Source organism: Cervus canadensis, chromosome 20 (genome assembly GCF_019320065.1).
Source record: "Cervus canadensis isolate Bull #8, Minnesota chromosome 20, ASM1932006v1, whole genome shotgun sequence".
Classification (NCBI taxonomy): Eukaryota; Metazoa; Chordata; class Mammalia; order Artiodactyla; family Cervidae; genus Cervus; species Cervus canadensis.
In genome coordinates, this window is record NC_057405.1 from 2,944,820 (window position 1) to 2,997,883 (window position 53,064).

At 41.7% G+C, this 53,064-nt stretch overlaps 2 protein-coding genes across 5 annotated transcripts; one reads left to right on the forward strand and one right to left on the reverse strand.

Annotated features, from left to right (window-relative positions):
• Window positions 1-19,293: 19,293 nt before the first annotated feature.
• PNRC1 (proline rich nuclear receptor coactivator 1) lies at window positions 19,294-23,407 on the forward strand. Its single transcript, XM_043439343.1, has 2 exons — window positions 19,294-20,066; window positions 22,329-23,407. The coding sequence occupies exons 1-2, from the start codon at window positions 19,515-19,517 to the stop codon at window positions 22,770-22,772; spliced, it is 996 nt and encodes a 331-aa protein (XP_043295278.1). The 5' UTR covers window positions 19,294-19,514; the 3' UTR covers window positions 22,773-23,407.
• An 11,479-nt stretch (window positions 23,408-34,886) lies between these two features.
• On the reverse strand, window positions 34,887-50,075 carry SRSF12 (serine and arginine rich splicing factor 12). Of its 4 annotated transcripts, none has more exons than XM_043438975.1 (5): window positions 49,779-50,075; window positions 43,419-43,523; window positions 42,020-42,123; window positions 41,701-41,842; window positions 34,887-36,916 (listed from the first exon to the last, which is right to left on the reverse strand). In XM_043438975.1, exons 1-5 carry the CDS (start codon window positions 49,841-49,843, stop codon window positions 36,547-36,549), a joined length of 786 nt encoding a protein of 261 aa, XP_043294910.1. In that variant the 5' UTR covers window positions 49,844-50,075; the 3' UTR covers window positions 34,887-36,546. The 4 variants fall into 4 exon arrangements, with proteins under 4 accessions (XP_043294910.1, XP_043294912.1, XP_043294913.1 ...); XM_043438977.1 differs by lacking the exon at window positions 43,419-43,523 and adding an exon at window positions 42,937-43,047 and having other exon boundaries at window positions 42,020-42,143; window positions 49,779-50,057; XM_043438978.1 differs by lacking the exon at window positions 43,419-43,523 and having other exon boundaries at window positions 42,020-42,131; window positions 49,779-50,057.
• Between the last annotated feature and the right edge of the window lie 2,989 nt (window positions 50,076-53,064).

A 53,064-nucleotide genomic window follows, 5' to 3' on the forward strand; every position in this document is an offset into this window, starting at 1 on the left:
ACAGATAAATGTCTGAATCAGCAGAGATTAACCCAGCACTGTAAGGCAACGTGTGCCTGTGTGCGTCAGTCATGTCCGACTCTCTGTGACCCCGTGGACTGTAGCCCACCAGGCTCCTCTGTCCATGGAATTCTCCACGCAAGAATACTGGAGTGGGTTGTCATTTCCTACTCCAGGGGATCTCCCTGACCCAGGGATCTAACCCGCCTCTCTTTTTGTCTCCTGCATTAGCAGGCCAATTCTTTACCACTGAGCCACCTGCCTTAGAGACCTAAGCAAACCCAAATGGGACCTATAAATACCTCAAGGTTAAGAAAGCCAAACCTCAGGACTACCAGTCACAAACAGCCAAGCAAGCTTTCCCATATAAGGCAGGAGTGTAAGCTGTAGCCAATCAAATAATTTCCTTGCTCTGAATCTACCTTTTCTCTGTAAGTCTTTCCCCTAGCTCCTATTGGTGGAAAGCACTACTAAATACTTCTATTTTGGTGCTGTCTGATTCCAATTGATTTCTGCTCCAATAAACTCTTAAAATCTTTAATACGCCCCAGTTTGTCTTTTAACAGCTGATATCTGGATCATTTTGTGTAGGCACCTCAAAGAGATTCAGAAGATGATTCGAATGGTTTGGACGGTTGGGAAGCATTAGGAGCTGCCAATCAGCTTTCAAAAATATGTGTACAGACACTTCCCTAGTGGTCCAGTGGCTAAGACTCCACACTCCCAATGCAAGGGACCCAGGTTCAGTCCCTGGTCAGGGAACTAGACTCCACATGCCACGGCTAAGAGTTCATATGCAGCACCTAAAGATGCCACACAGCGGGTTTCCCTGGAGGCTCAATGGTAAAGAATCTGCCTACCAATGCTGGAGACATGGGTTTGATCCCTGACCTGGGAAGACCCCACATGCCAAGGAGCAACTGACCCTATGTGCCACCATTGTTGAGTCTGTGCTCTAGAACCCAAGAGCTGCAACAAGAGAAACCCCTGCAATGAGAAGCCCACGCGCTGTAACTGCAGAAAAGCCCAAGGAGCAGCAAAGACCCAGCACAGCTGAAAATAAATAAAATTGCATGGAGTTATTTTTTAAAAAAGATCCCACATACCACAACGAATTATTTTATATGTGTGTGTGTGTGTGTGTGTGTGTGTTGGCCCTGCCAGGCAGAGCTTCTCTACCAGTGATTGAACCCAGGCCATAGCAGGGGAAGCCCCAAATCCTAACCACTAGGCCAACAGGGAACTTCCCCCAAATAAAATGTTTTTAAAAGTACAATCTATCCATAAGACAGAGGATGAGATGGTTGGATGGCATCACCGACTCAATGGACACAAGTTTGAGCAAGCTCCAGGAGTTGGTGATGGACAGGGAAGCCTGGTGTGCTGCAGTCCCTGGAGTCACAAGGAGTCAGACACGACTGAGCGGCTAAACTGATCCACAGGACAAGATTCTATCCGCAGAGCTAACGGTCCAGGAGAAACCGCACAGCCAAGGGGGCCTCATCACTGTGATCTCATTTCATGTCAACAGCGTGGTCCCTGTCCCGCTCACAGCCAGGACTGGCGACTCCTGAGAGCTGCTGTCTGTCGGTCTTCTTTCTCCTCATCCTCCACTTCCTGATTTTTCAATCTGCTCTCTTCCATGGCTGGATCCATTCCGCCTTGTGTGTGTGTGTGTGCGTGTGTGCGTGTGCGTGCACGCGTGTGCGTGTGTGTGTGTGCGTGTGTGCGTGTGCGTGCGCGCGCGTGCACGCGCACTCCTGTGAGTGCTCAGTTCTGTGTGACTCTTTGCCTCCCCATGGACTGTGCCCACCAGGCTCCTCTGTCCGTGGAATTTTCCAGACAGTAATGCTGGAGTGGGCACCTATTTCCTACTCCAGGGTATCTACCCAATCCAGGGATTAAACCCGTGTCTCTTGCGTCTCCTGCACTGGCAGGCAGATTCCTTACCACTAATCACCAGGGAAGCTTCACACCACCTTTCAGGACGACGGATGACAGAAGCAATTTCAGGGCTCAGAACTGAAGAAAGGCCTCAGTCTCAGTAAACATTGGCCGGATGAATGAGTAATGACTCTAGGTGTGGTCATTTCACCTAATATCCCAGGGTGGGGAAGGACACAGGACTGCAAGATATAATAAAGACTACCTATGCTAACCAATTAGGTTCTAATTGTGGGGGATGGGGGAGCTTAGACGGGCAGCAGCTTGGTTCACTGGAGCCTGCAAGTCAAGTTCAGACTCTGACTTTGCTCCTTCCTTGTCGTGGAACTTCAGTTTCCTTCCTTGAGCCTCAGTCAATAGGCCTATTTAAAATGCCTAGCTCAGGACCCAGGTGGCGCAGTGGTAAAGAACCCACCTGCCAATTCAGGAGTTGCAGGAGCCGTGGGTTTTATCCCTGGATCAGGAAGATCCCCTAGAGAAGGAAATGGCAACCCACTCCAGTATTCTCGCCTGGGAAATCCCATAGACAAAGGAGCCTATAGTCCAAGGGATCGCAAAAGAGTTGGGCAGGACGGAGCAAACACACACAACTCGGGACTTCCTTGGACGCCCAGTGGTTAAGACTGTGCTCTCAGCGCAGGGAGAACGGGTTTGATCCCTGGTCTGGGAACTAAGATCCCACACGCCACACAGCTCAGCCTTAAAAAAGAAAAATGCCTGACTTTCAGGGATGCTATATTTTGGGCATGAGAAGTGTCTCCTCGGGCTCTTCTCTGGTCCTTGCTTTTATTCCGGCTCCATAAAGGAGACCCCAAGTTGATGGGTTATGAATTGGGCCACAAGTGAATGGGGCTCTCTTTCTTTCTCCTTTATCTTTTCTGAGGGTCAGCATGGAAGGAGACACCCCGCCCGCCTCCTCCACCCCCAACACACACACTCACTGTTTTTCTCTTAACCCTCTCTTCTCTTTCTGGGTGTATGTTTCATAGTAGTAGGAGGTTAGATCGACCTCAGCTCTTTCTTTCCAGGTGGCTGAAGTGGCAGAGAAGACAGGAAGCATTTCCTTCTGAAGAAAAGACCTGTCCTTCCTGTTGTCTTTTCTTCTGGCATCTCTTTGCTTCAACCCCCTGTCTCCCATGTGACCAACTGGTCATAACACTTGGGTTTAGGATTAAAAGAAGGAAGGGTCTGATTGAGTCATTATCACTGGAGTACCCTGCCCCAGGGTTTCACATACAAGCCCAGCAACAATAAATGGTTAATGTATTCAGATTGAAATTTGATGACAGGTCATCTCAGACATGCAAAGAAAATGTTGAAGATGGAGCTTCAAATTGCCGATGAAAGTATCTCAGTTTTCTAATGTGAGACAGTGTTATGCCAAGGTGACAACTCTCTGCCAAAGCTGTTTCTCTCACTTTTTTTCTGTTCCTCCTGGAGACAGTGTCTAGAGGGTGGTGCTTAGGTGACCTCATGGTGACTCTTCTCTGGACTGTCACCAACGTGTGCTGCAAGAATGCTAGTCTGTTCTTGTCCTTGAGCTGTCAATCCTAAAGTCTGCTCTCTGGGCTCTCCTCCTTCCCCCCCATTCCCGTGACTGGCAGGAACTTCTCTTGCATCACATCTGCCTCCTCACCAAGGTGAAATCTGTAAACACCTACTTCCCAGAACTGTAGTAGCAGAATGGCTCCTGGGGAAACATTATTTATGGAATAGAAAAAAACCACACACATAGACCCTCCACACACACACACAGTCTTGGTCACACTGCATTCCTTTATCACTGTCTGTTGTCTGAATATCACCTTTGGAAATCGTATGGGGAAAGAAACCTGGAATTTGGGATTATTCCCCCAAATTCATAAGGTCAGGCTCTTACAAATAATTTCTAGTATCGCTGCTTGTGACTTCATTTCCCATTATACTCTTTTATGTTCTCTCTATAAAAGATTCAGGGATTTTCCATTTTGCTTGCTACTGTAACTGCACATGGCCCAGGAGAGGTGCTCACTAAGTATTTGTTGAATGACTGAGTGGTCAGTCACATCCTCTGTGTTTGGATTTATCCAGTTCCACTCTCGGGGCAGCCCCACTTCCCTTCGCTCCAGGTCCTTGCAGAGTGGTGCACACGAGCTTGCCTGCTGCCGGGAGCCGTCACCAGCTTGGAGGCGGTAGTTGAAGCGGTGGGTCTTAGCGAGGTTCCCAGGGAGAGCAAGAAGGAGCCCGTGTGGGGCAAGAGTGGCCCTAGGGCAGCAGTGCTCAAACTTCTGAATCTCGGAACCTCTTTACACTTCAAAGAATTGCTGAGGACCCCAAGGAACTCTCTTTACATGGGTTATGTCAATATTTCTTCTACTAAAATTAAAACAAAAAATTTAAAATATTTATTAGTTTATTGAAAATGGACAAAAATATTACACGTTAGCATAAATAGTATATTTTAAAAACAATTATATTTTCTTTTTTTAATTGAAGCATAATTGATTTAAATATCATGTTAGTATCAGGTATACGGGACAAGTGATTTATTTATATATTAATATATGTATTCTTTTTCAGATTCTTTTCCCTTATAAATTACTACAAAATATTGACTATGTTTCCTTGTCCTATTCAGTAGGTCCTTGTTGGTTATCTTTTTTGTATATAGTAATGTGTAGAAAGCATAGCTGTATTTTCCAAAACAAAAGTTACCAAGAGGAGTGACATTTACTTCTTTTTCAAGTCTCTTATGTCTGGTTTGATAAAGGCAGCTGAATTTTTATATCTGCTCCTCTGTTCAATCAGTTGTGATATATTTTGGTTGAAATCTGGTCTCACATAGAGATAGAGTTGAAAAGGGGAGGATCCTAGGGACTCCGGTGGTTTCTGACCTCATTCTGAAAACTGCTGTCCTGAAGTGACACTTGCAGGACATTCTTGGTGGTTCAGTGGTTAAGACTCTGAACTTCTGCATGGCGCATGCGTTCAGTCCCAGGACAGAGAACTAAGATCCCTCATGCCTCAGGGCATGGGCAAAATAATAATGATAATGATGGTAAAGTAGCTGTTTAAACTTAACAAATAAACAGACTGTTGCTGCAGCAATAATGACCCTCTCTGTCACAAAGCTCCTCGTTGTCCTTGGGCAGTGGCTAAGTCATGTATGACTCTCTGTGACCCCGTGGACTGTAGCTCGCCAGACAGATCTGTCCATGGGATTCTCCTGGCGAGAATACTGGAGTGGGTTGCCGTTTCCTTCTCCAGGGGATCTTCCCGGACCAGAGATCGAACGTGCATCTCCTGCATGGACAGGCGGATTCTTTACCTGGGAAGCCCCCGAGAGTTCTAACCCTCCAGAAACTCCAGATCCTGCTGGAAGAACAGAACTCCCATTTCTCACCTCCCTTGCCCCCCATTTCTCCACTTACGATTGCCCAGTTCTTCAATCACATGTGACAGCTGGCAGTCTGGAACAGGAAAGATAGATAAAATATAGGTTCCTGAGGGAAGGTGCTGAGGGAAGAGGGGAGTGGACTAGACACCCTAGGAAGGGGGTGAGGGAAAGAAAACACGCTACCCATCTTCAGCGAGATGAGGTTAGGAAGTGTAAGCGTGTTTATGAACAAAGATGACTCAGTGCCTGGGCGGAAAGAGGGAAACAAACAATAAAGCCCAACCTGCTGGGTGTGTGTGGAAAGAACTGGTTCTCAGAGGGGGAGGAGTTGGTGTTATAAATTAACAATAACATGATTACATTTTTACAGCCTGCTTCCTATTTATTGGGGGAACTGATGGAAAGATAGCTGACAACCAAGCTGAGCTCTGAGACTCGTGAATTCTCAGCACGTTGGCGTGGCCTTGCTGCCCCGGGTGGGAAGGCTTCAGGCAACAACAGTTTATAAACCGCTCCCCTCGGGCCAGCATCACCACCTACACTCCACTGTGTATCCTGCTCGTCTGCTTTATGGAGGGAAGGCCCAGGCAGCAGCTGCCAGTGGTCCTAGCCAGGTCCCCGGGACCACCTGTCACACGTGGCCCAGCTCTGCTTGGACGGCTGTCTCCGTCTGTGTGTGCGCCTGTGCACGCACGTGAGTGGTTGTATGCTGATGCAACTAGAGGCAAGAGCCACACCCGCACGGAAAGAGAAGATATTTGTGTCTAAGAACTTCTTAACCTATTAGCTCAGTGAATAAGTAGAAGCAAAGATTGGGTTTTTTATTTTTTAATATAACAACTTTACTGAGATAAATTTGAATGCCATAAAATTTACAGTTTTAAAGTTTACAATTCAATGAATTTTAGAATATTTACAGAATTATGCAACCACCATCAATATCTAATTTTAAAACATTTTTATAAAAATAAAAACTCTGTTTCTTTTCCAAAAAGAAACCCCACTGAACATGTTTTCAAGGTTTATCCATGCTACAGCATGTACCAGTATTTCTTTCCTTTTTGTGGGCAAATAATACTCTATGGTTTGAATATACCACATCTTAGCGATCTGTTTATTAATCTGCAGATACCCATTAGTTGGCAACCATTTGGGTTGTTGTGACTATTATAAATAAGACCACTATGCATATTTATGCCACAGCTACTGAGGCACGAGACACTGGAGTCTGCGCCGCAGTGAAAGATCCCGCTCGAAGCAGTGAAGACCCCAAGTGCTGCAACTTAGACTGGACGCAGCCAAACATAAATATTTTTTTAAAAAGTCAATCTCATCCAAAAATATCCTCATGGAAACATCCAGAACAGTGTTTGACCACATACTGGAGAACTGTGGCCCAGCACGTTAACACATACAATTAATCTTCGCATTTGGAAATTTAAAAATAAAAAAATTCAAAATAAAGTAAAAGTAGTGTTGCAGTGAAACATGAACAGTTTTCTTTTTCTCTTCGTCCTTTGAGCCCTTCTCTGATTTAACTGGTCCCGATCTACACTCTTCATTGATAACTAAATTTCCTTCTTTTCAGAAGACTAACCTGTTAGGTAAACTACATCACAAAACAATTGCCCTCTAGCTCTGCATGAACCACATTATGTATCCATTATCTTTTAATTTTATGCTAGTCACATCCTGATGCTTAACTTTATAGCACTGTCTCTACAAACCACCCCTTATAGTTTGTTTTTCTCTCTTTCTGCAAATTGCAGTGCAGTCCACAAAAAAACAGTGGACCCTGCTCCTGGGACCAACTGTTAGACCCAAATGACCGGCCTACCTGATGCCAGCCTATTGAGTGTTTTGAAACAATGCAAAAAGAAAGAAGAATACGGGATCCTTACATCTTTGCTCTTTATTTCCAGCCCCTGACCACGAGCGAGCCCCAACTATAGGAACACCCTTGATTCCCCATGGAGGGGAGACACAATCCGTGAGTCACGAGCCTGCTTCTCACCTGTGCTGGCTTGAGGATTAAAGTTGTCTTTAGATTTTGTACAAACTCTGTCTCCATATTTTCTTTCTGGTAGGCAGAGGAAGCCAAGATTTTGGCAGCAATGATAGCTTCTAATTAGTCTCCTTGCCTTTCAACTTTGGATGTCTTGGCACTCTCTAACTCTGCCAAAAAACACTCCCCAGCACAAGACATAAATACTTCCCCACCTTCTTGAGGTACTCACAACACCAGAGTTCTCCAGCAGGGCCCTGAGTGCCCCTCTCAGTATGAGCTTCATCGAAATTTCCAGTTTCTCTGGATTATTTTCTTTCCTACCCATGCTTGCCCTGCATACCGTCATCTCTCCGCCTTTGCTTTACGGTTGAAGTCCTGTTCAGTTCAGTTCAGTCCTTCAGTTGTGTCTGATTCTTTGCAACCCCATGGACTGCAGCACACGAGGCTTCCCTGTCCATCAACAAATCCCAGAGCTTGCTCAAACTCATGTCCATCAAGTCGGTGATGCCATCCAACCATCTCACTTGTCATCCCCTTCTACCCCTGCCTTCAATCTTTCCCAGCATCAGGGTCTTTTAAAATGAGTCAGTTCTTAGCATCAGGTGGCCAAAGTATTGGAATTTCAGCTTCAGCATCAGTCCTTCCAATGAACACCCAGGACTGATCTCCTTCAGGATGGACTGGTTGGATCTCCTTACAGTCCATGGGACTCTCAAGACTCTCAAGAGTCTTCTCCAACACCACAACTCAAAAGCATCAATTCTTCAGCGCTCAGCTTTCTTTATAATCCAGCTCTCACATCCATACATAACTACTGGAAAAACCATAGCCTTGACTAGACAGACCTTTGTTGGCAAAGTAATGTCTCTGCTTTTTAATATGCTGTCTAGGTTGGTCATAGCTTTTCTTCCAAGGAGGAAGCATCTTTTAATTTCATGGCTGCAGTCACCATCTGCAGTGATTTTGGAGCCCAAGCAAATAAAGTCTGTCATGGTTTCCATTGTTTCCCCATCTATTTGCCATGAAGTGATGGGACCGGATGCCATGATCTTAGTTTTCTGAATGTTGAGCTTTAAGCCAACTTTTTCACTCTCCTCTTTCACTTTCATCAAGAGGCTCTTTACTTCCTCTTTACTTTCTGCCATAAGGGTGGTGTCATCTGCATATCTGAGGTTATTGATATTTCTCCTGGCAGTCTTCATTCTAGCTTGTGCTTCATCTAGCCTGACATTTCACATGATGTACTCTGCATATAAGTTAAATAAGCAGGGTGACAATCTACAGCCTTGACGTGCTCCTTTCCTAATTTGGAACCAGTCCGTTGTTCCATGTCCGGTTCTAACTGTTGCTTCTTGACCTGCATACAGATTTTCAGGAGGCAGGTCAGGTGGTCTGGTATTCCCATGTCCTTCAGAATTTTTCACAGTTTGTTGTGATCTATACAGTCAAAGGCTTTGGCGTAATCAATAAAGCAAAATAGATGTTTTTCTGGGATTCTGTTGCTTTTTCTATGATCCAACGGATGTTGGCAATTTGATCTCTGGTTCCTCTGCCTTTTCTAAATCCAGCTTGAACATCTGGAACCCCATGAACAGCATGAAAAGGCAAAAAGATATGACACAGAAAGATGAAGTCCTATAGTCTACTTTTAAAAAAATCATGCTATTTCTTTACAAAGAAAAATAAGTGTGGTGTCATAAATCAAACTCCTTCCACCCGCCCTTGCTTCCTGTCCATGCCTTCTCCCTTCCGGCAAACTTCTAATCTTATTACGGTTCTTTTAGTGTCAACCTTCATATTTTAAAGTAAAACCCTAATAATGATATATTTGGGGAGCTTTCCTTGTGGCTCAGTTACAAAAAAATCTGCCTGCCAATGCCAGAGACTTGGGTTTGATCCCTGGGTCAGGGAGACCCCCTGGAGAAGGCAATGGCAACCCTCTCAAGTATTCTTGCCGAGGAAATCAGAGGAGCCTGGCAGGCTACAGTTCATGGGGTCACAAAAGAGTTGGACAGAACTTAGTGACTAAACAACAATAATATATTTATTTTTTGGCTGAATATAAACTAATGACTTTCTACTATGATGAGGTTTTCGCTCTGTTATCACCTAGATCCCATCTATACACATACACTTATGCGTTAAAAAAAGAAAGAAAGAAAGGAAAAAACCCTGAATATTCATTAGAAGGACTGATGCTGAAGCTGAAGCTCCAATACTTTGGCCACCTGATGGAAAGAGTCAACTCATTGGAAAAGATCCAGATGCTGGGAAAAATTGAAGGCAAAAGGAGAAGAGGGTGGCAGAGGATGAGATAGACAGCATCATGGAATCAATGCACATGAATCTGAGCAAACTCTGGGAGATAGTGAAGGACAGCGAAGCCTAGTGTGTGAAGAGTCAGATATGACTTATCGACTGAAAAACAACAAATACATGTGTACATATACTCTCCTTTCCCAGCCTAATATGGTTAAATCTTGTTTGAATTCTATTAATATTAGTCATAAGACAAAAGCAGACTGAGTAAATCTAAAGGTCTAATCGGCTTTATTATTATTTTTTAGAAGATTTTTTGATGGGGATCATTTTTAAAGTCTTGATTGAATTTGTTACAGTGCTGCTTCTGTTTTACGTTTTGGTGTTTTGGCCTCGAGGCGTGTGGAATCTTAGCTCCCCAACCAGGGATGGACTCTGCACCCCCTGCATTGGAAGGGAGAGTTTCAGCTGGACTGCCAGGGAGGTCCCTGACTGGCTTTATTAAAAGACTCCTGAGGTGCTCCAGAGGCGTTTGTCTAAAATGGAGGGTTTCTTTCTATGGCAGAAAGAGGGCGGGACAAGGAAATGACAAGAGTGGATTATTTCAGGAGCATCACCCTCCCCGAGAGGAAGGCGGGGGCCAGGTGTGGGAGGGGAGGGCCTTAGGCAGGTTACCCCACTAGCCCTACCAGGAAATTTCACACTCAGTGGTTTTTAAACCTTCTGGGAGAGGTTAAACCTGCATTAGATTAGGTACTAAGTCTTGGTGCGATTTGCCACAGTGACTTCAGGGCTCGTTGTTTCTCTTTAACAGGTGTTTACATGTAACCAGTTTTACTATGAGCATAGTCTCTTGCTTGGGCTTTTTCTCTTCATCATCGCCTTGCTCCTCCCCTGACTGTACTTTCCTGGTCTCATTTTCCATTTGTTGCTGCTGTTCACGCGCTGAGTCGTGATCCCAACCCGGGGACCGAACCTGAGTCTACTGCACTGGCAGGCGGCTTCTCTACCACTGAATCAGCAGGGAAGCCCACTTACCCAGCATTCATTGGTCCCCAAGCTCTCTGCCAAAGGTACATCTCTTCCCAGTTCCTTCAAACATATTGAGGACTCTATCCATTTCACCTTTTTCTTAGCAATCCTCCGCTCCCCCAAGAGTCACCCACCTTCCTGCCGCAGGCTGAGTGTCTTGCCTTCCAGGCCACAGTACGGCTACTGCCCTGAGCTCACCTCTCACCCTGACCCTGGGAATTCCTTCTACTCCCCTCTGGTGCGGGATCTCATGTTTCCTAGGTTCCATGACTTCCTCTTTGTCGTTTTATTCTCTTCAATGAAGCGCATCTTCTAGTAGCTTCCCGAAGAAAAAGATGCATGGGAGAAATTTCACAAGTTGTTCTGTACTTGAAGATCTTTTATTGCGCCATTATGCTTGAATGATGGTTTGGGAGGTATCTTAGTACGGGCTGCTGTAACAAAGTACCATAGACAAGGACTTCCCTGTAGCTCAGATGGTGAAGAATCTGCCTGCAATGCAGGAGGCCTGGGTTCGATCCCTGGGTCAGGAAGATCCTCTGGAGAAGGGAATGGCAATCTACTCCAGTATTCTTGCCTGGAGAATCCCATGGACAGAGGAGCCTCGTGGGCTACAGTCCATGGGGTCGCAAAAAGTTGGACATGACTGACTGACTAACACACACAGGTGGTTATAAATAACAGAAGTTTCTTTCTAACAGTTCTGCAGGCAGGAAGTCCCAAATCAGGGTGCCAGCCTGGATGGGTTCTAGGGAAAGCCCTCTTCTGAGTTATAGGCTGCAGAATTTTCATTGTATCCTCACCTGGGAGAGAGCACAGACAAGGAATCAAACTCTCGGAACTGTTACAAGGGCACTAAATCCCACTCATGAGAGCTCCAAGTACATGACTGTATCACCCCCACCCCCAAAAGCCCCACCTCTTAATATTATCAGGCAGAGAAAAACAGGTCCCATACAAAGTATCGAGATCAGAATAGTATCTGAAATATCAGCTTGAAGCCAGAAGACAATGGAATGATGACCTCCATCCCTGGTCCTGGCAGATTCCGCATGCCAAGGAGCAGCCACAACTATGGAAGCCCACACTCTAGAACCCATGCTCTGCAACGAGAGACGCCACCGTGATGAGAAGCCTGCACAACACAGCTGAATCTCTCAACTAGAGAAAGCCCATGGGCAATAACAGAGCCAGCACAACCAAAAGTAATTTTTAAAATTTCTCCTACGTTCTCTGTGTCCTGCAAGTCCTGTTATACTTGTTTGTTTCTCGGTGATCCTTGCCTGACTGCTTGCAGGTTAGGGAATGGTAAAAGAAGCCGACGGTAAGCTCAGTGTACATGCGTGAATTACTGGCTAGTGAACGTCTTTATGAGATGATCTGGCTGGGCTGTCTCTTAAAGAATCTTTGCTGTCAGTATTTAAGCTAATCACATATGCACTTGTGTACATGCAGAATAACTGTAATATGCTTAACTTACTAATTTTGCCGAAAGATCACTCTCCTCTCTCCTGAAATTCAAAAGGCTGATGACATCATTTTAGATTACAGCAATGAGTCATACTTGGCTACAAGTCATAATCAATATCTCAGAGAATATTTGGTAAAATATCAATATCACAGCTTCATTCTGAGTTTCCCTGTGCTTTTCTTTGGCTCTGCAATTCAAACATTGTTTTGGTCTCCCTCTCTGTGTTCAGCAATGTAAAAAGAAAAAAAAAGATATAACTCGGGGATGGTCAGTTTCATTTTCTTATAAAATCTTAAATTTCCAAGGATGGAATAAGGACACAGGAAAGATAACCAGGCAATGCTGATTTGGTTGCTTTGGACAAATCTTAAATCTTTCTGGATATGGTAAGGACATGGAAAATCTTCTTTCTTAGGAAAAATTAATAGAAAAATAATTGGCCAAACTTCATTTTTCTTTTTGTGCTCTAGGGTTACAAGCTAAAAAAAAACACCACCAACACTCTACATGATCCAACTTAGACCTGAAATTCAAGAGCATTTCTCTAAAACAAAGATTCATTTTGGAACCTTTTTACCATCACATAGTTGAAAGAGCCCTGAGTCTGAAATTCTACCATATTATCTCACCCTAAGCTGGAATCAAGATTGCTGGGAGAAATATCAATAACCTCAGATATGCAGATGACGCCACCCTTATGGCAGAAAGTGAAGAACTAAAGAGCCTCTCGATGAAAGTGAAAGAGGAGAGTGAAAAAGTTGGCTTAAAGCTCAACATTCAGAAAACTAAGATCATGGCATCCAGTCCCAACACTTCACGGCAAATAGATGGAGAAACAGTGGAAACCATGACAGACTTCTTGGGCTCCAAAATCACTGCAGATGGTGACTGCAGCCATGAAATTAAAAGATGCTTGCTCCTTGAAAGGAAAGTCATGACCAACTTAGACAGCGTATTAAAAGCCAGACATTACTTTGTCCACAAAGGTCCGCCTAGCCAAGGCTATGGTTTTTCCAGTGGTCATGTATGGATGTGAGAGTTGGACTATGAGGAAAGCTGAGCACCGAAGAAGTGATGCTTTTGAACTGTGGTGTTGGAGAAGACTCTTGAGAGTCCCTTGGACTGCAAGGAGATCCAACCAGTCCATCCTAAAGGAAATCAGTCCTGGGTGTTCATTGGAAGGACTGATGCTGAAGCTGAGACTCCAATACTTTGGCCACCTCATGCGAAGAGCTGATTCATTTGAAAAGACTCTGATGCTGAGAAAGATTGAGGGCAGGAGGAGAAGGGGATGACAGAGGATAAGATGGCTGGGTGGCATCATCAACTCGATGGACATGGGTTTGGGTAGACTGCGGGAGTTTGCGATGGACAGGGAGGCCTGGTGTGCTGTGGTTCATGGGGTTGCAAAGAGTCGGACATGACTGAGCGACTGAACTGAACTGATCTCACCCTAAGTTCAAGTACAGTAAAAACTGGGGCATTGCACTATTTCATAGAAACGAGATATGCTATTTTCTTCATGGAATTTTAGCTGACTAGGATAAGATTGAATTGGCTGTTCGGGGACCTGAAAAATAAAGGCGATTTGACAGGGCATATTTCTATTCATTTTCCTTAATTTAAGTTTTCTGGAAGTAGTTTAAGTATTTTCTGGAAATGTCAAATGAAATAAGCAAAGATAAACAGATTGATTAAAAAAGTGGGTTTTCATGTTTTTACTGAACAAAAGTAAGAACACTTTTTCTATAAGGGGTTCATAGGCAAATTAAAAAAAGAAACCAACTTAATTATTTTGGGTTCTTTGTTTATGAGAAACAAAATTTTTAATTCATTTGGCTTTAAAAGGAAGAACATCAAAAATAAAACCTTACTAAACCCCAACGATCATATTTTCTCCCCAAATTGCCCCTCTGGATTTTCACAGTCCTGTCAAGCTACTATTTCTCTCCGAACCAACCAGATTAGAAAGTCAGGAAGAGTCCTGTCCACTCTCCCTTCTCCTTGCCTCCTCTTCCTCATCCTCCCCCCGTGTCTGGTCTCCCATCTCAGTCATCAGGTCTCAGGCTTTTATTTCCAGGTCTACCTTTCCATTTCCTCTGAACTATCTTAGTCCAAGTCCTCAGGTGCCTCCCAGGTAAGTTATTGCAATTTGCCTCACTGCCTGCAATCTGTTTTTAGAGGAACTTCAAGCTTCTTTGCCTAAAGAATCTGGGAAGTAAAGGAGTGAAATGATCTGGATGAGAACAAGCAGACTTTTATTTTTTTAATTGAAGGATAATCACTTTACAGAATTTTGCTGTTTTCTGCCAAACATCAACATGAATCAGCCATAGGAGTACATCTGTCCCCTCCCTCTTGAGCCTTCCTCTCATCTCCCTCCCTAACCCACCCCTCTAGGTTGTTACAGAGCCCCTGTTTTCTTTTTTTTTTCCTCTAAATTGTTTTAATTGGAGGATAATTACTTTACAATATCTTGATGGCTTCTGCCATACATCGACATGAATCAGCCATGCGTGCACATGTGTCCCTCGATCCTGAAGCCCCCTCCAACCTCCCTCCACACCTTATCCCCCAGGCTGTCCCAGAGCATCAGCTTTGAGTGCCCTGCTTCACACATCGAACTTGTACTGGTCATCTGCTTTACATACTTGTTTCAATGCTACTCTCTCAAATCATCCCACCCTCGCCTTCTCCCACATAGTCCAAAAGTCTGTTCTTTACATCTGTGTCTCTTTTGCTGCCTTGCATATAGGGTTGTTGTTAGCGTCTTTCTAAATTCCATATATGTGCATTAACATACTGTAATGGTGTTTCTCTTTCTTACTTACTTCACTCTGTATAATAGGCTCCAGTTTCATCCGCCTCATTAGAACGGAGTCAAACTTATTCCTTTTTTGTAGCTGAGTAACATTTTTTTGTGTATATGTACCACACTTTCTTATCTGCCAATGGACATCTAGGTTGCTTCCATGTCCTGGCTATTATAAATAGTGCTGCGATGAACATTGGGGTGCACGTGTCTCTTTCAGATCTGGTTTCCTGGGTGTGTATGCCCAGCAGTGGGATTGCTGGGTCATATGGCAGTTCTAGTTCCAGTTTTTTAAGGAATCTCCACACTGTTCTCCATAGCGGCTGTACTAGTTCGCATTCCCACCAGCAGTGTAAGAGGGTTCCCTTTTCTCCACACCCTCTCCAGCATTTATTGCTTGTAGACTTTTTAATGGTGGCCATTCTGACCAGCATGAGATGATACCTCATTATGGTTTTGATTTGCATTTCTCTAATAATGAGTGATGTTGAGCATCTTTTCATGTGTTTGTTAGCCATCTGTATGTCTTCTTTGAAGAAATGTCTGTTTAGTTCTTTGGCCCACTTTTTGACTGGGTTGTTCATTTTTCCGATATTGAGCTGCATGAGCTGCTTGTATATTTTGGAGGTTAATTCTTTGTCAGTTGTTTCATTGCTATTATTTTCTCCCATTCTGAAAGTCAGGCAGCCTTTTTAAAGGGCAGCCTCTATTCAGCTCTAGCCAATTGTGGCTTCAGCAAGCATGATGGGACAATGTTTTTAGAAATCCAACTTTCTCAGAAAAATCAGAGATTTCAAGAGTTTCCACAAGTTCTCGCACTTCTGTTGAATTTCTGGGAATTATACATCCAAACAGAGGGATGTGTAGTGCCTGGAAAATAGGTTATGCAATATACTGGGCTGGCCAAGCCTATCAATGATTGTCATGTACATAGTTCCTAAACTGGTCCTAAGTGGTTCCTTAGAAAGTGCCTCGCCATCCTGGCTCATCATTCTCAGCAGGAGCAGCCCAGAGGAGATCTGATCTGGTAAGAAAGTTCTGTTGAATCAGGATGAATGTGATGAATCATCCAATCGTCCAGTTAGAACCAATCCAAACTGGACCAATCAGCTTCCCTCTGGAATTTGAACTCCAGATAAACAGTGTGTTAATTGGCAGTGATAGTAGAGGCAGAAATATACAAAAGCACAGAGTAGTTAAATCATGGAGATGACAGAACATTAGACCAAGCAAATATCTTCTGTTTAGGAGTCACAAAATAAACCTAGTTATCTAGGGTTGCGCTGGATGCTGAAGAAATTTTGAGTTTCTTCATTCCAGATCTTTTAGGCACTGTACAGTAATTCCTATTCTTCCCATGAGTTCTGTGTATAAAGGTTTCCTAGGACCCTATGAGGCCTGACATGTGGTCAATCTTCTCTCTCTTAATACTGTGTCCCTATCATTAAAACAGATACCTTGTTACTTTAGGTAATCTGAGTGAATTCTTGCAATGAAGAAACATAACAATGTATTTATTCAGTGTTCTTTTTTTTTTTAAGAGGTAATTTTCTCAAACCTTGATAAACTGCAAAATGCTTGTCCTAACTGCTTCTTTTCTGTGATCCTCTGCCTTTCTCTTCAAATTGTTTTGATGTTTAAAACTGTTCTGTAATACTTATTAAGAACACTGTTTACCAATGGAAAAATATATCAGTAAGTCTAATTAATGTGCCAGTCTAAAAGTCTAAAAAATGTGCCAGTATTTTAGAGTGCACGGGAAGCCTGGCGTGCTGCAGTCCATGGGGTCGAAAAGAGTCGGACAAGACAGAACAACAATACACCTCAGGGCCGTGTGGCCCTCAGGCAGGTTACTTTATCTTTCAGTTCAGTTGCTCAATCTTGTCCTACTCTTTTCAGCCCCATGAACTGCAGCACGCCAGGCTTCCCTGTTCATCAACAACTCCTGGAGCTTGCTCAAATTCATGTCCATCGAGTCGGTGATGTCCTCCAACTATCTCATCCTCTGTCGTCGTCCCCGTCTCCTTCTGCCCTCAGTCTTTCCCAGCCTCAGGGTCTCTATCAATGAGTCAGCTCTTTGCATCAGGTGGCCAAACTATTGGGGCTTCAGCTTCAGCATCAGTCCTTCCAATGAATATTCAGGACTGATTTCCTTTAGTATTGACTGGTTGGATCTCCTTGCAGTCCAAGGGACTCTCAAGAGTCTTCTCCAACACCAGAGTTCAAAAGCATCAATTCTTCAGCACTCACTTTATCTTTAGAGACTTTATGTATCATTTACATCTACATTACAAGTAGATAGAATATCTTCTTTAAAGGATTGAAGAATTAAGTGATAATAGATGAAAAAGTGCTTTGAAAAAGTAGAAACTCTAACAAAAACAAAAGAACAATTAGCTCATTCCAGAGGTTCCACAATCTTTGCCTGCTCTTTTCCACCAGCTCTTGCTAGGCTATACTTTTTACTTCGATCTTAAACCCAACTTCAGTTTAGAGACCTGAGAACTTCAATTAAAGGTTATCGAAGATCTTTGACAACAAAATCTTTTACAGGGATTCCCAGGTGGCTCAGTGGTAAAGAATCCGCCTGCCAATGCAGGAGACATGGGTTCCATCCGTGGATGGAGAAGATCCCTTGGAGAAGGAAATGGCAATCCACTCCAGTATTATTGCCTAGAAAATCCCATGGACAGAGAAGCCTGGTGGGCTACAGTCCATGAGGTCGCTAAAAGAGTTGGACACAATTTAGTGACTAAACAACAACAAGATCTTTTACAGGACTGGAAGTATATGATTCCCATTCATCCCATGATCATGAACACCTCCTATGTAGTAAGTGTTGGAAACACAAAAATGAGTAAAATCCAGTAAAAAACGTGAAATCCAGCAATGAAAAATGAAATGTAGCATTTGCAAAGTTTATATAAAGTTATTGGGAAGCATCATTCTGGCTATTGCCTCTTTTCGACTCTGCTATCAATCACAAAATACTTCTCAAGCACACAAAGCTGAAGAATACTGATTAAACGGTGGTAAGATACAGAGAAGTTAAAAGATTATTGTGGCATTCTAATAACCTATAATCTAGTGTTGCAAGCAGTACGATGCTGTTAAAATTTTAGCCTTGCCTGACCTGGAGTTCAAATTCTGTTAACTTCCTTATTGTATGACATTTGACAAGTACCTTTTGCCTCTCTAAGCCTGCTCTCAGGATTCCCTGGTGGCTCAGAGGGTAAAGAGTCTGCCTACAATGCAAGAGACCTAACTTCGATCCCTGGGTCGGAAAGATCCCTTGGCGAAGAAATGGGCAAGCCACTCTAGTATTCTTGCCTGGAAAATCCCATGGATGGAGGAGCCTGGTGGGCTACAGTCCATGGGGTCACAAAGAGTCGGACACTGAGCGACTTCACTTTCACTTGCATTGCAAGCCTGTGTTCTCTCCTGCAAACCAGGGATAAAATATCGTCCTTATTCCTGAGAGTTCTTTCGAGGTGTGAACGAGACAATTTACGTAAAAATCAGGTCATGGTACACAAGTGCTAGATAAATAGCCACAATTCTGTGTGTGAGCGCAGTACGGGGAGATGACGAATTTCTATCAACACAGAGCAAGTAAAATGCAGTGTGTTGCAGAACTGTTTCACTTTCTCCCTTTGAGACGCAACCCTCCTCCTTTGCTTCCTTCTCAGTACCAAGCACTGTTTCGCGATCCAAAGTCCCACCGTATGCAGTTAGCATTTCCAATGCGCAGTTACGGATTATGGAGAACTTTTTATATATTAAGAAGTCAGTTTCATCAAGTCACTCTCTTAATTTTTGTCCCGATTACCATGGCTAACGAGCAGCGTTTCTCACCCAGGTTAATGAAAAAAGGTGAGCCACACTTCATCAAATGTCATGTAAATGTGGACTGGTTTTCCGACTGCGAGGAATAAAACTCTTACAACGTACTCTGAAATCTTAAAATTAAAAAAAAAAACCACAATAATAATGCAACTATGTTGGGCTTGAAATAAATACTTCCCCAAGGTCAGTGGCTGGGGAGTAGGCGTCAGTGGTCTTAACGCTTTCAGATTCTTTCTTCCTGGCTCCGGCCCCCAACCCCCAACCCCAACGCCCAAAGCAGCCTAGATCTGGCTGGCTGATCCATGCTTTCAGGGCAAAGTGCAAGGGTAAGTCAGGAGGAGCCAGGATGGGGGGGTGGGGCAGGTGGGGCTGAAACGGAACTTCATTGTTCGCGGGACCGACTCTTCCCGAAAGAGCCCGTTGGCAGCGCCTGCGCAGTGCGCGCTCTTTGTGCCCGGCTGCAGCAGCGGGTTGTTTGTGTGCGTCTCTTCCAGGCGGTGGAGGCGGAGCCTGATGGGCGTGACCTGCTCTGTCGCGTCCTGATTGGGCTTTCTCAGGAAGGTGGGCGGGCGTAGGGCGGGGCTTCAGATAACAACACTCAGAGCGGAGGCTGAGGATATTTGTTGCTGCGCCGCCACCGCCCGAGCCATGGTCCGCGATTCACTCCGGCTCTCTTAGCAGCAGCCGCCGCCACCGCCGCCGCCCTGTGATTTGTGGCCTCACTCGCTCCTTCTACTCCTGCTGAGCCACTTTTCCGCTCAGCGCTATGACCGTCGTTTCTGTCCCACAGCGGGAGCCGCTTGTTCTAGGCGGCCGCCTTTCGTCCATGGGCTTTTCCACCCGCGGTTACTTCGGCGCCCTCCCGATGGTTACCACTGCTCCTCCGCCTTTACCCCGGATCCCGGACCCCCGGGCGCTACCTCCCACCCTCTTCCTCCCTCACTTCTTAGGGGGAGACGGTCCCTGCCTGACCCCCCAGCCTCGCGCCCCGGCACCTCTTCCCAGCTGCAGCCTCGCCGCGGCGGGGGGCACCCCTCGGGCGGCACCAAAGAAGCGACGAAAGAAGAAGGTGCGGACCAGCCCGTCGGGGCAGCTACCCAGCCGCTTCCACCAGTACCAGCAGCACCGGCCGAGCCTGGAGGGCGGGCGGAGTCCCGCGACGGGCCACTGCGGAGCGCAGCAAGTCCCGGACCAGGCCCAGGCCCAGGCCGCCGCCTGGGTCCCAGCTCCTGCGACCGCAACCCGAACTGAGGAAGCGAGCCCTTTACTTGGCCCGCTGCCGCCCGCGGCGCCCGGCCAACCCTCGTTCAGAAGAGAGGTAAGGGCCGCGAGGGGGGCGGAGGGGGAGCCGTTGGCGTTCCGGCCTCGATACGGCCACAGCCGGGCCCCGAGGTCTGGGGCCCTGCGCCGAGGGGTCGGGGAGGGGGGCGGGGGCCGGGGCGAGGGGCGGCTGTTTACTCGGGAGGGAAGTTTCCGTGACGCCGGCTCCCTTCTTGCTGGGGGGAGGGGGGAGGCTTGCGCTGGCACCGCTGATTGGCTCCGGGGAGCCGGCCAATGAGAGGAGCCGCTGCGCCCCAGCAACAGCCCGGATTTAGAAGGCTGGCGGCGTTCCAGGGGGTTTCGGCGTTCCGGGCGCGCGGGGGGCGGGGGAGGGAAGCGGCCCGCGGGAAGCTGACGTCAGCGCGCGCTACGTGCGGAGCGCTCCGGCGCCCATGAAGGAGGCGGGCGGGCGGCGATGGGGGCCCGCGGTGCGGGCCGGCCGGCGGCTTCCCGACCGCCGGTAGCGCCAAAACAGGTCGGGACGCGCGTACGGCCTTTCGCCTCCCCGTGTGGGGTCCGCAGTGGGCCGCCAGCCGCTCGCTTACGTTGCCTTTTTGTTGAGTTGTGCGGTGCCTGGTGTGGGGCGCCGGTCCAACTGGGGCGCAGCTCCTTGCCGGGCCGACCTACTTAGCTGTACTTTTCAACTTTGAAAGTTGGCAGGAGCGACGGTAGAGCTGGGTTGTCTCTGAAGCGATAATTCTCTGTGTTTATCAGGTGAACGGAGTTGACGTTTTAACCATCCCCACTTCCTTAGGGGAAGGTAGTGTTGTGCCCAGACGGATGAAGTTTTAGAAAGAAAAGTTGTCAGTTGAATTGCGTTATGATGCCCAGTTGCTGTTAAAGGACTAAAATAAAACTGATTAAAACTTAGATGGTATTAAGTCGCTAAGGTAACATTTACATCGAAATAAGACATTTTCCCTCTTAATTTCAAAGGTTTTCATAATAAAATAAGTTACTGCCATTTGTTGAAAGAATGTTTGTTTAAGAGATTTGCACCTTATCTAGCTGTGCCCTTGCAAAAATTAAATTTGTCCGCCGTGAGTCCTAAAAATTTTGTATAGGTTCTTTTTTCAATTCCCTGGTGGCTCAGACGGTGAAGAATCCGCCTGCAGTGCGGGAGACCCGGGTTCAGTCCTTGGGTCGGGAAGATCCCCTGGAGAAGGGAATGGCAACCCACTCCAGCATTCTTGCCTGGGAAATCTCATGGACAGAGGAGCCTGTCCGGCTACAGGCCGTGGGGTCACAAAGAGTGGGACACGACTGAGCGTCTTACACTTCCGTGGCTCTTCTGAAGTATTAGTGATATTGTAAAAACGAGCTTTTATACTTGTTTCCTAGTAAGATTACTTTTTCTAGAACTATATTCAAGCCTGGGCGCTCTCTGTTGCAGTTAACCACTTTTGACTTGGTTATGTTACCTTGCGCTCTGGCTTTCTATTTGTGTCCTACTTCCCTAGGGCATTAGAAGTTTTGAAAGGACAGTGATCTAATAGATTATCGTGTCTTCCATCCTCTCATCGCTTCCTATAAGGATCACTTGAGTTAGGAAAGTGATTAGAATTAAGCCAATAAAGTTCTTGAAGCAATTGTTAAAACAGAGAGTAGGGGGCAGGCAGAAATCGCCTTTACCATTACGTATAAAAGTGGAAAGGATGATAGAGTTTTTTTAGTATTTAAGTTTCTGAAATTTTATTTTCAGAAGCTGGGAGATCATTTTTAATGTATATACTTAGTAACCATTGTCAGAACATTTCCTCCCTCCTCCTCACATTTCCTGGCTCCTGCTAATCATATTTTTATTCTGAAATATTTTTTCAAGTACCTGTCTTACAAGGTAGATAGTGTATCTGTTAACATAGTTTTTCTTTCAAATCTGCCAAAGCATTTGAAAATTTCTCTTGGAAAACTCCGACTGTAAAAACACTGATCTTTGTTAGGAAGAGGTTGGCATACTTGTTTGGTAGAGAGCTCATTACTTTCCAGAAAGATGAACTTGGTTACCTTGGGCCTTTTACTGTGTGTTTTAGAATCAGCTCATACAGTGCACTAGTAACAGTGATTTAACTATTTTCAGTGGTAAAATTAGATGTGTGCATATTTGGACATCATTGCTTAAGTGCAGCAAGCACATTTAATCAAGACAGTGAATGAAAGTCCAGGAGAACTTTAAAATAAATATTAGATATATGGTGAGGTTCATGACTGCTTTTTTATCATGAGACTGTATTCACTTTTATTATGTTCCTTGTCTTTGTAGGTTTTAAAATCAAAGATGGGAAAATCGGAGAAAATTGCCATTCCCCACGGCCAGCTTGTTCATGGTATACCCTTGTGTGAACAACCAAAGATAAACAGACAGAAAAACAAATATAACTTACCACTAACCAAGATCACCTCTGCAAAACGAAATGAAAATAACTTTTGGCAGGATTCTGTTTCATCTGATATAATTCAGAAGCAGGAAAAAAAGCCTTTTAAAAATACTGAGAATATTAAAAATAAGCATTTGAAGAAATCATCATTTCTAACTGAAGTGAGCCAAAAGGAGAATTATGCTGGGGCAAAGTTTAGTGATCCACCATCTCCTAGTGTTCTTCCAAAGCCTCCTAGTCACTGGATGGGAACAACCATCGAGAATTCCAACCAAAATAGGGAGTTGATGGCAGTACACTTAAAAACTCTCCTAAAAGTTCAGACTTAGATCTCAGTATGTATGTAAAACATAGTTTTTCCAAAATCCCTGGACTCCTTGAAAAGAAGTGGTACAGAAACGGAAAATTGCCTTGTTGTAACATACAAGGGCAGAAGATGAGTTAAAAAAATTACAAACAGCTTGTATTATATTTTATATTTTGTAAATACTGTATACCATGTATTATGTGTATATTGTTCATACTTGAGAGGTACATTATAGTTTTGTTATGAAAGTATGTATTTTGCCCTGCCCAAATGGTAGGTGTTTTGTATATATACAATGGAGAAATTTTAAGTGTGCTAAGGCACATATAAGACCGATCTATTTGCACAAGGTACTGAGATTTTTTTCAAGAAACAGCTGTTGAATCTCAAGGTGAAGATCTCAATGTGAACAGTTTACTAATGCACTACTGAAGTTAAATCTGTGGCACAATCATTGTAAACATAGGGTTTGTCTATGTTTCTCTAAATTGATTTCTGCCTTCTAATCTGTAATTACTGGAAAACTTCTATTCCCATTTTTACCAAACTTAATTTCTGGTTTTTGGTTTATATCTATTCAGATTTAAAATTTTAATGCCAAGAAAATTGGTTGTAATCAAATTTTAAAACAATAATAATAATTTGGCCCCCCCTTTTAAGTCTTGACTCTTTGTGTGTGATTGTTTTTCATGTTTGAATGTGTAACTAGGAGATGGATTTTAACTTTCCATTTCACTGGCTAAATGTTTATACTAATTGTATGTCCTCTTGAAATTTGGAGAGTCTAATTTAACACTACTACCTCTAAGGGGAGGAATTCCCCATCTTACTAATGGAAATGGTTGTGGGCAAAAAGTATAGCTGATTTAGTTTATAGCTTAGAATATGTTTTTATTTTTGAACTGTTTCGTAAAGTACCACATTTACAATGAAGGAAAATGGCACTTGTTTGGCTTTCAAATTTTGTTTTCAAACTTTCAGTTTACTGGTTTTCAAAATCAGTATATTGATACTGAATGGGATACTTAAAGCAAATATAACATGTTAAAATAATAGATGGAGATTTTGGAATCTGAAGCTTGCTTGAAGTTACTGTAGCATATGTGTTTTTTACTTGAAAATTCAAACTTCTACTCAATAGTGTATAAGGTCTATTCCAATAAGAAATTCTAGAACACAATTTTCCCTTTTCATTATACAAAGCCAAGGTTATCCCAAACAGTACAAAGGAAAAAGTGGTCATGAGTAATTGATCAATATTTAGACATGTGAAAATGTAAAGTTGTTAAAAGGTTATATATGATTTTATAAAACAGTGTAGATGAGAAGGTGCTACCATCCTGAGGGGAAGAAATGAGTCCTAGTCTCAATTTCTTGGACCCTTTGGTTCACACAAGGGAGGGCCCGCCTTTAGAATCCTGCTGCCTTGAGGAGCAGTGCCAGGATGGTGTCATGACTCGTTACTGCCGCCACAGGATCCCAACAGTTCACAACTTGTAAACAACCCGTCCGGCATTTTGCTTTGGCACTGATTGTAACATGCCTTGTTCTTATGAATTTAGAGAAAGTTACACATACAGATCTATATAGCTAGATTTTTTAAAAGCATTTAGAGAAACTAAGATACAGGGGCACTTTCAACCTTGTAAAGACTTTTTTTTTCTTTTAGCCGAGAGGAGTGTTAATACACTGGTAAAGAAGATGGCTAAATTTTTTAAGGGATGATATAAGGAAATTATAAAAAATTTTGCAGTTTGAAAAGTGGTTGAAAGTAGACTACAGATATATTTAGTGAGAAGGTGTTTACAAATTTAAGTTGAATAGGTTTGGTTTTAACAGTAAAACAGTTATTTAGCAGTCTTAGTCTCTTCAGACTACTGTAACAAAATACTAGAGACTGGGTAGCTTGTAAACAAAATTGCTCAGTTCTGTCGGCTGGGAAGTCTTAAGATCAAGGCATCAGCAGGTTTGGCGTCTAGGGCTTCCCAGGTGGTGCTAGTGGTAAAGAGTGTGGCTGCCAATGCAGGAGATGGAGGTTCCATCCCAGGATCAGGAAGATCCCCTAGAGGAGGGCATGGCAACCCACTCCAGTATTCTTGCCTGGAGAATCATGGGTAGAGGAGCCTGGTGAGCTACAGTCCATAGGGTTGCAAAGAATCTGGACAGGACTGAAGTGAGTTGGCACGTAAGCATGCTTGGAGAGCCTTCCTGAGGTTTGTAGCAGGTGACCTTTAGCTGTGCATGCGCATGGCACAGGGGTGGGGGGCTTTTTGGGCCCCCTTTTATAAGGACGTGAATCCCATTCATGAGGGTTCCTGCCCTCCTAATCACTTGCAAAGTCTCTACCTCCTATTACTATCACCTTGGGGGCTGGGTTTCAACATAAAAATTCAGACCCTAGTGCAGCCTAATTATTCAGCAATTATTTTTCCCCTATTGGAGTTTCTTGAAACATTTCCTCCCAATGTTCCTGTAATTTGTTTTGTGGGGGTATAAAGTACACTGCAGTTTTCTGCTACAGACCTAAATTTTAACTAATGGCCTAGTTTAAAATTGCAAAGGGGTAAAAGGTGTGAGTGGAAAAAAATTGTTCTATGCAGTGGCACTTCCCCTGCAAAACACACATGTGACTTAGAATCTTATACTGAAGTGTCTTTAGGTAAATTTGTACAATTTGATACTGAGTTTATTCAGTTCATACCACTGATGCAGTGACAATATAGAAAGCTGCTTTTATTTGCATTAATCTTGGTGCTAAGTAATCCGTGTCCTTGCAGAATGAGAAAGGAAAAAGTAATAAAAGACCAAATTACAATATAATTAAAAGATTGATGGGAGCCATTCTTTTCAAACTAAAGGTGGTTTTTAAGTTAAAATTCAAACTTGAGGGTAGTTTACAAATTTGAAGATCTGAATGTATTATCAAGTAATTTACATTTCACTCTTAACTGGCTTTCAGGTTTCTAGGCATTACTATACCCCGTTCCTTCACAAATTATAAAACTAGTACAAATGTGGGAAATGAATGGGATCCAGTTATGCTGTACTTAAAACCACTTGTATTTCTTTTGCCTAGTACGTCGTTTTGTGTGTGTGTGTGGTTTTTAAACTAGCTAAAAACCCATAGTATTTGTTCTGTCTTCACCTGCCTTCATTAAAAGCCCTGACTCAACTTTCGGTGTGGAGAAGGAACCAAACGCAGGCCCATCCCAGTGCTTCTGCCCCTCAGCACCAGGGCCCAGCATGGACCTGGTACGCGGGGCATGGTGGGCATCCACCTGACAGGGAAATGAGGATTAGGAGGAACTGTGAGTGTGGTGGATAAACTAGACCCCTCTGATGCCTCAGCTCCCAGCATGTTCTCAAAAGCATTTCACTGGGGAGGAATAGGCCTGTCATAGCTCAAAGCCACCAACCTCTGCCCTATTTATTCCTGGTTCCTCCAGAAGCAGTGCTGGGGAGAAACATGAATATTCAGTTGTTTGAGATTACCAAAAAATGCAAGGCAAGTATTTCATGGGGGAAGCTGGTTTTGTGATTGAGGCGGTGGGTTAATTTTGAGTTGAGTCCACAGGGCCGGAACGGGATACGACTGAGCGACTGACCCTTTCCCTGATCTCCTGTGGTAGCCCAGATGGTAAAGAATCTGCCTGCAGTGCGAGAGACCAGGATTCAATCCCTGAGTTTGGAAGATCCCCTGGAGGAGATAATGGCAACCTACCCAGTACTCTTGCCTGGGAAATCCCATGCACAGAGCAGTCTGATGGGCTACAGCCCATGGGGGTGCAGGCGAACATGGCTGAGCAACAGACACTTTCTCCATTAAGCAATCAGTTCTAGAAAGGACGATGCGAAGGGACTTCTGTGTGATAGTGGCATTTTTGTATGAGTCTTCGTTCCCGCTCACATAAATGTAGATGTCTTCCTTACAGATGGGAAATTCATTTTAGGAGTGAAGCCCATAGTTAAAAATTCCCCCAATTGTTAAGTCACCAAGTTTAGCTTTTTAAAATAGTATGTTGTAAATATTACCACTAATTGGCCTACGTGAGTTCTGAAATCTCCCAAATCTACGATTCCATCAGATGGCTCATTTATGTGCATATGCGCATTCTTGGTATAATAAAAATCCTAACAGTGAAACTAATAGAGAGTCCTTGTCTTGGATAAAAACTTCAACCACTACTGCCCTCTTTGTTTGAAATACCTGTTTTGTGTCATTTTTGAGCAGCATGTCTACTCTTTGGAGTGAGGGGAATTAAGTGTGAAGTATGTTCAAGAGATAGCTAACTCTTGGACAACATAGGTTCAAACTGAGCAGGTCCACTTTACACACGTTATCTTTAAAACATTAAATACTTCATGATCTGCAGTTGGCTGAATCCCAGGATGTGGAACCTTGGGTATGGAGGAATCACAGATAACAGTCAGACTATAATTTATATGCATGTCTCCTTCAACTGCACCCAACCTGAGTTGCTCAGGGGTCAACTGTACAAGGATAACTGGCAAAACTAAAAGTTAACAGCATAGGTGGGTGAGGAAGAAATGGCCAAGCTGCGTTCCCTTCACCCTGCACCCTACCGAATGTCTTTAGAGGAGGTGAAAACAAGTCAAGTCACTATGTCTTCCAGCAGGTGGTCACTATAGTGAGTAGGGATCATCTCCTCGGGAATCAGACTCTGGAAGCAGCATTGCGTGGGGCCTTAAAATAGTATATGACATGCAAAAAAAAGCTGAGTAACTGTCAGAGGCAAAAGTTTTAGCAGTCTTCTATGAAAAGATGTGGACTACCCAGTAGCTTGAGAAGTGCAGTCAGAAGATTCAGTCTTGAATGGTGTATTGGGGTAATAACATGAGGGGCTTTAAATTCCATGTTTAATTAAGAGTTTCAACTTTATAAGCATGACAGTCATCAGAGGTTTATGAACAAGGTAATAAGATTCTAAAAGAAAATATAAAAAGTGGAGTATAGTTTGGAAAGGGAAAGCTTGAACACGAAAGCCACTTGAGATTCAGTAGTTTTAAAAAAAACCTAAAGGACATTATCAGAGGTTATGCAGAGGCATGGACTTGTTTGGGAGATGTTTTGGAGGCAGAATTCAGAATCGAGAAACTGAAGCAAAAGAAAAAGATTTAATTTAAAATTGAGCCATTAGGAAGATAAAGCCAGCAATTAAGGAACTCTGGAAGGGGCTGAATTGTAGAGGAAGGAAATTTCGATTTGCATGTTGAACTTTGAGATGTGTGTAGGATATCCAAGTGGAAATACACAGCAAGTAAGGTCAGGCCAGGCCAAGAGGCACAGCCGTGGTAACGGCACAAAAACACTAATTACAACATGAATATGAAACAAGTATTGTCTTCCTGTATTTTCTCTTTTTCCCCTCCTTAGGTTAGCACCTTTACCAGTACTCCTGACCTCACCCTTTCTGCCTCCTATAGACTCCAGACTTCATCTATGATAGTAAATGGTTTAAAGTATTTCCTCTGAAACAGTATTAAATGATGGTTAGTTACTACTGACCTGTAAAAGTCTGTTAGTAATGGTTCAATACTAAATTCTGGATTCAAAACCGACAGCAGGGGGCCGGTAGCTGAAAAGGAGGAACAGTTTCTTTCCCTTTTCTGAATTTCAAACTGGGTAAAACTGATCTTTTATAATACTACAGTTTTTTGTAAATCTTACCCTTTCTAATGACCATCCCATTTTATTGCTAAATATGTTTTTCTTTATCGGACGGTGGAAGCCCCGGACTCCCATGCCCTCTAGGCAGCGGATACCCGCTTCAGGCTGAGGGAGTCAAGCAGATGTTCTTACACGTGGGTATGAAAGGCTGACAGTCTCATCATCTTCCTCTATATAATTTTGAAGGGCACTGCTGAATGAAAACATGGCACTGCTGAATGAAAACATGTAGAAATCACAAGCCTGCTCTACTAGCCCTGAGGTAACTCCTCCAAATTGTTTTTGTGTACTTTATTCCTCTCCTGAATCCATAAATCTTTCAAAAGTTTCCAAATAGGGAAACAGTATGTCTGTTATGAAATGAATTGTTGTAAGCACACACTATGTGTAATTCAGGAGCTCACTTGTTTTTGTATCTGAAAGGGAATTTCAGAGTACATTTTATAGACAGCTTTTTTTAAACACTCATAAAAAATTAATCTTTGAAGGAAACTTTCTTGATAATTTTAGGATTCTCTGAAGGTATGGGATGGATGAAGTTTTAAGAGTTAGGTATAATCTATTTTATGCTTGAATTAAACTTTTTCTTTAAATCTCTTGGATTAGATGTTTTACTCTGACAGTTTTCAGATTACTTTTCATATCCTTTGCAATTTTCTTGGGAGTTCTAAATTGAATATGCTAAGAAGTATCAGTAATATTCCCAACACCCAAGAATTGTATTTGCCAAAACTAAACTTGTGAATTACAATTTAAGATTTATACGTGTTACATTTACTAAGGGTTCATTGTCAAGGTCTTAGAATTCATTTTCTAAAGTAGTTTGTTGTTGTTTAGTCATTAAGTCGTGTTGGGACTCTTTGGAACCCCATGGACTGTAGCCCACCAGGTTTTTCTATCCATGGGATTTCTCAGGCAAGAATACTGGAGTGGATTGCCATTTCCTTCCCCGGGGGGAATCTTCCCAACCCAGGAATTGAACCCACATCTCCTGCTTGGCAAGCAGACTCTGTACCACTGAGCCACCAGATAAAGTGGAAGTGAAAGCAGGTCAGTCGCGTCCGACTCTTTGTGACCCCAAGAACTACACAGTCCACGGAATTCTCTAGGCCAGAACACTGGAGTGGGTAGCCTTTCCCTTCTCCAGGGGATGTTCCCAACCCAGGGATCAAACCCAGGTCTCCCGAATTGCAGGCAGATTCTTTATCAGCTAAGCCACAAGGGAAGCCCCATTTATACATGTGCCGTGTGCTGAGTTGTGTCTAAGTCTTTGTGACCCTTTGAACTGTAGCCTGCCAGGCTCCTCTGTCCATGGGATCCTTCAAGCTAGTCCTAAATCATTACAGATAGTTCTTTTGTTCTAAGATTAGAAATTAACCTGATTAGTTGTCAAAGCCGAATTACAAACCAGTCTACAATCTTGAGAAGAGGCAGGATGAACACATTCTGGTGACTTTTTGGTTATTTCTGACAGGGAAGTGTTTGATTTCATTGAACTCAAATTGCCTTCAAACAGTAAGATCTTTATTTCACTCTGCTTGGCAGTACGGAGCCAGAGGCCTTTGGCTCTTCCTATCAAAATCTTGGGAGAGATCTACAATTTGGGAGATCTTCTTGCTGTAAAATGAGGGCTGTCAACAGTCCCTTTCAACGTTGAAATTACCCTTAAAGTGACCAGACTTAAGGCTCTCACATTAGTAGAACAAAAGGACTATCAAAGGCTAGACTTCCCTTTCCAGCCAGCCTTCCAAGGGTCCTAGTCAATGCGCTCAGTCCAGTCTCTAACCATTTGTGTGTTTCTTAGGTTACTGTAAATCATCTGACCTTTGAAACTACACCCTGCATTTTAAAACTAAGAAAACAGGATTATGTTTATAAAAGATAATCAAGATTTTTTGATCACTCTTTTGCTAACTGGAAAAGCCCACTTATGAACATTCCAATTTTCAAAAACTTACTGTTAAAAATCAAAATAACTGAGGAAAGGATGTGATAAAGCAAGCATTACTGTTCAACTGTAGACTCTACATAATTAATGAGTATATGGGTATTCATTTTAAGATTACCTTACTAAAGAGCTCTACAACAAAATGTTAACAGAATTGGGGGAAATGAAGGCTGCTTATACACGTTAAAAATTATAATGAATATCCTAGTAGCTTCCCTGGTGGCTCAGTCAGGAAAGAATCCGCCTACAATGCAGGAGACCTGGATTTGATCTCTGGTTCGAGGACATCCCCTGGAGAAGAAAATAGCAATGCACTCCAGTATTCTTGCCTGGGAAATCCCATGGACAGAGGAGCCTGGTAGGCACAGTTCATGGGTCGATTTAGCGATTAAACCGCATTACTCCTACATTATACACAAATTGAGTATTTGCCAACAATTCCAAAAATTCATCTACATTAAATATAAAGCACTAAACAGTCAATCTTTTGAGGCTGTAAACTGGATGCTTTTTCTTTGCACTTTCAACTAGGCCTCTTAGTTGCTCATAACTTCTAAAATAACACAATCTAGTCAATGACTGAAATACCGAAGTCATTGTAAATACCTGAAAAATTACAGGAATGATCATGTACTTAAGCACTGGCTTATTGGGGAAATGTGACAATTGTTATCTAATGTTAATGCTGAAATAAATTTTAAAGCTTGGAACTAAAGTTGGAGGAGGAGGTAGGTGGAGACTGCAGAGATTCTGCTGGGCATTTATCATCACTGCCCATGGTTTGCGAGGAAAGCTAAAGAATGATCTACAATGGGATAACCTGCACTTCAAGCAGTGTGAGGAAATACCTGTTTGTCTGAGATGCCCAAAGGAGAAGAAAGGGGATGGCTAGAGGGCTGGTTAGCACCGAGGTGACCAGAAAGTAGATGGACAGAGCAGCATGCAACTCTCTGGCTCCTACTCTTTAAAATCTTTAATGCTGAATTAACATCCGTGGAACTAATGAAAAGTTAAAAGCGTTTAAATTTATTCTTCAAGTGTAGTTCCACTTTCCATGATAGATATTCATGTAAAACCACACATTTTAGTCAAAAGTAGATAACAGGTGATGGACAAAAGTGTGGTCACCGAAACCTCTTTGAGTATTAGTTATACTTGACTACTGACAACCAGCTAAGAGAACCTCATACAAGTGCTTTTCATGTATGAGATACTGTAGAATAAAATTTTATTATCCATGCTTTTAAGTGGCATTAAAAAAAAAACCCACACAGATTATATGACAAGACTAGGGGATGAATTATAAAGTATAAAACAATACCAAAAATGGTTAACTTAATATACACATTAAAAATTATAATGAATATCTTAACAAACCTAGAGCCTGAGTATTTCTAATTCAGCTACATTGAACATTTTTAAGGCCAAAGTTTTATGGTTTACTGACAGTGATCAATGTAAATACTTTTCCTTAAGGTTCTTATGAAATTATGTTTCAGTGTTAAAATAAATTTAAGTAACACACTCCTCATTTTTAAAATGTAAAAATGCCCTGAAACATTCAACCAATTATACAGCTTACATCAGAGTACTTTTCCTCAAGGTGTAAAGTATTGCAACAAAGCAGATGCTGCCTCACAAATAGGAATGGTTTTTAGTTTTGCCTCACAAAAAAATCATTCATTTTTCTTCTTACTACTGAAACAGGCTATCACTTGAGCCTGGAAGACTGTTTTATATTGAGATTTCTGTTGAAATAAGTCAATGTAACAGCATGTTAAGACTACTTATCAGGAGTACGCTAAGAAAACTTAGTGTAGTTTCTTTAGGAAACAGCTGCTCATAGCAAAGAATCCTGGGTTTCCTCAATCTACATCCATTTCTAAAAAGCATATAGTTCTTAGGATTCGGGAAGCTGTAACTTTGCTTGTTTCAGTGATACTTTTTCTGAGAAACTACTCATCCTACACAAGCTGCAATACATAAGATGGAACAGTAATAAACATGTGGTCGATCCACTTCTAGCAAAAGCACTGATTACTGGCTAGATATTCTTTTATTTGGAGACTGACCCTTTAAATCTTCTATCCAGAAAGAACCTGAAACCTGACACACCATTAAGATATTCTTGATTTTAATTTATAGCCTATTTAAATACTAGTTTATAAACTAAGTAGACTTTAAGAGGTAGGTTTAATATGGTGTTTTGAGTTGTGTGAACCAAACATGCTTAAAATTGTATAATACATTTAAAAATGGTAACCATCAACCCCCTTGAACATCTACTTCCACAAGTTGATACTTTTCATATATTCAAAATTGTGGTATATCCCTAGAACATAAGCTTCAATTAAGAGTAATCATATAACCTTTCCCCCAAATATAATTAAAACATTATACCATGTTTTGTGGGGGGATTATTCCTGGGGTATAGTAGCCTAGGTGTATTTTAAATTCCCAGTTACTTCATGACTCCTTTATAGTCCACCCACCTTCTTTGTGGGCTGTCCCAGTCTACTGAGTTCCTGGGATGCGATCAGAGCATCAGGAATGTGCTCTAAGTGGGGGGTGGGGCCGGGAGGGATTCAGGGAAGCACAGTCAAGCAAGAAGTGCTTACTCCCCTAAGGCTGTTTATGTGAGGCAATGGGGCCTGGTCTGGGATGCACAAGCTTGGTTATTTGCTTGATTTAAGAGCATCTTGTACAAGATACAAATTTTGCAGAGGGCCTAAACTGACCTGGAAGACCAATGCTGGAGCAAATGCTATGATCCTAAATATTCTATTTTCATCAAGGGAGTGATTCAGATGCTAAGTTCATAATCTTCACTTAATGCTTAAATGTTTTCTAACTGAATATATGAGTTTTGAGACTAATATCTGGATGTATCACTGAACCACTGGTTTTTAAACTACTAGGAATCACGGATTTGTTTTAAAACCTACAGGTGCTGGATCTGAAGCTTTGGTTTCATGACCTGGATTAAGATCCTCTGCATAAATAGCAATGTTATACAAGTACCCCAGATACTTGGCTACCCTGTTTGGAAAACAAATTTAATTTTTAACTCCAAGTAGGAAATTACAATTTTAATGTAGTTTAGAATTATGGGCTACCCTGAAAAGCTCAGTTGGTAAAGAATGCACCTGCAATGCAGGAGACCCTGGTTTGATTCCTGGGTTGGGAAGATTTGCTGGAGAAGGGATAGGCTACCCACTTCAGGATTCTTGGCTTTCCCTCGTGGCTCAGCTGGTGAATCCACCTGCAATGCGGGAGACCTGGGTTCGATCCCTGGGTTGGGAAGATCCTCTGGAGGAGGGAAAGGCTACCCACTCCGGCATTCTGGCCTGGAGAATTCTAGGGTTGCAAAGAGTTGGACATGACTAAGCAACTTTCACTTTTCTTTAGAAGAACTGTAAAAGTATTTCTAAATGTTTCTTCTTTTAAACTCTGATTTTGCCTCATGCAATGGAACTGGAATAAAGAGATACTCGAATATATTTATAATAGAAGAGCATGTCTTAGAATAGTAGTACCTCAAGTAATATATATTTATCTCAGATAACACATAAAGTCCTAAAATTAGTTAATATTTTACATTTAAAGATAAACAGCCCAGTGGCACAAGATTAAATCCTAGACTCCTGATAAAGAATTTTAGCGTGTTTCCCCATTATCTGTCTGCAGCTGCGAAATACCGGCTGCTATACAGTAATTATGTGTATTACTTATAAGAGAAAGAAAACAAGCAATCAAAGTGGCCATCTTTACCTTCTCTGACATAGCTGATCCTCTATGAATCCTGAACAAATGGAGGTAGGAAATGCCCCTATATTTAAAGTGGGCAAGTACCTAAATAAATATACTATCTTTAAAGGAAATGATCACAGATGGGCAATACATTTGCTTTATTTAACAATCTTACCCTAAGTATCCTCTCTTAAAAGGCCCAAGAAACAATTCTATAGCAGAAGTGAATCCTAGAACAGATGTACCCAGAATACAATTTTCCAAGGTATCAGCACAATTGTTAATCAATTTCTACTCACAGAACCCAGTTTCACTGAAGTCTATAATCGTTTCTTTTCCTAATTCTATTATCTCCTTTTCCTCTAAATATTATCTTAGTTTAGCATGTATCTGTCAAAGACTCGTCTTCCACAAAGACAAGCGTGGTGATTGGGGAGGGCAGTATGGAGCCCAGCCACCGCCCGGCTACAAAGTCCGTTGTGTGGCCTTGTTTGGGCATGTCACTGAAGCTCTCTTCATCTCACTTACCTGATCTGCAGTGGTATTGCCCTTACAAAGCTCTTGTGATGAGTGAGTAATGTAAAACTTCACAGAGCACTGCCAAGCACATAGTAAATAACCATGAAGTTTAAGCTATTATCATTCCAGTTTTTCCATCAAGCCAAACAGTACCCTCATAAGCAGTCTAGCAATCACAATGGACAACCAAATCAGAGTAAATTGAAGGGTTAAGCATGTTCAGAAACACGGCCTTTTTAACTTTTTACTAAAATATGATTAAATGTAGACACTATAATCATTCGTAGTATCCACAATAACTACATACATGTGTACATAAACCAAAACATTTATTTAGAAAATACAAAAAATTACTGTTTGTCTTGCTCTTTCTTCAGACTATCCTTTCAATTTTCAGTAGTGCCACATAATTTTATAACTAAATTTTATTACATCTGAACACTTCAAAGAGCTGTAGTTTTGAAATAAATCTTGCTATGATTAAATAGAGAAAATCTATTCAGAAAGTACAGAATGCACGAATTTATGGTACTTATCCAATTACCACCAGCATATAAATTATTTTGTAAAGCTATTTCTTACACACAGGATGTAAAATGCAAAAAAAAAAAAAAAAAGGAATTTGTATTCAAAACAAACAGAAGAAACACTGGCTCCTATAAGCTAAAAATATAAGACAGATTTTTTTTCTTAAGCATTCTAGATACAAATATTAACTATATGGGCTGAGAACTTTTAATTTCAATATAATTCAACAAGGTACACAGTAAAGCTCTATAAATATATCCCCTATAATAACCATATGCAAAACCATTTTATCACAAATACTACCAAACCCTCTGAAAAACGTAAACTACAAACACATTTTTAAAGAAATTCTGTTTTAACAACTACAAAAGAATATCAATAAAGCTATTTGGCTTTAAAAAATGAAGGGCAGTGTAGTGTAAATCCCAGTACTGCGAAGCTGTTTTCTGAGAATGCAGTCTTGAGTTTAATACAAGGTACTAAACATTTTCAAAAATAAACAAAACTTATTCTATACCATTTAAAGTCTTGAACAAAAGCTCTAAAAAGAAACCACTAAGTAACAGATGAAAAGTAGGTATGTAGAATTAACGGTATAAAAGGTGATTTTATACAAAATGTACCATCTTCATATGTATAAGGCTTGATATGAATATTTTTGGACTATGAGTGTTGCACATTTTTATAGCAGTCTCAAACCGTTCAAAATGCAGTATTTCTAAAATGTTTTGATATTTCTGACAGGAATGAACATGATACAGATACAACTTAATATCAATTTATCTATACTGTTCCACTCAGGAACCTTTTTTTGAGCTTAGGAAAGAATTTCTTTTGAATGCTTGATCTCTACATAAACTCTACTTTTAGAAATGTCAGTATTTTATGATACAGAACTAATACCATCAGGAATTGGCCCAAGTTTAAAGAGAAAACACAAAGGAGACATACAGTGTCAAACAGTCTTAAGTTTGCCTTATGCAATTATACAGTCATCATTACTTTTAATGAAAGTGCTTTATAAAGTAAAAAATATTTTACTTACTGTTAATACTTAATATCCAAATCAAATTTTCTAATTTAGTTCCACTTTATACATTTCCTCTAAAAAGTACTCTTCTGCCACGATGTAAGCAAAAAAGGCTCCATAAAATGGGACACCACTCACATCACATTTGTGGTGTGGGCCCTTACACTGAGACCAAATCTTCATTAACCCAAGTGAGAGAGCCTTTATTTCTATACATGCCCAAAGTAACTAATATCAACTCACATTTTCTGTAAGCCTTCAATAATTTTTATTCAACACAATGGGAAGTTTAATGCCTGTATTAAAACCACGGCGCACTCTTCTGTCGCTGCTCACCAGCTGTTTTTATGGCGGCAGCTCCGCGACCTGGGATGTGACCCAAAGTGGGAGTGTTTTGCTGCCTGTGCTTTTGTTTCAGAATTAGTATACGCTTTGGGAGATTTACATGGGGATCTTGCTATGGAGTCAGAATGTCTTCCATGTGATCTTGATTTTGTTCCTGAGCTAGTCTGCTTCTGAGGTGAGCTTGACTGTGATTTTCCTATTGACTTGGACCTTTTCTGCAAGGACTTGGACCTTGACCGTTCTCTAGAACCAGAATTCCTTCTTGGAGTTCTTGACTGCCGTGCTGAGGTAGACCGCCTGGGTAGTGATTTGGAGCGAGATTTAGACTGGCTGTAAGAAAATCGCCTGTGTCGAGACCTGCAAACATCCATAACGTCAGAGGATATATTTCGTACAGAAACAGTTAATAGGTTAGGAAACAACACTTTCAGAAACTTATATACTTTACATAACATTGGTTGCACTTTTGTTGGAGAAAAAAATTCTAATTTTATTATGCGTGCTTTTGGTTCAAAAATATGTACAAGTTTGTAATATTTGACCAAAAGATTTTGACTTTCCTGGGTATCTTTTATGAGTCAGTTCTGAAAAATATATTTTGCATATTTAGTCTGGGTTACATAATCCTAAGAGGTAAGAAAATCTGAAAGGGAAAAAAAGATAAAAAGAAAATATTTAAAGAATATTAAATAATGTTAATAAAAACAAAAACCTAGATGGAGGACTTCTGAACCTTGCCATGACAGAGCAGCTTGTTCTAGACCAATCTTCCCATTAAAAAAAAGCTATATTAAAAGGTTAGACAACACTTACAAAACAACTGTTAAAAGGCATTGGAGAATAACCATCAAAAGCAGAAGCTAAAGGGTTACAAGCCATGAGGTTACAAAGCTAAGGGCTACCAAGTGTTACAAACGGTCTCTTTTCCTGAGACCGTTTTCCAAAAGCCAGAATGGGAGAATTAAGCCCAACTAGAAAATAGCTACTGGACTAAGCTGAAGAGACAGAGATTAGAATTCAGGGCCATCAAAATGGCTAAGACTTAACAGACAAAAATCCCAGAGATGAGGAAAATGCAGACAAACCACCCCATCCCAACCTAAACTCTGCCTATAAATTTTCCTCAAGTCACTGGCTACCATCTACGTTGCATATGTAAGACTCCAAGAGGTTAGCAAAAAACAGCAGCTGAAAGATTGAACATCTGAGTGAACAATGCAAAGAAACAGAGGAAAACAACAAAATGGAAAAGACTAGAGATCTCTTCAAGAAAATCAGAGATACCAAGGGAACATTTCATGCAAAGATGGGCACAATAAAGGACAGAAATGGTATGGACCTAACAGAAGTAGAAGATATTAAGAGGTGACAAGAATACACAGAAGAACTATACAAAAAAGATCCTAATGACCCGGATAACCACTATGGTGTGATCACTCACCTAGAGCCAGACATCCTGGAGTGTGAAGTCAAGTGGCCTTAGGAAGCATCACTACGAATAAAGCTAATGGAGGTGATGGAATTCCAGCTGAGCTGTTTCAAATCCTAAAAGATGATGCTGTTAAAGTGCTGCACTCAATAGGCCAGCAAATTTGGAAAACTCAGCAGTGGCCAAATGATTAGAAAAGGTCAGTTTTCATTCCAATTCCAAAGAAGTGCAATGCCAAAGAATGTTCAAACTACCAAACAATTGCACTCACTGCACATGCTAGCAAGGTAATGCTCAAAATCCTTTAAGCCAGGGGTCAACAGTGCAACTTCCAGATGTACAGGCTGAATTTAGAAAAGGCAGAGGAACCAGAGATCAAATTGCCAACATCCATTGGATTATAGGAAAAGCAAGGGAACTTCAAAAAACATCTACTTCTGCTTCATTGACTACCCTAAAGCCTTTGACTGTGTAGATCACAACAAACTGTGGAAAATTCTTCGAGAGATAGGAATACCGGATCACTTTACCTGCCTCCTGAGAAAACCATATGCAGGTCAAGAAGCAACAGTCAGAACAAGACATGGAACAATGGACTGGTTCAAAACTGGGAAAAGAGTACATCAAGGCTGTATACTGTCACTCTACTTATTTGATTCATATGCAGAGTACATCATGCGAAATGCCAGGCTGGATGAAGCACAAGCTGGAATCAAGATTGCCAGGAGAAATATCAATAACCTCAGATACGCAGATGATACCACTGTGATGGCAAAAAGTGAACAGGAAAGAGCCTCTTGATGAAGATGAAAGAGGAGAGTAAAAAAGCTGGCTTAAAACTCAACAGTCAAAAAAGGAAGATCATGGTATCCGGTCCCATCACTTCATGGCAAATAGTAGGGAAACAATGGAAACAGTGACAGACTTTATCTTCCCGGGCTCCAAAATCACCGCAGATGGTGACCACAGTCATGGAAATTAAAAGATACTTGCTCCTTGGAAGAAAAGCTATGACAAACCTAGACAGCATATTAAAAAGCAGAGACATCACTTTGGTACCAAAGGTCTGTATAGTCAAGGCTATGTGGTTTTCCAGTAGTAATGTACAGATGTGAGAACTGGACCATAAAGAAGGCTGAGTGCCAAAGAACTGATGCTTTCCAGTTGCAGTGCTGGAAAAGACTCCCGAAAGTCCCTTCGACAGCAAGGTGATCCAACCAGTCCATCCTAAAGGAAATCATTCCTGAATATTCACTGGAAGGACTGATGCTGAAGCTCTGATACTCTGGCCACCTGATGCAAAGAGCTGACTCACTGGAAAAGACCCTGACGCTGGGAAGGAGTGAGGGCAGGAGAAGGGGTGACAGGATGAGATGGTTGGATGGCATCAACTCAATGGACATGAGTCTGAGCAAACTCCAGGTGACAGGGAAGGACGCGGAACCCTGGCGTGCTGCAGTCCGTGGGGTCGTGAAGAGTCTGACAGGAGTGAGTGGCTGAACAACAAACAGTGTAACTACCAACAAAAACCACTGAGGTCGGAGAGGTTAAGCAACAGTCTTAACCTTTAGAACAATGCAGAACTGTAACCAGAACAAAGCAGAACTGTACTGTCTTACAAGAAAATGTGGCTCTTTCTATTCCTGATACTCCACAATGATTGGAAACTGACAGTCTTTTTTTGTTTACTTTTCTCCAGACAAGTAGTATACTTTACTGCCACTAGAAGGCAGAATATGCTGTGAATATTCACTTCTCTAGATCAATCAGGAGAAAAGTTGGTTGATTAAGGCTCTAATGCATTTGGAAACAGCTTATATTTTTAATCAATCACATGGACAATTTTCTCCTTTTCTTTTACTCTTTTTCACCAAGACCACTGGTTATCATTTAGTAAGTTAGGACAGTACTGCTTTAGGTACAATATTATATCTAGTTTGATTTTTTTGTATATAAACCATTAACTTATAGTAATGTGAAATGCTGAATATCATTCATATGACTCATGTCCTTTATGAAGTCAGAAGCAATACCAGTGGTACTGGTGTGATTTTGCTACACACCTGGCATATAAAATTTCTTAATTTGTTCTCACCACATTTTAGGTTCTATAAATGTAACTTGTGTTTGAGTATATTGGTGTCAAAATCTCAGATAATCAATCAGTAGTAAAATGGCTTTCCTTTAGCCATGGAACAAAATGGATTACTCTCCACAGATTCACAGGAGGTTTATACTCTTAAGCTCAAGTATGATAAAAAGAATCAAATTCCAGACCAAAACATAACTGTTCCTAAATATTTCTTCATCCACCTTGGAGATGGCTCAATCCTGACCTGGGTTCTCCTGGCTTATAAAAGGAACTCAAGGCTTCCTCTTACTTGCATGCCTCCCTAAGAATATGCCAAAATCAAAACATTTGTTTCAAACCCAAGGTGAAGGACTGATCTGACATGTTAAGATTCTAGGGCTCTGAATAGGCCACATTTTCTAGTAATCAGGATTCTCAGATATTTCTCTCTTCCTGTCTTTTCTTTCCACTTAGCTGGAGGGACTGGAGCCAGGCCACTTTACAGTCTTGTTTTTAGAACTAGGTACTTGGGGAAAAGACTGTCTAGCTCAGGTACACACACTCGATGTTGGGCTCTTCCTTGTATGGGCTCCTGGGAGTTGAGGAACAGAGGGAGTGGAGTGGAACTGAGCAGCTCTGCAGATCAGCTCTGATTTGAGGTTATGTTGTCACTGGAAAGCTTAGATATACTGTATGTGGCCCAGGAGAGCCAACTCTTTCTTTTCTTATCACTAACTGCGCCATGTGGCATCTGGGATCTTAGTTCCCCAACCAGAGATCAAACCCAAGATAAGTCCCCTGCAGTAGAAGCCTGAAGACTTAACCACTGGATTGTGAGGGAAGCCCCAGGAGAGTCAACTCTTTATTACTCATAGAAAAAGGATACTAGCATAAATGCTGATCAATCTTTAAGGACAGAATTCACCTTAAAATTCTATATGCCTATAAAAAAAAAATTACAGCATTAAAATTCAAGAGAAAAACAGTTAAGTGGTAGAATTTAGGCAATGCTAATACAATTTCAGTTATGACTAAAACAACATCACCAAGTAATTTCCACTGCAATTTCCTATTATTGTAACAGAAACTAAATTCTAGCAGGAAAAACAGACAACTTGTAAATATCTTCCTCTGAAAAATCTACTACTTTTATATTTTCTTCCTACAATGCTACCATACTTGGAATTTATTCTTGAAATAATTTGCTTTCTACAAATACACTGATTCACATTTTGATCAACTTCCTTTCACAAATGATTACATTTTTTTCATATGAGTTTTTAATTATCAGGCCTCAGATTCTTAATTTGGGGGTTCATTTAAAAAAATTTTATTTAAAATCCTCATTTTATTGTCAAGTAGACATCTTTAAATTTTTGCTTTTTTCCTCAGTATATATTATCTATTAAAAAGGTTAAACTTAAGTCAGGCATAAAATGAACACACTGGAAGGTATCTAACAAACCCAAGTTAAAATAACAATACATTATAAATTGAGAGGAGCATATCCTTCTAAAAAAGTTGATTCTTTATGTATATTAAGTAAAATGATTCTGGTGTCCTGTTTTTGAAAATTCTTTAAAATGTTTTCTGGAAACAGCATAAAATTAAGTTTTCAATCCCCCTTTATTTTGTACTCACTCTTTAAGGCTATCCGACCGTCGCCTATTTCTTCCCCATGAGGAACTTCTACTTCGGGTTCTTCTTTGGCTAGGGCTTCTTGATCTCCTATGATCACTTGGAGAACAAGGGTGACGTTCTTTTGATTTCATCTGCCCTGGTGCTAGAATATGAAGTTCAAGATTTATAATTCATTACCTGAAAACCTCAATAAACAATCATTCAATAAATAAGCCACTCAAATAGCATTATATTCTGAAATAATTTTAAATTAAAAACCCTGTCATTGCTGAAACTCATCCTGCTAAAAAAGCAAAATATGCTATTAAGTCACACTTACTTTTGCGATCACCTTGTGCAAACTGTATTTCAATCTGACGGCCACATACCCACTTTCTATTGAGGTTATAAAGCGCGTCTTCAGCATCACGAACATCTTCAAATATGACTAGCTGTTAAGGACACTTTGAACATCAGATATCAAAAACATTATTTTTTAAAAATAATTTACAGGTGGCATGAAATTATTAGGAAAAACAAGCTCAAGTTTTTAAGGTCATATCTCTAACATAATTGAAGAATCAGAAAAAATATCGCTATCAAATGCCCCATTATGATTCTTAAGAGTGAGTCTGAAAATGAACAGAAACAAATCTCTAACTGTATTTTTAATGTATACATTAAAAGCTGTAGAATGAATGTAATTTGAAACGTGAGAATAAGTTCAATACCAGCTAGTATTATCAAATAAAACATTTAGGCAGGACTCTCTCCCTTCTCTTAGATAAAAGATTTACCAGGTTTTTCAGTATTTCAGGTAAAAATCAGTACACAGAAGCCTTCATTCTGAAATTAAAATTACTCTTTCATTAAAAGGCTTTTTAAATTAATTTAGGAGAAATTACTTATAAACAAAAGTGCACACATATAAGTGAGCTAAAACATATATTCAAAACTGATTTTGTCCTTTCAAAGTGATCATATTTGACTTTGAACCTACTGCTGTAAAATACCTTTATGTTTTTATTGCTTCGGATATAATTATAAAAGAAATAAACAATCTGTTAACATCTGGAATTATATATCCCACTGAATTCCTTTATCTATGTAAATTATATAATAAACCTAACTAAAATGGAAACAAACTATATAAACCAACTAGCTGTATTTCAGGAGGTTGTCACTGGTTTAACTTTTTAAAAACAGAAAACAGAAAAAGCTTAAGTAATGCAATACAAATGAGACTTAGGCAATTACCTCAGTGTCACTTGGTCTTGAACCTTGACCTTTATTCTTTAGGGCTTGCAAGATGGACTTTATAAGAGACGCAGAACCAACAAAATCAGACTTGGCTTTGATCCTGGAACTCTGAGTATTTAGGAAAGCCGAAGTCTCAACCTGGTGTTGGCTCCGTGCTTTGCTTGGTAAGGACTTCCCCTCTTCCAAGTCTTTACATCTGTGTCCACCCTCCCTCTTTACTCCTTGACGCTTGAGCTTTAGGTGCCTTTTGTCTTGCCTGCTCGGTTTATGCTTGGATTCTAGCTAACAGGTTGGTTCAAACTGAGGGGCGCTTGCCAGCTACTGTGGACTGCTTTAGATTTTCTGAGATAAAGAAATAAACACATTTAATTAGGCCATATTATTTCATAAAATATGCTCCTGAGTATGTGTGTGTAAACATACATGTATATGCACATGTATGTAGTCTATGCACATGCACACAGTAAAATAAAGGATATTGAACATAAGCAAATCCTCTTGGGCGGCGGGTGTAGAAGTCAAGTGGAATGTAAACGTCTACTATAGGGCCATATCGACCAAACTCACGGCGCAAGTCCTCAGGCCTGAAGTATTTTAGAAATAAGGTAAAGAAATATGAATAGCTGGATTTAAATATTTTGCCTACAGAAATTGAGTTGAAACCTTCAGCAGAAAGTATATTTTCTGGACTAGAATTATCTAAAATTGTCTCTCATAGGAATCACCCAGGGTTTAGAAAAGAAAGGAAAAATAAAACAACAAATTCTCAGTTCTAAGTTCTGGAGATTCTGATTCAAGAGGTCTGGAAGTCTGTATTTTAATAAGCACTCTAAGTGGCTTTTATGTTTAGTCAGGTTTGGGATACTGATCCAGCACATTCACTTAATTTTTTTGCTTTTTTACTGAAGCATAGTTGATTTACAATATTGTGTTAGCTTCAAGTGTACAGCATAGTGATATAGTTTTTATATATTTTCTACATATTCCTTTTCAAATTCTTTTCCCTTATAGGTTATTATAAAATATTGAGTACAGTTCCCTGTGCTATATACAGTAGGTCCTTGTTGGTTATTTATTTTCTATAGAGCATATGCACTTTTGAAAGTTACTCCTATTACAAGACTTTTCAACTGTCAAAATACAGAGTACTATTAACTATTCATTAAGAACACATTCATTTGTCTCACTATAATTTCATATTTATGTTAAATGTTTTCAGATAGAAATGATTCTAAAGAAGTCCTAAAGTTACTTCTCAGGCTTTAAAAGAAAAATCGATGCTTTATTAGTAAACATAAAGAAAAAAAACTACCAGAGCCCCAAATCTGGCAAGTATTTTTGAGTCACTTACATGCTTTCTGCTGTCATAGATACTAAAGAGGGGACACCAAGGAAACACAAAGCATAATATTTCTCTTCAGGAGTTACAACTTAACTGGAGAGACAGAACACGGAGCATTAAAACCTGACAGTTATAATGCATTTATATACCAGCCACTGTTCACTTTAAGACCACTTAATTCCCATAACAGATCTTTACAAATGTTGTTTACAGATGAGGGTACAGACAGATGAAGTCACCTAACGTCACCGAGTCAGAAAGAGACAGAGCTGGAAGCAAACTCCCACAATCTGACACTAGTCTGGCTTCCTAACGACTATATCCTACTGCCTCTTGGAGCTCATAGAGATTCAAAACCAGCTATGAGCACAAAACACGGCTTAGAGGAATTATGGAGTATTTCAAAACATACTCCGTAGAAAAAAGGGCCCAAAGATGAGCACAAAGCTTCTAACTTGGGCAAATGGAAGAAAGACGGTGTCCAAGATAAAAATTAGATAACTGGAAAAGACAGTTAGATTGAAGATTGAGGAGAGGCAAAAGAAGAAACTTTCACGTTTAGAAATGCCAAATTTGAGGTGATGGTGAAACAGCCATAAGAGTTCTATTCTATGAGCAACTGAAAACTGTGGTTATTCAAATTCAATTTTATTTTTTCTCAAGACTATAAGTCAGTGATTAAAGCTAGAGATATGAATTTAAGAATTACATAAAGATTCAACTAACACTAACCAAGTAGCCAATATTATGTTGATATCATGACAATTTCATTTTATTTTTATTATTTTATTTTTAATATTCACTATACCATGCTTAACTGCCTGCCTTTCCTGAGTGACTGTTACCTTTAGATTTAGAGGACAATGACAATGTCTTTTTCTTTCATTTATTCATTCAACAAATACTTACTGAGTATGTACTATGGACCAGGCTCTAGGAATATGATGGAGAACAAGACAGACACAATTCCTGCTCCCATAAAACACAGACTACAGAGCAAAAAATCTCAACCATTCCTGAATATTGGAATCATCTGTAAAGGAGATGTCATGGAAGCAGGCATTCCAGCCTGATCCTTTAATCCCTGACCTAATTTGTGCTTCCCATGGTGGGCCCCGGTTATGTTTAATTTTTTAAGGGTTTCATAAGCAATTCTGAGGCTCAGGGTTGAGAATCACTTCTAAAGCAGATGTCTTCACTAGTATATCTCAGTACCTAACATAGTTGCTTGGCATATAGGAGGCCTCAGAATATACCTGCTGTATTAATGAGTGAAGGACACATTACTGTTACTATTTACCAGTCAAGGAGATTGAAAGTGAGTTACCTTGCCCAAAGATACACAGAGCCAGCAGCAAAGCTAGAATTCAAATGAGTACCTTCAGAGGCAACCAATTCCATCAACCAAATGTGAGTGGCTGACAGAAAACGATACTAGATATATAAAGGAGGCTAGAGCAATGTGTCATAGAGACTTAGAACCCCGGAAGTCTGAGGGAATGAACCTTCTCTAAAGAACTGGCTCTTATTCAGTCTCCTCTTCATCTTAGCTGTTAGCTGTTGTTTTGTTTTTTTTTTTCCATTTATTTTCATATTTCTGGTATGATCTATTTTGATATTAAACACCCATGTATCCATCAACATTTATTATGCTTTAATACTTACTATACTTGTAATTTTTAGTATTTTTTAAGAAGATACTATATTCTTCTCCCTCAGAAATCATCACTGGTGTGCATCATTCCTCTACAAAACTTTGTATTTCTACTGCAAATCTATATAAATGGTATCAGATCACCTATAAATGATACCAGATTACCTGCAAAATTTTGCACCTTGCCTTTTCCACCCTTGAGATTTCTCCTTGGTGCTCTAGTTCACTCATTTTAACTCTGTATTGGTATTGTTATGGATAAACCACAATTTTACACATACTTCTATGGGTGAGCATTTAATATGCTTCCTTTTTTTAACTGCAAATTGTGCTTAGCATAGTTTTCTGGGATGTACCACTAGCCATGCAATTGATGGGCTGGAGAGTATACATATCTTCAGCTTTCCTACATGTTCTCCAAAATGGCCAAATCAACTTATACTCCTCAAGACATGCATCAGAATGCCTAAGAATCCAACTCCTCACTCCCTGCCATGCTGAAGGATATAAAGTGAATGGGTATCTCATTATTTGAATTTTAATTTCTGTAAACACCAGTTAGGTTCAACATCTTAACATGATTATGGGTCATTTATTCTAGGGTCAGAATTTCTGGGCTAAAGAGGGTATATACATTTAATTTCTATGAAACGGCCAAACAGTTCTGCAAAATGGTTGTTAACATTTTATACTCCCACCAACAACATGTACATTTCAGTTCTGCCCATCTCTGTCAGCACTTTGTATTGTCAGTCTTTTGAATTTTAGCCATTCAAGAGGGTATTAAGTGGAATCTTGCTGTGGTTTCAATTTGTACTGCAATTTTTGCATTTCAATTTGTACATTTGCATTGTACAAATGATGCTGAGCACTTTTTCACATGCTAATTGGACATTCACATGTATTTCTCTTGAACATGTAGGAGCTTTTTGCCCATTTTTAATAATAACATTTGTCTTTTCATTGTTGACTTATAAAAGCTCATCACTATTCCTAGAAAAAGTCCTTTGTGAGATATATGCTTTCTGAGTACTTCCTCCCAGTCCCTGGCTCACCTATTTACTTTCTTAATGAACAGAAATTTTAATTTTGGAGAAACCTGATTTTTCAATATTCCCTTTTAAGGTAATGATTTTGTCTTATAATAAATCTGCCTATCCCTAAGTCATACAGATATCTTCCTTTGCTTTCTTCTAAAAGCTTTACAATTTTATCTTTTACATATCAATTAATGATCCAGTTCAAATTATGTGGGACAGGGGTTGAAGTACATTTTTTCCCTATATATATCCAGTTGTTACAGCGTCATTTGGTGCAAAGTTTTTTTTTCTAAAGGCTTTAGTGCCTTTGTCAAAAATCAATTGACTCTCTATGTGTGGATTATTTATGGACCCTCTTTCTGTTCTATAGATCTATTCGTCTATCCTTAGGCCAATAACAAAGTTTTGATTATTGTAACTTTTTAGTAAATCTTTAAGCCAGGGAATATAAGCCTTCCAGCTTCAGTGACCTTTTAAAAAATTATTTTGGCTCTTCAGATCCTTTGCATATTAATATATTTTAGAATTAATTTGTTCCTATTTTTAAAAAGCATTTGATCAGGAATGCCTTGAATCTATAATATAATCAACTGGGATGGAACTGATAACATAACAGTTCACCTTCTAATCTAAGAACACACACTATATTTATTAATTTATATTGGTCTTTGATTGCTCTTGGCCATGTGTTGTTATCTTCAATGCAAAGGTTTTTAGTGGTTTTGCAAAACTTATTCCTAAGTATGTTTCTTGATACTAAGATAAAAGGAATTTTAAAAGTTTTTGTTGTTTGCTGTTAGTATATACAAATAGAATTTTCACTAAATTTACTTCATATTCTGGTGACTTAAGGAAACTATTAGTGACTGTAGCTTTATGTAAACAAACATGTCACCTAAGAATAGGGACAGGTTTTACTTTTACCTTCATAATTTTTATGTCTTTTATTTTTCTTGCCTTGTTACATTGGTTAGGACCTGCAATAAAATGTTGAATAGTGGTTGTAAGAGTTGACATCCTTGTCTTGTTCTGATCTTAGGAAGAAAGCATTCAGTTTCATTATTAAGTATGTTGTTAGCTAAAGGTTTTTCATAGATGCCCAAAAGCTGAGGAAGTTCCCTTCTATGTGTGTGTGTGCATTACTTGGCCTGCACAATGTTTATAAACATTTAACAAAAAGTGCTGAAACATGGAAATGCCAATATTTTATAGCTTTTAAAACTACAAAAACCGCAATTTTGTATGATTCAACTTAGAAACTGCCAACAGTTTGAAACTGACAGTTTACACACACAAAATACAGGCTTTTGACTTCTTTTGAAAATTAAAACGATGTGGCCACAACTCCAAATGTCTATACAGCATACAGCAGTTATAGCTAAAGCCTGGTAGCAGCCACTGTCCTCTTGAGATGGCACATGTTCTTTTTTCCATGTGCGACAGTCCACACCATTCTATTGGGCTTTAACCTGACACTTTCACTCATTCATTCATATTACCATGGTTGGCCTCTGTGGCCATTAGAATTGGAAACCTTACTTTTTTTTTTGTTGGCGCACTGCAATCTTACTCAGTATACAAGTGGTCTGTTTAACCACAGCAATTTTTTTAACCTTACCCAAATTATAAATTTTGCTTGCTTTCTATTTAATATGCTGATAAACAAGTTGAGCAAAGACATGTAAACACAGGCATACTTAGAATGTTAAAGTATGTTAACTCTCAGTCTATAGTTGTGACATGCATATATATATTATTAGCAGAAATCGAGTTTCTAAGAAAGACTTAAAATTTACTTCTCAAAAGTAAATTATGATGATTACTCTTGATGGCTCTGGAGTCAAAGGCTCCAATATATTTCCAGCCGTGAAGCCCCAGGTAAGTCACTGAAACTGAATTTCAGCTTTCCCTTCGGTACCACAAAATAATCTTGCATAACAATAAAGACTGGGATGGGGGGGAGGGCTGTGGAGTAAATTAAGCAAGCCCAAGTGAAACGAAAATATCTACTAATCTCCCCCCATCCCCTCTGGCTCCTACTGAGGGAGAAAGACACAGCTCTAAGAAGTCAACATTAGAAACTATGCAGACAGAATTCTCCCAAGGGGGGCGGGTGGGCTGAATGCAACAGAATCGACCAGGGAAGTCTATCCAAACCATTATGATGGGTGTTTACACTGCACTCCAAACTTTAAGGGAAAACACATAAACCTCATTCACCCAAGTTATCCTTTGTATACAGTATAAGATTGTGCAACAAATAAATTAACGAGCGCCACCTGTAAGTAAACCAGACTACTGACTACAGTCGTCAGGCCCAAAGTACGCACTATTCCGTAACGCGTTCTCAGCATCCCCAACTCCTTCCCAGCTAGGTGGGGAGATGCGCGGCTTTATCCCTGCCCAGCGACAAAGGGGCGAGACGCTGGCACTCGCCCGAGGAACTCTCAGGGGCGGAGGCGGCGGGGACCGCGGCTCCCGGCCAGGGGCAGCCGGCGCGCCTCCTGTTCTCTCGGCGAGGAACAGGCACCGGCCAGCCGCCCAGGTGCGGGGAACGGCCAAGGGCGGCGGGGCCCGGAGACGGGGCCGCGCCGGGGCGGAAGGCCGGGCGGGAGGGCGGAGGCGCGGGTCCCGTCCAGGCCCCGGGCAGCCCGAGGACTCCCGCCGGCCTCGGAAGAGGCTCCTCCACGGCGAGCCCCGGGCCGGCCGGCGGCGAGGAGCGGGCTGGCCCCGCCGGGCGCCGCGTCGCGGCCGTTACCCGCCCCTCCCCCGCGCGCCAACCTGCGGACCCACCGCCGCTCACCTGGTGGCGTCCGCGACGTTCCTGACGAACAGGGAGGTGTTAGGGGGCCTCGTGTAGCGAGACATGACCGCGTCCTCCGTTCCCTCGGGGGGTCTGCCCGGCCGCCGGGCTCCCTCTGTCTCCCGCCGCCGCCGCCGCCACAGCAGCTCCGCCGGCCCGCGGCGCGACCCCCTCGCCTCGGCCTCGGCCTCGGCCCCGCCAGCGCGCAGCCGCAGAGGCGGGCGCGGGGGCAGCGCTGTGCGGCGCGAGTCCGTCCGCGCGGACCACGCGGGGGCGGGGCCGAGCGCGTGCGGGAGGGGCGGGGCCGAGCGCGTGCGGGGAGGGGGCGGGGCCGGGCGGGGGTCCCAGGATTCGAGGGCCTCTTCGAAGGGCGCGGCGCGCGAGCCCCGGGGTGGAGGGCATCGGGGAAGGGGCAGCGCCGGGGTCCCCGGGGGGTCGAAAGGGACTCTCGGAGGGGGCGGCTGGGGTCGGAGTGTAATAGGAGGGCATAGACTAGAGCGGTCCTACGGGCTGAAGCAGGTGAACCGCGGGTTAGTAAGCATTCGGAGAAAAGATGTTGCGAGTCGGAGGTGGGCGGGGTTCAACTTCGCCACAGCCGGATGGTCACTAGGGCCTTCTTTATTGCATCCTCAGCCCCAGACCTTGGCAGTGGTTCTGCCTCCTGCCCGTTGAATGCTGAGACTGTTTAGACTTTCAAACTTTGAGGATTTTTTTTTTGATTCTTCATCCATTATTCGTTTGGAGTACACCATTCAGCTGTGAGTACATTCATTCAGATGTTTACTGAGCACCTGCATGCACCGAGAACTATTCTAGGTGTGGGACCCAGCAAAAAACAAAAGCCATGTCCCTGCCCTCATAGAGCTTACATTCTTGAGCGAAGACCAGACAGTAAAAGAATGAACAAGTGAATACGTGGTGTGGAATAAGGCGATGAAAATGCAGAAGCAATTAAGCAAATTTAAATTATCTTCTCCCTGCCTCTCCAATACGTCTTAGCCACCCCTTCTTAGTACTCCTCGTGCCTTCACATTTGCTACTGTGGTCAGAAAAACGTGTTACCAGGACTGAAACCAGGTGGCTTGTAATTATAGCAGCACCCCTTTTCATTCTCAGAAGTGGCTAATTTGGGAGGGTAAATAATATGGTCATCCTACCTAGCCCATGGCTGTCTCAAAGGCTGTGAGTTTCCCAAGGTCAGCAAATGCTTCTGGAATAGTGGCCATTCGTTCAAAATGTGATTCCTTAGGGCACAGCAAGCTCTGGGCTAGCCTGGGGATCTAAGGAGTGGAAGTGGGATCACATTCTTTGAAGCTTACAACTTGGTAGAGGAGGCAGAATCTAATTATCATGCTGATAAAGATAAGCCTATGCTAAGGGTATGAAAACAGCTACATGCAAGACTTCCCTCCTGACCCAGTGGTTAAAAATCCATCTCGCAATGCAGGTGATACAGGTTCAATGCCTGGTGGGGGAACTAAGATCCCACATGCTTTGGAGCAGCTGAGTCTAAGGACCACAACCAGACAGGCCATGCACCACCACGAAAGACCCCACATGATGCAAGGAACATCCTGTGGGCTGCAAGACCTGATGCTGTCAAATGAATAAATTTTTTTTTCTTAAAAAGTAGCTACATGCTGCTGGAAGGGTACCTTATGGGGGTTGGCAAGCAAGGCTAGAGGATCACTGACCTTTACCCTGAAGAAGCCTCACAGGAATATTTGAAGAATGAAGAGGAGCAATCCATGCACTGGAACAGCATGTGCAAAGGCTTTGAGGCAATACAGGGAAATGAAAGGCAGCAAACAGGAGTAGCAAGCTGGAGAAGAAGAAGAAAATGAGGCTGGAGAGCAGGCTGAGTGTATGGTAGGAAAGTTTGATTTTCTCAGTTCAGTTCAGTTGCTCAGTCGTGTCCGACTCTTTGTGACCCATGGACTGCAGCACGCCAGACTTCCCTGTTCATCACCACTCCTGAAGGTTGCTCAAACACATGTCCATCGAGTTGGTGATGCCATCCAACCATCTCATGCTCTGTCGTCCCCTTCTCCTCCTGCCCTCAATCTTTCCCAGCATCAGGGTCTTTTCCAATGAGTCAGTTCTTCGCATCAGGTGGCCAGAGTATTGGAGTTTCAGCTTCAGCATCAGTCCTTCCAATGAATATTCAGGATTGATTTCCTTTAGGATGGACTGGTTGGATCTCCTTGCAGTCCAAGGGACTCCAGAGAGTCTTCTCCAACACCACAGTTCAAAAGCATCAATTCTTCGGTGCTCAGCTTTCTTTATAGTCCAACTCTCACATCCATACATGACTACTGGAAAAACCATACCTTTGATTAGATGGATCTTTGTTGGCAAAGTAACGTCTCTGCTTTTTAATAGGCTGTCTATAACTTTTTTGAAACAAATTACCACAAATTCAGTGGTTTAAAAGAACAAAATCGTATTCTCTCGCGGTTTAGGAGGCCAGAAATCTGAAATCAGGGTGTTGGCAGGGCCGCACTCTCTCTTAAGGCACTAGAGGAGCCTCCTTCCTTGCTTCTTCTGGTCCCTGGTGCCTCCGATCTCTGCTTCCATCTTCATACAGCTTTCTCCTCTTTGTTTTATGAGGACACTTGTCATTGGATTTAGGGTCCACCCAGGTAATCCAGGATGATCTCATCTCAAGATCCTTAACTTAATTGCAAAGACTCTTTTTCCAAATAAGATTAGGACTTGGGCCTGTCTTTTCTGGGGCCACCATTCAACCCACTACACTGACCTTGCCGAGGAAAGAGATTTGGTAGGAAGTGAGAGTTATTAATAAACCTCTTCCCTTGGGCCTCCCAGATGGTGCTAGTGGTCAAAGAACCTGCCTGCCAAGGCAGGAGATGTAAGAGATGTGGGTTCGATCCCTGGGTCGGGAAGATCCCCTGAAGGAGGGCGTGGCAACCTACTCCAGTATTCTTGGAGAATCCTGGAGAATCCCACAGAGGGAGCCTGCTGGGCTACAGTCCATATGGTCACAAAGAGTTGGACACAACTGAAGTGACCTAGCACGCGTGCATGCACACTGACACGTTAAGTGGGGTAAAAATTCACTGGACTCTATGTAAACCATGAACCTATTAGTTAAAAATATATGCAGTGGTCTGCTCACTTATAAACAGAGCTGTTTCTAGGTGGAGGCGTTACACTCTGATTTTCACTTTCTTTTCCTTACAGTTGGTACTGTCGGGTTATTTTTAAAATGCTTTTTATAATTGGAAGAACTCTACAAATCTCTTTACAGTTTGAAAAAAGCTTC

Bases quoted from the DNA above. Each gene is read 5' to 3' on its own strand.
- PNRC1 (XM_043439343.1), top strand. From the start codon at position 19,515: ATGACCGTCGTTTCTGTCCCACAGCGGGAGCCGCTTGTTCTAGGCGGC. The intron at 20,067-22,328 runs GTAAGGGCCGCG...TTGTCTTTGTAG, and splicing joins AACCCTCGTTCAGAAGAGAG to GTTTTAAAATCAAAGATGGG.
- SRSF12 (XM_043438975.1), bottom strand. From the start codon at position 49,843: ATGTCTCGCTACACGAGGCCCCCTAACACCTCCCTGTTCGTCAGGAAC. The intron at 43,524-49,778 runs GTGAGCGGCGGT...AAAATACTTCAG, and splicing joins AACGTCGCGGACGCCACCAG to GCCTGAGGACTTGCGCCGTG. The intron at 41,843-42,019 runs GTAAGTGTGACT...TTCATATTCTAG, and splicing joins TGCACAAGGTGATCGCAAAA to CACCAGGGCAGATGAAATCA.